Genomic DNA, 72089 nt, shown 5'->3' with positions numbered 1-72089 from the left:
AAGGGTGTGGCCGGATGGCTGCGCCCCAGAGTGTCTCTTGCAGGGGGCGTCGAGCGGCTGCTCGAAGGACTGCCTGGGCAGCCAGTTGGCGTTGTTCCTGTTGGAACGCTTCCGCGGAGGGCCGGCTTGAGGAGCCGACATCTCGCCCTTCACGCTGGCTACCAAATTGTTGTTGGAGCGCGAATCCATTTGATCTGCCTTGCGCTTGTTGTTGTTCTGGCCGCCTCGGTTGTCCCCAACCGGCTTGGGAGTAGCCGGCATAGGAACAACTTTGTCCGAGGCGGTCACGTTGACGCGCATCGCTGAGTCGGTCGTGGCGTACTTGTCCGCCTTGGCCATGAGCACCGCCAGAGAGGTGGGCTCGGAGCACATAAGCTTGTGCTTGAGGAGGGTGCCGTCTCGGCAACCGTCGATGAAGTAATGGATGGCTTGTACCTCATGCACCCCCTCGCAGGAGTTGCGGAGCTCTGTCCACCGGGTGAAGTAGTCGTGAAGGGGTTCGTCGGGCTTCTGGACGCACATGGCCAGCTCGCGGGGCCGGCCAGGGCGCTTGTTGGTGCCAGTGAAGTTGCGGACGAACGCCTCCTTGAAGTCCACCCAGGATTTGACGCTGCCGGTCGGAAGGCTGTTAAGCGAAGTCCGAGCCAAGCCGGCCAACATGAGTGGCACGTGGTGGACCGCCACACGCTTGTTGCCCCTGGCGATGCTGACGGCCGTGATGTAGTCGATCAACCAGTCCTCCGGCTTGGCCGTGCCGTTGTATTTGGGCGTGTCCCGAGGCAGGGTGAAACCTCGGGGGAATGGCTCCCCTCGGATCCGGGGGCCGAAGCAAGCCGGACCGATGGGGCCGTCTTCCTGGGGAGCGCGAGCGTCAATCCGAGTAGCGAGAGGGGAGGCGCCTCGCGAACGAGGGACATAAGTTCTTCCCGGGTGAAGAATCTCACACTTTGAATCGCCCTCGTCGCCTCCATGACGGTTGCTCGTGGGAGCGCCAGTCTTGGCTTCCCTCGCCCCTCCGGCCGGACGTGCGATGCAAGGAAGATCCTTCTGCGTGATGCTGACCGCTAGGGTTGCGGCGTGCTCCGGAGTTGGGTCCCGGAGACTCTGACTGGACCTGACCGGGGTCAAGCTGAGTCTGTTGCTTGGTGGCGGCGTCAAGGAGATCCTTGACCCGTTTCTCCTGGAAAGCGCGCTCCTCGCCTTCCAGGCTTGCCACCTCCTCCACGGCCGCCTGAGCCGCCTGTATGTTGGCCGCAGGGGTCTCATAGGTGGGCTGATCACCGCCTAGGACCTCGGCAATGAACCGGCCGCGGCTGCGGACCGATCCAAGCCGGCTAGGGGCCTCGGCAATCGGAGTGAGGCCGTATGCGGAGTTATACTCGCGCTGCGTGGCCTCCATCCAACATTATGCCGAGGCAACGGTGATACCCTCCTCCAAGATACGCCTGCGAGCCTCCTCCAGTGAGGCCCGGGCGTCGCTAGGGTTCGCGGAAGCAGCGACGGGTGTATTCAGGCCGGCGATGGTGTCCTGAAGAGTATCAGCGGTGGGAATAGCGGGCTCGACAGCGTCTGCTGACGCCTTGCCATGAGTCGCGCTGGTACTAGCGCCGATAACCATCATGTCCACGATGTTGGAGACAGCGGCGACATGGTACGGGGTGAAGAACCCTACTGACGACGGAGGGCCGTCGAAGACGAGAACGTTGCTGGGATATGCGTCATGGGCACGCGTCTCAGCGATAGAGAGCCCGCTGAAGCTGGCGCAGAGCGCCTCAACATCGAAGTCCTCGCCGAAGTAGCGCGGACCGTCGTTGAGACGTAGGTCGCTAAAGAGAATGCTGAGGTTCTCCATAGCAGTGACGACGACGCTAGAAGCGCCTCGTCATGAGAATCTTCGTCCGAATCCGCATGGTGGACGGGGACGCCGATCATCATCGGTGTTGCGTGATACGTCAATTTTGCATCATGCTTTCATGTTGATATTTATCGCTTTATGGACTGTTATTATACTTTGTGGTACCATACTTATGCCTTCTCTCTCTTATTTTGCAAGGTTTATTTGAAGAGGGAGAATACCGGCAGCTGGAATTCTGGACTGGAAAAGGAGAAAGTCTGAGTCCTCTATTCTGTGCAACTCCAAATGCCCTGAAAATTAACGTGGAATTTTTTTGGGATTATATAAAAAATACTGGGCGAAAGAAGTGCCAGAGGGGAGCTGCCAGGGGCCCACAAGCCTGGTAGCCGAGGCCTGCCCCCCTGGCCACGGCTACAGGGCTTGTGGGCACCCTGGTGGCCCACTGGCCCCCCTCTTCTGCTATATGAAGGGTTTCGTCCGAAAAAAAATCAGGGCAGAGCATTTTCGTGGATTCTCCGCCGCCACGAGGCGGAACTTGAGCAGAACCAATCTAGAGCTCCGGCAAGACGATCCTGTCGGGGAAACTTCCCTCCCGGAAGAGGAAATCGTCGCCATCGTCATCACCAACACTCCTCTCATCGGAGGGGAGTCATCTCCAACAACATCTTCATCAGCACCATCTCATGTCCAAACCCTAGTTCATCACTTGTAACCAATCTCCATCTCGCGACTCCAATTGGTACTTGTAAGGTTGCTAGTAGTGTTGATTACTCTTTGTAGTTGGTGCTAGTTGGATTACTTGGTGGAAGAGTTTATGTTCAGATCCTTGATGCTACTCATTACCTCTCTGATCATGATTATAATTATGCTTTGTGAGTAGTTACTTTTATTCCTGAGGACATGGGATAAGTATTGCTATTAATAGTCATGTGAATTTGGTATTCGTTCGGTATTTTGATATGTTGTATGTTGTCTTTTCCTCTAGTGGTGTTATGTGAACGTCGACTACATAACACTTCCCCATATTTGGGCCTAGAGGAAGGCATTGGGGAGTAGTAAGTAGATGATGGGTTGCTAGAGTGACAGAAGCTTAAACCTCAGTCTATGCGTTGCTTCGTAAGGGGCTGATTTGGATCCAGTAGTTTAATGCTATGGTTAGCTGTTGTCTTAATTCTTCTTGCGTAGTTGCGGATGCTTGCGAGAGGGGTTAATCATAAGTGGGATGCTTGTCCAAGTAAGGGCAGTACCCAAGAGCCGGTGCACCCACATATCAAACAATCAAAGTAACGAACGTGAATCATATGAACATGATGAAACTAGCATGACAGACATTCCCATGTGTCCTCAGGAGCGTTTTTCCTCCTATAAGACTTTGTTCAGGCTTGTCCCTTGCTACAAAAGGGATTGGGCCACTTTGTTGCACCGTTGCTACCCTTGTTACTTGTTACTTTTCACCTCACTACACCATCACTTGTTACCGCTACTTTCAGTGCTTGCAGTTATTACCTTGCTGAAAACCGTTTATCAGAGCCTTCTGCTCCTCGTTGGGTTCGACACTCTTACTTATCGAAAGTACTACGATTGATCCCCTATACTTGTGGGTCATCATTGCCTCGTCGAAAGAGGGCTCCACGGGCATGCAAACCGATCCGGACGCGATGCATCCGGTGGCGTAGGTGCGGGTCCCCGCCCAGCGCGTAAAGCCAACCGATGCCGCGATCGGCCCCACAGTTGGCGCCAAATGTCGGTGAATACTCACAACATATGCCGTAGGTAGGCTAAAGTCGGTGAGAACCGAAGGGGCAAAGGAGGGCGCTGGGAACGAGGTTGGTACAAGCATGGAACGCGCGATGTACCCAGGTTCAGGGCTCTCCGTAGAGATAAGACCCCTAGTCCTGCCGGAGTGTTTGATGTGTATAAATGGAGTACAGGGTTGCTCCTGGAGCTGTGTTGGGAGGCGGAAGAGGCGAGCAACCGGCTCATCTCTGCCTCGCTCTATGTGTTTGGTGAGTGTATAATGTTGCTCGTCCGTGGAATGATCGCCCCCCCCCCCCCCCTGCATGGAGGGCGACCGGGGGGTTTTATAGGCGAACCCACCGGCCTAGAATATGGATAAAGGGTACAATAGTGGGACCCGGCTGGCAGCCTCGCCGGCTGACCAGGGGCCCACGAGAGTCTTGTCTTGTCGCTTGAGGGGCCCGCCGACTGCATGGTCTCGATTGGCTGTGGGACCCGCCGGCTGGCCAATGGATCTCTCCTGTAAGGTTGACGCCGAGCCCGCGCTGTACGTCGAGCGTCGTCCAGCAAGATTCGTCATGGGGAAGTAGTACGACCGCCTCCACTGTTCCTCATGCCGAGTGCAGTAATGGAGTGGGAGTGTGACGGTCCGACACTATCCTAGGTGATGGATCAGAGCCGGGGTAGGTCAGCGGCGTGGCCGCCGACGCTCGTTCCTGCCGGGCGCTCCGATCCTGTACCTTTGCTGACGCGTAGCTACCTTTAATCGTAAGGTCTCATCCTGACCTACGATCTGATGTGACTGGTGAACCTCGGCCGGCTAGCCTGCTTGGCTAGCCGGCTTGGGCACGGCCGCCTCGTTCCTAGTCGGCTGGACTGACCAAGCCGGTCAGGAAGAGGTAACCGTCTCGACTCTAGCCGGCAGGGGTTGCCAGGCCGGCCAGAGGGATGGCGGCCTCGTCCTCCAGCCGATAGGCGTGGCCTAGCCGGCCAGAAGACTTGGGCCTTGGGAAACTGTGTTTGTTCATATCCTTTGGGCAGGAAATGAAGGAGTAGGCTCAATGAGCCTACCCCTGGGTTATCCCCCCGACAATTCATGGGTGTGGTGTTCCTTTCCTCAAGGGGGGAGGTCCTAATTTTAAGCATCTCTACATCAAGAGCTATGTTGTCTACCTTCAAAGAGAGACTATATAATTTTTCTAATTTCTCTTCTACACTCTTGTTGAAGGCTTTTTGAGAAGTGATAAAGTCTTTAAGCATGCTCTCTAATTCAGAAGTGGAGTTTTTAGTGTTGTTCTTCCCATAGTTGTTGGATGGGAACGGTCTAGGGTTGCTACCAAAATTACTCCTATAAGCATTATTATTAAAGTTGTTCCTAGAGATAAAATTAACATCAAATTGCTCTCTTTCTTGAGCAACCAAAGAATTTAAAGGAACATCATGAGGATCAATAGGAGCTTGCTTAGTAAGTAAAGTTGTCATCATCTCGTCCAATAGCTTTGTGGCAGCCTTATCATTAACGGAGGAGATCTCCTCAATAGAGTTTACCTTCCAACCTGTTGGAGCTCTCTCGGTGTGCCACTGAGAATAATTTGTCATCATCTCGTCCAATAGCTTTGTGGCAGCACCAAGTGTAGTTGACATAAAGGTTCCTCCTGTGGTCGAGTCTAACATATTCCGCGAGGTAAAGTTCAATCCTGCATAGAAAGTTCAATCCTTTTATATTATGTTCCTTAGTGATTTATGCATGTTCTCCTTTGCTATTTATTGCTTTGGCCGAGTAGTAGATTGTAACTCCAAGAGGGAACGTTATGCATGATTGTGGGTTCACGCCCCTCGATGTCTAGCTTGAGTGACAGAAACATGAGACTAGGGGATGTGCTTGTTGCCACCCGGGAGAAAACAACGGTGCTTGTGACCACGGTTGCAAGTATTGTTTACCTTACGCATAGTTCGTTAATGCACTTGTCCGTTGCTTTGTGTTTACACTTAGGGTGGGGCTCGCAACTTAATACTGGTGGGATGTTCTGGATAGATATCTCAAGGTGGATGATTAGTAAGTAGATGCTGATGAATAAACGGTCTACTTGTCTTGGCGTACTTCACATTACTATTGAACCTCTAACTATCAAGTAGCATAATTAGCATTGTGGTGCGATCATAATTCTATCAGTTGTCGGGCTAAGATTTGTTTACCCAAGCATAGTTGCTTATCGTCTTTTGGGAGATAGACATCACTAGTGAACATCATGTGACTCCGGTCCATATCACCATTATTGTTTACACCTCCATCATTTACCGCTTTCATTTACTTTTCCGTTGCAACCACTATTACTTTTCCGCTTGTGTTTTGATCCTTTGCAAACTACAAGGTCGGAGAGATTGACAACCTCTATGTACTCGTTGGGAGCAAAGTTATTTGTTGTGTGTGCAGATACACGTTTTCTGCTAGCACCAGGGTGGAAGACACCTAGTTGTTGAGCCTAGGAGTCCTTCTGGTTCGATAAACCTTACAGTCTCTATGTAAGGGAAATCTGTTGCTGACTACATCTCCATCTTCCACTTGGGGTAACCAACGAGGGGCGAGAAGTATATCCATGAACTCGTCATCAGACGTGGACCTGCACACACAACAAATAACTTTTCTCCCAACGAGTACAAAGAGGTTGTCAATCTCTCCGGCCTTCTAGTTTGCAAAGGATCAAAACACAAGCAGGAATAGTTAGAGTGATTGCAACGGAAAAGTAAATGAAAGCAGTAAATGGTGGAGGTGTAAGCAATGGTGGTAATATGGACCTGAGTCACATGATGTTCACTAGTGATGTATCTCTCCTAAAAGATGATAAACAACTATGCAAGGGTAAACACATTACAGGTGGGCAATTGATAGAATTATAAACGCACAGCAATGCTAATTATGCTACTTGAAAGTTAGAGGCTCAATAGTAATGGGCAGTACACCAAGACAAGTAGACCGTTTATTCATCATCATCTACTTACTAATCATCCACCTTGAGATATCTATCCAGAACATCTCGCTTGTATTAAGTTGCAAGCCCCACCCAAAGTGTAAACTCAAAGCAACGGACAACTGCATTAACGAACTTTGCGTAAGGTAAACAATCCTTGCAACCGTGGTCACAAGCACCGTTATTTTCTCCCTGGTGGCAACATCACATCCCCTAGTATCATGTTTCTGTCACTCAAGCTAGACATCAGGGGGCATGAACCCATAATCATGCATAACGCTCCCTGTTGGAGTTACAATTTACTACTCGGACAAAGCAATAAAGCTCAACAGAGAACATGCATGAATCACTAAAGAACATAATATAAAAGGATAATCAAATATATAACTCATCACAATCTGAACATAATCTCATAATCGATCAGATCCCAGCAAATCGAGCATAGCAATAGCAGAAAAATTACATTGATGCCTTGATCATGTAGGACACCTCACACGGACTAATCATTGAAGCCCAATATTGGAGAGAAGACATCACATAGCTACTGGTCATGGACTCATGGTCCAAGGAGGACTACTCACGGCACGTCCGGGAAGCGTCCATGACGGTGGAGAAGCTCCCGGAGGTCAATCCTCCCTCCTGCAGGGTGCGTGGAAGAGGTCCCTTGACGCTCCCGATCACGGAAGCGCTGCGGCGGTGGAACGATGGAGAAATTCGCGATTCTGGATTTGATATAGGGTTTTCCCGTCGGAGAGGTAAATATAGGCCAAAGGAGGGCACCGGAGGGCGTGGGACCCACCCAGGCGGCCCGTGGGCGTGGCCAGGGGCCAGGCCGCGCACGGAGGCCGCCTGGGCAGCCCCTGGCTCCCCTCTGGCCCATCTTTATGCTTCGTGAAGCTTCCATCACATTGATTTTTTTATATTTTTCTCAGGATCTTTGGGACTTTGGAAATTTCGGTAAAAGTCCGTGTAAAAAAAGATATCAGCAAACAAAAACTAGCACTGGGTGCACTGAGTTAGTAGGTTAGTCCAAATATGTGTAAAAAGATATAAAAGAGTAGCAAAACATATAACAATATCACCCAAAAGATCATGGAACAAACAGAAATTATAAATATGTTTGAGACGTATCATGGGCTGTTGGCTTGTGCCTTCATCATGGGTCCGTTGGACTCCTTTTAATTTTTGTAATTTTCCAAAAATACCAAAAACTAGTGAAATTAATTTTTGGAATTTATGGAGTCGATTTACTTACCGTACCATGTACCTACCTCTTTTTGACGTTTCTGGGGTGTTCTGGAAGACTTCCTTTATATGCTCTTCCGGTGTTATGACTTGAATGATATTGGTCTCCTCATTAACGGGTGCACCTGAAATATAATGTTTGATTCTTTGACCATTAACCACTCTCGGATTTGTAACTTCGAAATTATTTATTTTTATGGCAGTGAAGCGACAAACCTCCTCGACAACATAGGGTCCTTCCCATTTGGAGAGGAGTTTGCGTGCAAAAAATCTGAAACGAGAAATGTACAAAAGCACTAGGTCCCCTACATGAAATTATCATTTATGAATTATCTTCTCATGCCATCTTTTAACTTTATCTTTAAATAACTTCGCATTTTCATTCAACCAAAGAGAAACTATCATAATTAAAGTCCCTCTGATCCAAAATAGTGGCTGCATCACTAGCTAAAGTTTTAACCTATTCAAAACCACTTCTAAAGATTTTCACCCTCCGAATAATGGAGACGCCCTCTATCTAAAGGTGACTCTTTTTTAGTCTCCTTTTCAACAAGATTAACAATACTAAACAAAGAATCAATAGAGGACACACCAATCATCTTAACATGCTCATCTATTTTGCTACAAAAAATTGTAAGAGAGATTTTTTTCAAGCAATTCTCGCTTAGCGTTTAATATAGCAGTTCTCTTCTTACTTTCATTAATAGAAACATACATAACCTTAATAGATTCATTAATACCAACTCCAGGAGGTAATTATTTTGCCTTCAAATTTTCAACATCAAGGGAAAGCCTATCAACACTCTTAGTCAAATCATCAATCTTATTCAACTTTTCTTCCATAGAAGTGTTGAAAGCCTTTTGAGCATTGATAAATTCCTTAGTACTATTCTCAAAATGAAAGGGCATCCTTTGGTTATTATGGGAAGAATTACCGTAAGGCTTCCAAAAAACATTAGTGGAATTTTCAGGATAAGGCCTAGGATTAAAATTTCCTCTATAAGCATTATTACTGAAGTTGCTACGAGAGACAAAATTCACATAAATAGGGTCACTAGTTTGTTCAATCAAAGTAGACAAAGGCAAATCATTGGGATCAATAGAAACATTCTTTCTAGAAACCAATTTCACAATAGCATCAACTTTTTCACTCAACGAGCTAATCTCGTCAATGGCATTCACCTTTTTAGTTGTAGGTGCCCTTTCGGTATGCCATTGGGAGTAGTTAGCCATAATATTGTCAAGCAATTTAGTGGCATCACCCAAAGTAATCTGCATAAAAGTTGCACCCATGGCGGAATCCAAAAGATTTTGAGAAACAAAATTCAGGCCAGCACAATTTTTTTGGATAATCATCCACAAGTTTAAACCATGAGTAGGGAAATTTCTCGGCATCAATTTCATTCTCTCCCAAGATTGTGCAACATGTAAATGATCAAGTTGATTAAAATTCATAATCTAGTTACGGAGAGAGATGGTTTTTGGTGAATGAAAAATACTTAGTAATAAAAGCATCTTTGCATCTATCCCAAGAATCAATGCTATTGCGAGGTAAACAAGAAAACCAAATTTTTGCACGATCTCGCAAAGAAAACGGAAATAATTTCAACTTGACAATATCATTGTCCACATCTTTTTTATTTTGCATGTCACACAACTCAACAAAAGTGTTCAGATGTGCCGTCGCGTCCTCATTAGGACTTCCAGAAAATTGATCTTTCATAACAAGATTCAATAAAGCGGCATTTATATCAAAAGACTCGGCACTAGTGGCGGGAGGAACAATAGGAGTGCTAATAAAATCACTGTCGTTGGTATTGAAAAAATCACACAAGTTGTTGTTTTCTTGAGACATGATGTCTACATAAAAAGAGAGCAAACGAACACAAGCGAACAAGAACACGACGAAGAAAAAGAGGCAAATAAAAGTGGCAAAAGGAAAGGCAAATATTTTTGCAATTTTTTTAGAAGTTTGGGAGAGGAAAATGGTAGGCAAATGACAAATAAAGTAAATGCAAAGATAAGAGTTGATAGTGCAAGTACTTGGTAGTGGCGCCACAGATTGGCAAGTTGATGATGTTGGTTTGATCCTCCCCTGCAATGGCGCCAGGAATTCTTCCTGCTAATTGTAAACTGTGTTGATTTTTTTATCCCCGAAGAGGAGAGGGTGATGCAGCACACTAGAGTAAGTATTTCCCTCAGTTAAGAAACCAAGGTTATCAATCCAGGAGGAGAACCAAGAAACACCGGCACCTACACACACAACGCAAACCTTCGCACCCAACGCACACGAGAGGTTGTCAATCTCTCGGTGGTCAAGAAGTGAGATTAAATGATATATGATAGATTGACAGATTGATAAATAAATAAAAGACAAAACGTGCAGCAAGTATTTTTGGTATTTTTGTATAAGTAAACGTGATTGATCTTATAATTAAAATAGACCCGGGGCCGTAGGATTCACTATTGACATCTCTCTCAAGAAAATAGCATACGGTGGGTAAACAAATTACTGTTGGGCAATTGATAAAAAAGCAAATAATTATGATGCTATCCAAGGCAATGATCATGATATAGGTATCGCATCCAAATCAAGTAGACCGACTCCTGGCTGGATCTACTACTATTACTTCATACATAGACCGTTATCTAGCATGCATCTAGTGTATTAAGTTCATAAGAACGAAGTAATGCATCAAGAACGATGACATGATGTAGTCAAGACAAAAGCATGAATTCATCCCAACTTGTTATCCTTAATGGCAACAACACATGCGTATTAACTCCTCTTCTGTCACTAGGACTTAACACCGCAAGATCGAACCCATTATCGAGCACCTCTTCCCATTGCAAGAAGATCTAATCTAGTTGGCCAAACCAAACCAAAACTTCGGAGAAGAAGTACAAGGGTATACTAAATCATGCATAAAAGAGATCCACAAAGTGCTCAAATAAAACAATGATAGATCTGATCATAAACTCACAATTCATCAGATCTCAACAAACACATCGCACAAAGTCATTACATCAAATGGATCTCCATGAAGATCATGGAGGCCGTTGTATTGAGATACAAAGAGAGAGAGAGAGAGAGAGAGAGAGAGAGAGCCATCTAGCTACTACCTACGGTCCCGTAGGTCCGTGGTGAACTACTCACGCGTCGTCGAAGAGGCGGCAAGGTTGATGTAGAGCCCCTGCGTGATGAGTTCCACCGAAGGCGGAGTACCGGAGAAGGCCTCGAGATGGTATCTTGCGAGAACATAGGCTTGTGGCGGCGGAAAAAGTATTTCGTGGACTCCCTTGAGAGTTTTGGAATATTTTGCTGAATTTATAGTGGAGGAGGTAGGGCAAATGGAGCGTGGAGGGGCCCACACAACATCACCCCCCCCCCGGGGGGGGCGCCCTGGTGTTGTGTGGGGCCCTCCAGCAAGATCTTCCTTGGCCTCCAAGTTCCACGTGATCCTTATCTTTAATAAAAAAACTCCTCAAATCTTTGTACAACGATTTGATCTTATCTGATACTGATTTCCTGCGAAACAAAAACAGGACAGAAAACAAGAACTGGCACTTCACACTAAGTTAATAGTTTAGTCTCCAAAAAGAATATAAAAAGGTATAAAATTATAATTAAAATATCCAAAAATAACAATATCATAGCATGGAACAAGCAAAAATAATATATACGTTGAAGACGCGTCAGTATGCATGGTCGTATGAGAAATTCTATGATATAAGCATAAGGTGTACAGTATGTAGTTCGTAAAATATGTCTGAAATGAAAAAAAATTAAATATAAAACACAAAATGAAAAGAAAAAATAAACCTTTAACCCAAAAAGCCTACACCCCTAAACCATTAGTCCCGGTTGGTGTCACCAACCGGGGCTAAAGGTCCCCAGTCCCCGGCGGACGAAAGGTGCCACGTGGTGGAATTTTTAGTCCCGGATCGTGTTCAACCGGGACTAAATGGACGGGGGTTTTAGTCTCTATTTATTAGTCTCGGTTAGGGAACCAGGGGTAAAGACCTTTCCCAACCGGGACAATAACCCGTTTCTTCACTAGTATGTATTTGAATTCTTTAGGAATTATTAAATGTGTTGTTATCGTAGTTTTTTCCTCTGCTTTGTTAGTCGTGTGAACAAAAATATTATCCGAGCATATGATGAAGAAACTAATTTATTGGAAGAATTTGGTGGTATCACTAGATTGTTACGAGACGGGATATTTTACCTGACATAGAACCATATACTTTTTAATTCCATGTTTTTGAAGAATATATAAAAATAAATCCATTTCACGAAGCCCAACAAATTAAAGATGGTGCCTTCGTATGCGAGCGCCACCTTGCTAGTTATCTACTAAAAATAAAATGCTGGTTAAAATTAAAGAATTAGCTAGAAAATCCCAAAATAATCAGAAATATTTGGCCTTTGATTAGGTGGACCCACATTAATTAAGTAGTTTTGATGGCTCAGATTTAATGTAACTCAATTTATCTCACGCACATGAGGCCCAATCTGGCCCAACCTAACTCTATCTACTATCTCACACACATCAGACCTGATCTGGCCCAACCACATATGCACTCATGATTTATTTATTTTTCGTTTAATAAACGATAGCATCATTCAAGACGTCTAGCTTATGGAAGCAAGAGGCCAAGAGCTGTGACAACCTAATGCTTCGCACGATCTCACCAGCGCACCGCCCGTTGACACTAATGCCATGTACTTCCTCCGTTTTTCTAAATATAATTAAGGCTTTAAAAAAAATTACTAGGCAACTAAATGCGGATGTATATATATGTGTATTTTTAAGTGTACATTCACTCATTCTGTTTCGTATGTAGTTTTATAATAAAATTTTAAAAAATACCTATATTTAAGAACGGACGGAGGAGATGCCTGTCTATATGATTTATAACAGCATAACAACAATTGAAGACGGATATGGTGGTGCAATTACCGGCATGAGAACAAATATGACAATGAACTGAACGGATCTTTATAGTTGTACACCGATCGGCGACCGACGGCAGCGGCAGAGGGCGTGTCAGTGTCACGGGACAGCATCGAATCGACGTGGTTGCTGACTCGCGATGCTGGCCGCGCAATCAAGCCGATTCAAGGGGCAAATGCGATCAGGAACCCCAGCGGTGCACAAATACACACGTATGCGCGCATGCGTTTGGACGTGAACATGTATGTATGCTAAATTGATCTTTCATATGTACCGGCTAACTACTACGCACGTGATATGTCTAGTACCAATTCTGCCTTTGTTTTATACTCCCTCTGTCCTAAAATGAATGTGTTAAACTTAATACAAATTTGTATTAGAACTAGTATAAAGTTGAGACAGTTATTTTGACACAGAGGAGTAAAATAATGTCACACAAGACCTCATGTATTACGAGTACGTGCATTATAGGTTCAGTTCCGAAAATAGTGCATCTCCATTTTATACATAAGAAACTCTATGGGAAATATATAGCTCGCAAAATTTTAGAACAAATTACATGTACGCATTTATAATCCATTTTTAATATAAAAACACACTAATGTGAAATAAATAATGGAAAATAAATAAATAAATGATTTCCATCCATGCTGCGATGAAGGACCATTGTGAAAGTAACATGACGAACATGGATGGGCTTGATGAAGATGACATTCATGAGCTAATGTTGTAAAATTTGGAAGAATGAAATAATATATGAATGCACAACGTGATGTGCATGGAAAGTATGATACCATGTAGAGACCAAGGAACGATGAGTTGTTCCTACATGCCAGAACCAGAATGAGTCAGAGATAATATTTAGAATTTTCAATAAATATATAGTGAAGTTACATTGGCTTAGAAGAAGAATATTGGACATAAGCAATTTATTAACGTGTGCATGGAAACATATAAAACACATGGTATTGCATGAGGAAAAGTAAAAATAGGACCAACAATGACAAGAGAAGATGGCAGATATTTACGCATGAACCATTGATGTAAAGTGTCGTAAAATTAATGGTTGGAATGGCACATCCCATGGATGTGGGGTGAAAAATAGGAAGTCATACACCAATCTATGGTTTTTCTTGGCAGACACGTAGATGTGTAGAATTTATATTTTATTTTGACTTAGAAAGGTCCTTGGTTACAATCCAATGTACTAAAATGTAAAGACCTTTGTATGGAAGTAACAATCATATTTCTCAGGACATAAGTTTCTTATGCCATGCATTTTTATGTCTATTTTTGTTTCTATTTTTTATTAGTACTACAATATTAGTGAATTGACCCAAAAAATTACTGATAACATGTTCAAATATGAAAATAATTTAATATAAGATTATACATATCATGAACCGTCCAAAGTTCTTAGTGGACTGGTTATCAAAATATTATGTGAGGAAATATATATGACATATGAAGAGGACGCGATGTGAAAATTAGTTTGATGCTCAGTGGTTTTGCATGGAAGAAATTGACCTTGGAGCCATTAATTAACCACATGATTATTATAACATTCATGACATCACCAACAATAATACACCTAGTAGAGATGTTTGGTATTGCCCATACATGGCCTTTCTTTGATGATCCACTGATACGCACGATCTTTCCCACGCAAAAAATGTAAGAATGTTGAGGTTGAGCGATCAAAATAGAGTGAAAAATGAAAAATGTATAAACTAATATCATGAAAGAGCATTAAAAAAAGGGTTTGCAGTAAGAATAAATAATGGGCATAGAAATTGCTACACTATAACACATGGGTCTAGCCGCGCAATTGCGCTGGCTACCCAACTGGTTTTAATAAAGAGAAACCAAATGTTTTGTTTTCCTTATTTGAGAGGCTTTCCATCCAGGTCCAGAAGCAGATTCGTGATGAGTGAGTGATAACGGTGGCAGAGCAAGGACCGGAAGGCGAAACGGCCATGTCGGGGTATGCAAAGAGGGAAAGAAAAGAGAAAAGAAAGGGTCCCATCCATGGTGCAGACGTTGACGTCACCTTACGCATGTCGCGGCAGGGCCTCCTCACCACACACGTGCATGGCACGTGTGGACCGGGCCACCGTTTTCCTTGCGCATCGGCCTCGGGAACGCCTCTCTTTGGATTTTTCAACTGTTGCTCGTGCTTTGATTTTTGGCTGAGAAGAAGGGATGCCGATTTTTTGGGCTGTTTGAAGCGTTTTCCTGTCAGGCCTGTGCGTCGATGCAAGTCTCTTTAACGAGGTTTATAAACATTTTGTTTATGTGACACTGTATTTAATAAAACAGATACTAACATATAAAATTGATAAGTGGATATAGGCAAAAGAAATGTGCCAACTCAATCATGTGCATTGTAAGCCACGAATTATTAAATTTAGATACGACACATAAGATACAATATGTTGTATTATTTATTTTTTATGTTTTATTACCGCGTATGATTTGATTACTCCTGCGGTGCAATGCTGCAGACGTACGTTGACGTCACCTTACGCACATCGTGGAGCGTTTTTCTCTCAGGAGTAGTAGATGCGTCTGCGTGTTTGGTCTTCTGGATTGGCTCGTGCTATGTTTATGGCCATGTTTGGTTTAAATAAGTCATCAACTTATAAGTTGAAAAATGTAAAAAGTGACTTATTTTGTTAAACGGATCCAGTTTATAAGTCACCCCAACTTATAAGTCATAAGTGGCTCTATTTCAACTTAAAACTTATAAGTCACCTACTTTTGTATGGAAAGGTGTGATCAGATAACTTATAAGTCAGATAACAATCAAACAGGCGTGACTTATAAGGCCCTGCTTGGAACCACCCAGATTATATAATCTGGTTTTTATAATCTATTGTATTTCCAAACAGGACAGTTTATATTGTAGATTTTATAAACTAGATGACCAGATTATTATAATCTCATAATCTCCTCTATCCCAGCAAAAATTAGATTATGGATTACAAATGACGTGTTATTCTTGTAAACTTCAAGAGAATTATGCAGTGTTATCGCCACTTTCTATTTTTCCTTGTAAACTGAGGGCAAACATGTCATTATACAATTTAAAAGCTGATTTACAGTTTATATAATCTGGCCTCCAAACATGTCCACCTGAATTATTTTTATAAACCAGATTATATAATCCATGTTCACAATCCAGATTATAATCTATTATGATTTCAAACAGGGCCTAAGTCATTGATTTTAAGTCACCTGACGTATAAGTCACCTGACTTATTGAAATCAAACAGGCACCATGTATCGTGGTGGTGATATGTAATGCGTGCATCGGTGCATGCAGGTGTAGGTGCCACTTGGCGGTGAGAGGGCTCCATGGATTGAAATGTGTCCATCCAAGCCTGCCTCTTGGTCAGTATACATGGGACGTGACCGGGGCCTCCAGTGCATGCGGCGCCACGTATATCGCCGCGAGTGGCGGGAAGAGTTGACTGCCTGCTAACCTGCCTACGTGGGTCACGTCCGACGCGACGCGATGTGCATGGCCACACTGATTTGATTTGGTACCTGCGTGGCAGCTACATCAAGTATTTTATTTTAGTAGTATTTCTTTCCATTTCTCCGTCACTGTGTGCACCATGTGGTTGGATTGGACCGCCCATGGATCACAGGCAATGCAAAGGTGACCGTGAGAGATGCAGCAGCGCTTGCGGTTCCATCGGCCATCACTCATCGCGTGCTGCACGCAGCAGCTCCTACCTGTTGACCCGGCCTTAGAGCAAGTCTAGTAGAACTCTTAAACCCTTAAATTCTGGAAAATAATCGTTTTTTTACAGTTTACGTCGACAAGACGACGTAGACTAAAATCCTTAAATCCTTAAACCCGTAAAAAGAATTAGAGATCGAACATGTAAACGCCCTCGCAACCTGTAGAAGTGAGGGTTGGGGCGAGAAACTGTCCCCGACCTGCACTCCACTTCCGGACAAGCGCGGGAGGGAAGTTTCACCTCCCTCCATGGATCCGCCGCGGCCGCCGCTCCGGTCCGGCGGCCGCGGTCGCCCCTCCGCCGCCGCTTCCCCGCCGCCCCGTCTGCCCCGCCAGCGTCGCCCCGTCTGCCCCGCCCCCGTCCGCATCGCCGCCACTGCCGCAGCGCCTCCCCGCCGCAGCGCCGCCCCGCCATGCCGCCCTCCGCCGCCGCTTCCCCGCCGCCCCGTCTGCCCCGCCCCCGTCCGCATCGCCGCCACTGCCGCAGCGCCTCCCCGCCGCAGCGCCGCCCCGCCATGGCCGCCCTCCGCCGCCGCTTCCCCGCCGCCCCGTCTGCCCCGCCCCGGTCCGCATCGCCGCCACTGCCGCAGCGCCGCCCCGCCGCAGCGCCGCCCCATCCCCGCCGGCCCTCCGCAGCCCCGCAGCGCCGCCCCGTCCCCGCAGCGCCTCCCAGCGTCGCCCCATCCCGGCCGACCCTCCCAGCGCCGCCCCGTCCCGGCAGTCCCGGCCGCCCCTCCCAGCGCCGCCCCGTCCCGGCAGTCCCGGACGATTTTGAGGTACCCATTTTTGCTTTTTTGCTTCATTGGACATTACTCACAATTGTTGCCACTCACATTGTAGATGGACTCGTTGTTCGATGCGTCGGATTGGTCGTCATCCGACGATTTGGACCTTGACGACTTGTTGCACGACGACGACGTTGAGATGATGAGCCTCCTCGTCGACGTCCAAGCGTTTGAAGACCGCTTGAAGCTTATGGATCAGAGGAGAGGGTCGACGATGGGGCGACTCACCATCTACCGGAACCGTGTTCTCGGACACGAGCATTTGATGCAAGACTACTTCGCGGAGGTACCTACATACCCTCCTCGTCTCTTTCGCAGAAGGTACCGAATGCGTCGTAGTTTGTTTGTGAAGATTGTCAACGATTGTGAGGCTGCCTCCTATTACTTTAAACGTCATAGATCCGCCGCCGGTATCATGGGGTTTAGTGCATATCAAAAGATATCGGCGGCAATGCGGGTACTCGCTTATGGCATACCCGCGGATTATACCGACGAGTATCTTCGCATTGGGAAAGATACAACCACGGAGTCAGTCCGTAGGTTTGCCAAGTTGGTCATCCGGTTGTATGGTGAGAAGTATCTTCGGGCACCAAACAAGGAAGATACAAAGAGATTAATGGAAATGAATGAAAAAAGGGGATGGCCGGGAATGCTTGGTAGTCTTGATTGCATGCATTGGAGGTGGAAAAATTGCCCAAAGGCATGGCATGGAATGTATTGTGGTAAAAGCCGTGATGCTACCATTGTGCTTGAGGCCGTAGCATCGGAGGACACATGGATTTGGCATGCATTCTTTGGGTTGCCGGGCACACTCAATGATATCAATGTCCTCAATAAATCTCCATTGTTCAAAAGATTAATTTCTAGGGATGCACCAGCTTGCAACTACAAAATCATGAACAATGAGTATTCAATGGGATACTATCTCACCGATGGCATCTATCCCGAATGGACAACTCTTGTGAAGTTCATCAAGGAGAAAAATGGGGTGCCCTTAACAAGAAAAGAGGCTCATTTCACCAAGGCACAAGAGGCAGCGCACAAAGATATTGAGAGAGCTTTTGGTGTTTTACAAGCAAGGTTTGCCATAGTTCGGGGTCCAGTTCGGTTTTGGGACAAAAAAACCTTGGTGAACATCATGAAATGTTGTGTGATTCTACAAAACATGATCCTAGAGGATGAGAGAGGGTTAAACCTCCCTTGCTTCTATGATAATGTTGGTACCCGTGTGCAACCGGAAAGAAACCCTTCTCGCATACACGCCTTTCTTCAAGCACATCGTGAGATTGAGGATGCAACCATTCATGGTCGTCTCCGGGATGATCTAGTAGAGCACCACTGGCAGTTGGATGGGCGGCGTACTGGCCCATGATGTATCTTTGTTTTACTTTTCTATGTCCTATTTGATTCGAACAATTGTTGTAATTTGCTGAAACATTGTTTTATGTTGTTATTTGCTCAAACATTGTTGTAATGATTTGAATGATTATTGTTTTATTCGGTGTTGTAATAATAACTAGAATGATTATTGTTTTATTCGGTGTTGTGATATGTCATATGATGAAATGTGTGATATATGAATGACAGTTTTAAGGTTTGGGGTTGGGGCAAAGACTAGAACCCTCAAACCCAACCCTTATAACAGAATATTCTGTTATAAGGGTTGGGTTTGAGGGTTCTAGTCTTTGCCCCTGTTTTTCAACCCTTAAAAGTGTCAAAAATGTGCAATTCTCGACCCTTAAAACTGGTTTTTGTTTTAAGGGTTTGATGGTTCTATTAGACTTGCTCTTACCATATACTACTCCCTCTGTCCCAAAATAAATGTCTCAACTTTGTACTAGCTCAGGGCCGGCTCTGACCCTAGGTGAACATGGGCAACGCCCAAGGGCCCATGTTCCGGAGGGGCCCATCACCGCATATGTGTAAGTATACTTCTGTTGTTATATGGGCTGATAAAAGGTATCTGATTGGAAGAGAAAAAATATCTGATCGGGACTTCGAGAGAGGAGAAGGCATCGATCCATCCCTGCCTGTTCGTTCGTCGCCCTGCCTCGGCCGCCTGCCTGCATCGATGCGCCTGCGCATGCGCGGTTGCACCTCCGGCACTCCGGCGGCCACGTCCGACCCTGACGGAGAAAGAGGAGAACTGGTATATATGTATCTGCAGTTTGTATATACTTTCTGTAGTGGAGATCAGGCGTGGTGGAGAACAGGAGATCGTCCAGCACTGCAGCACGTGATTAGGCCTGCTGATTAACAAATAACAACGCCCTGATCACTGTGCCCATTCGCTCAAGGTAATTTAAATACTGCATGTCTGCCTATATATTTGCCTAGTGTCCTAGTCCTTTTAGATCAGTTGATCTTAGGCCCTGATTGATTTGACTACATTGTTGTCGATGAACTCATAAGAACTTGGTTCTTATTTGAGATAACCAAACTAGCAGAGAATATTATTTGTTATATTTCGCTGCTCTTTTATTTCTTTTGTCGTGATATGACATAACTTAAGCGCTTATGAATTATTTGTAAACGTCTCTAAATAAGAATGTATGCTTAGATTTAAACTTTAATATTTTACGTTTGTATATCTATAAATGCGTACGTATTTATTTATTTTCCTAAGGGCCTATTTTTGAACTTCGTCCTAGGGCCCCAAAAAATATAGAGCCAGCCCTGTACTAGTTTTAGTACAAATTTGTATTAAGCTTAAGACACTTATTTTTGGACGGAGGAAGCACTTACCTGCCACCCTCCTGACCCGCGAGCCGCATCGCATCGCATCCGTCGATCGGTCTTATTTCTATTCCCTCCGTGCCATGGACCAGAGTCCTTGATACTAACCCAAAGTTGAGTTATTATTGAATCACTTATTTTAAAACGGAGGTAGTATAATACAAAGAAAAGTTCATACAGAATGAACGCCAAATCAAAATCACAATCGATTATATCCTGAAGTATACAATTTCGGTTTAAATCAATCCTTCATATTGTTTTTCAAACAGGGATCCGCCGACAAATACAAAGTTCATTGTGTGTTATCTTGAAAAATGTTCACGTATATTACAAGAAAGTTTAACATGCATTATAAAAATACTAATCGTATATTAGAAATTGTTCAGAAACAAGGCAAAAAAGTCACGTGACGCCCTTGTTTTTCCTTCGCTCGCACGGACATCCACTAGCGAGCGGAGCTTCGTTGGGGCAACCCTCGCTTGCCTGATGCGATTCTTGCCGTGGCCACCGCATGTAGCTAGCAAAGCTGCCTAGCTTTAGCTAGCTGCTGGATGTATTTCGTTGACGATATGCATGTATGCGAGATGCTAGTGTAGCCACCGAAAGCATCAAACACACGCATGCACGTAACAATCGACATGTTAGCATGTTAAGATGTACTCCCTCCGTTCCTAAATATAAGTTTTTTTTAGAGGTTTTACTAACGAATTACATACGAATGTATATAGACATACTTTAGAGCATAGATTCACTCATTTTGTTCCGTATGTAGACCGCTAGTGAAATCTCTTAAAAGACTTATATTTATGAACGGAGGGAGTATATTTGTGCTTGTGAAATGTCAGCTACGTATGATTTCTGTACTGGCCCGCCCCGTCTTTTGTCCTTAGCTCCGCCACTGCGGACGTGCATGCATGCCTTCTGGCAACACATACTTCCTCCGTTACTAAATATAAGTCTTTCTAGAGGTTCCATTAATGAACTATATACGGATGTATATAGACACATTTAAGAATGTAGATTTATTCATTTTGTTTCGTATATAGACCCCTAGTAAAATCTCTTAAAAGACTTATATTTAGAAACGAAGGGAGTAGAATCGATGAGTAGAGTCGACGTTTAGGTTTACCTACTAGTGTAGGTGCAGGTATTAATAAATCAGGGACTTTTGGGTTCATGAACAAGAGGGTGCATGCTATTTTTGAATTAAAAAAACTAAAGCGGACCGGTTCATCAGATGAACCCCGATTGACATTTGCTAGGGTTTAATTTAGATCGGGATTGCATAGTTCAGGGTTTGATCGACCGAATTTTTTATATGAGGGTTTATTTCATCCAACCTCTACAAATTCAAGGTTTTAAAATGAACTTTTTCCTGAAATATAAAAGCACCTCCCATATTACAATACTAAAAAAACATTTTAGTATTATATTATAAGACGGAAGGAGTAGCAGTTAACTGTCCTATGTGTGCAAGGGAGTGGGCAACTCCAAACTGACAGTGAACACACACGTGCGCGACAACTTCTCGTCTGTCTCGAGCCCGCATTGCGGACGACGGATATGGTCGACTGGGTGGGTGCCGAGCCATGGGCGCCCATGCCGCCACGGTCACCTGAGCGGTTACCGTCATGGGAGGAGGTGGTGCACGTGCCTCCGGCCAGGCAGCCCCCGCAGACTTCACTGGCCCACCTCTGGACGCCATCATTGTACGTCGATCTTACCATGGACGACAATGAGGGGGGACGACGACGCATGAAGACGGCGGTGTCATCTCGCCGGCCACGAACGTAATGGCATTGAAGTCTTTCAATGTTAAGATATGTTTAAATGAGCGGTGATTTTCTGGACTGTTCCAAAAGTCTTATTTGTGCATTTTAATATGTGTGGCCGCTTTTTGTTTAAAGTGTGAAGATGCAATGCGGATAAGTGCTATTAGAACTCATCATGGAGAGCCCGGGGCCTGACCTTATCCAGCCCGACCCGACCTTGCCCACGGACTGGGCCTAGGCCTAGTTTTTGAGTCCGATGGCAAGGTTGGGCCGGGCTCAGGCCTAGCGATTTCGCAGTTTAACAAAGAGGCCCGACCCGACGGGATTTTTCACCAATGATTCTGGCTTAGGCTTGATTTTTAGGACCCACGATGGGCCGGGCTGGGCTCGGGCCTATCGATTTTGCACTTTAAAGGACAGGCCCAACCTGACGGGATTTTTAACAAATGGTCCGCGCTTGGGCCTGAGTTTTAGGACCGACGGTGGGCCAGGCCGGGCTTGGACCTAGGTTTCTTACATAGGGCTTTGGTAGGCCCGGCCTGGAACCCGGCCTGGCTCGATGGATGGCCAGGTATAGTTGCGATGCGGCCGCGTGTTGGTTGGACCGACGGACGGACTGTCAAAATCGGATACGGACGAGCTAGAGGAAAGAGATGGCGCACTGTACTGTTGCATTCAGATGTTACACAGGGTTACAGATATATGGCGACCGCAACTACTCCTGGCAATGTTTGTGCCGAGGCCATGACCAGGTACTGGGGTGCCTGCGATCCTATAATCTAGGGATACAATACAACCAATGCATGTTTACATACAAATATACAATGACAGTCCGCCTACAACACGTTAACCGCCATCGCCATGCTAGAGTAAGTTATTAAGTTGCAAAGAATCTATCTTCTGACGACAATGGAGCGTGCGTTCTCTGACCCCGTCTTCTTCACGGCTTCACACCACCCTGCTTCCATTCCGCCATCGCCGTGCAGCCACTGTCTGGTCGCTTTCGTCTGCACGGCCCAACTATACAACGGATCCAAAAGTTTTTAACGCGTGCAGTGTTTTGCAACTTTTGTTGAAGCAGTCCGACGTCTAAAAAACGGATCTTTTAACGCGCGGAGCAGTTTTTGAAAGCCCTACACCACAACACAAGACTGGAGACACCAGTACTGGTCCACTGGAGATTATTAAGGACGACGACGATAGTTTTTTCTTTCTTTGGGTATAATTAAGGATGATAGATACGACACGAGGGAGGGAGAGGACAGACGTTTTTTTTTCTTTTTCCTTTTTCTTATTCAGAGAGAAGATGAATGTGAACCTAACCACCTGCGGCCCATTATATTTACGCGGCCCCACGGCACGCCCCCGAATGGAATCGATCTGTCTCTGTGCCCCGTCTTGTGGCCCAACCACCCAGTGTCATGTCATGGTTTGCAGTATGTTTCTCTGGCAAACGAGTCGCCATCTGAGTCACCTCTGTACTAGTGCTATGTCTATTATGTGTCGGTCAAACTATGCATCGCAAGTTCGTTATCCATATGTCTATGCCTTACGAATTGTTTTCTTACTTCGGCTAGCAAATTTGCACCCCATCCGCTCACGCGTACGTAGTTGATCTTTTTGGGAGTAAATTGTTTGTCGATCCACCGGTTTTGCGCACGGTCGATATGCCGGTTTTGAGACGGACGACCGGCCCGGATGTAGTCAGATCTGGCCAAACGGGATGGCCCAACAGCCCGCGTGCCTGGCACGACACGGGCCCGTCCCAGCACGAAGCACGCCTCGGGCCGTGCCTGGGGCCTGGAGGCTGGGCACGCGGGCCGGCACGACACGACCCGTTTATTTTTTATATATATTTTTAAATTTTTTAAATATATATATACGTAACAGATTCAAAAATAAACCCATTAGGTTAAAAATATGCGGTCAATCGTGCTAATCGGGTCAACATGCCGATCAGTTTAATAACCGTGCCGTGCCTGGGCGGACCATGCCGTCCGGCCCATTTGGCCAGGTCTGGACCTACTCACGTAGGTGCAGGCTGATAAAGTTGACAGTAGTTTTTTTTTTGAGGATGAGACACCAGTAATTGGTCCACTAACTATAATTATTAAGCAGGACGACGATTGAGCGAGATATATAGGACACGAGCGACGCAAAGGACACATGTCTTTTTTCTTTTCTTTTCCATAGCCAAGAGGAATGTTTGATAGGAGGAGAGGGTAGTGGAGGCCCATTGGACTGCTTCATGGCCCAAAGACAGGGAGCCGTTGCCGCCAACCCCTAGCCACGTACGGCCAATTTATGTGGCCCCACGGCGGGCCATCGAATGAAATCGATCTTTCTTTGTGGATGCCTCGTGGTCCCATCCCCGGACTCAGTGTCATTTCATCGGTTGTACTCTCTCCGTTCTAAAATATAAGACCTTTTAGGGATTTTACTAAGAAACTATATACGGAGCAAAATGAGTGAATCTATATTCTAAAATATGTCTATGTACATCCGTATGTAGTTTATAGTATAATCTTTAAAATGTCTTATATTTAGGAACGGATGGAGTAGGATGTTTGTATGTCACCTTGTACTACGAGGGTGCTATAGTAGTAATCGCATACTCATACTGGAGCTATATATGTCGTCGGTCAAACAATGCCGGGCCATCCAAGTTCGATCGTTAGCTATGTCTTCCGAAATGTTGGTAGTTTAGCTTGCTTTGCACCTCGTCCACACCGACATCTGCATGGATGATGATTTTGTTCTTGTGGGTATGCATGCTTGCATGGATGATGAATTGATGATTGGCATTGGTTGATCACCAGGTTAATTAAACCCAATAACACATGCATGCATGCATGCATGCATTATCGCGCGTGCACCTGCTGCATCCTATGGCGGCAAGCAAGCAAGCAAGCTGTAGCATGGACGGCTAGGACGGAGTACGCTGCATGCATCGCATGTTATTTTTTTTTTGAATAAAGGGCTTTATTACTCAAGAAAAGTAAGTACACTCGGCCTCTGCATAACTAAGAGGGTGCTTGGATCCAAGAGACTAAAACTAGTCTGACTAAAACTAGTCTCTTTAAGAGGCTAAAGTTCCAAGCACCCCTGACTAAAGAGAGGCTAAAACTAGTCTTGAGGCTAAAATCTTTTAGTCAAGGGTACCCCTACTAAAATGTGCATTAGTCCTCTCTCTCCTCATTTAACTCCTCATGCAAGTTCTGGATTGGAGGGTTTGGAGGATAATAAATGCTCATTAACTTGATTTTAGTCTCTCTAGTACTTGGATCCAAGCATGGGTGAGGCTAGCAAGTTTTAGTCTCACTACTTTTAGTCATGGGACTAAAACGTATCCAAGCACCCTCTAAGATGCACACAACCGCAAGTCACCAAAAGAAGAATAAAAGAGTGTGCGATAAGTTACAAATGAAGAACTATCACCACTCAAGGTAGCTCTATGCATAGATTACGCGGCCACCCATGTTGGATAAAAATATCCCTCGCCACCGCTTCCAGTCGTGCACACGCCTTCATAAAAAGGCCTCGAAATTCCATCTATTGTAAGATGGACCACGAACGAAGAATACCCGTGCATCGATAAAAAACCTGCAAACAGGTAAAATTTTTATAAAAAAAAATCTTGTCATTTCTACATAGCCAGAGCGACCATATTACGGCGATCGCTCCTACCCTAAGAATGGTTTTAAGCTTATTATCTATCCCGTTAAGCCAACTGCCAAAGATATTAGCAACGGATGTGGGTTGATATAAGTTTGAAGCCATTTGGATAGTTGACCAGATAGAACGTGCAACCGTACAAGTGAAGAAAATGTGGTTTATTGTCTCATCATGAGTACATGAAACACACTTCATACTCCCTTGCCAGTTGCGCTTGGCAAGATTATCTTTCGTTAGGATGACACCTCTGCGAAGATACCATGCAAAGACTTTAATCTTTAGAGGTATCTTCATTTGCCATATTTTGTGATTATTATCGACTGGTATTTCAGTTTGGACAAGTGCCCTATACATAGAATCCACAGAGAATTTTCCATTCGTATTGAGATTCCATCGAAACTCGTCATGACCTTGTAACAACTGCACTACTGCTAACTGTTCTAGCAAGGCATTTCAAGACGCAAGTCTAGGACCGAGTAAGTCTCTCCTGAATGCCACATTAGGGGGTGACTCTTGCATGACCATGGCCAGCGTATCTCCCTTATGTCGCACAATGTTATATAGGGCCGGATATTGATCTCGGAGTGTGGCATTTCCTAGCCATCTATCCTCTCAAAATCTTATTTCCGACCCATCCTTAATCTTGAAAACCCCAAAGCGATAAAAATCTTTCTTTGTCGCCATGAGACCAGCCCAAAAATGTGAATCTCCAGGCTTCCAGATAACCTGAGATAACGCTTTTGTGCCGATGTATTTTTTCTTAAGGAGCGTCTGCCAAACACCATCCGATGTCAGTAGCTTATAGAGCCACTTACCAAGGAGAACAGAGTTCTTGACCTGAAGGTCATGAATACGTAAGCCCCCTTGGTCCTTTGGACGACATACGACATTCCACTTGGTCAGTGGATACTTCTTTTTCTCGTTATCCCCTTGCCAAAAGAATCTCGATCGGAAATAATCCAATCTATGTAAGACTCCTTTAGGTAATTGAAAGAAAGATATCATATACAGTACCATGTTGGTTAAAACTGAATTTATGAGTATCAATCTTCCACCTAGGGACAACAACTTCCCCTTCCAGCTAGCTAGCCTTATTTGCAAACATTCTTCGACGTGCTTCCATTCCGCATTCGTCAATCTCTTATAATGTATCGGTATCCCCAAATACTTAATAGAAAATTGACCTTGCTCGCATCCGAATATCTCGGCATATTGAGTGCTGCATCCCCTCGCCGAAACAAAACAATTCACTTTTATGGAAATTAATCTTCAATCCGAATAACTGCTCGAATGCTGATAATATTAATTTCAGATTCACTGCTTTATCTAGATCATGTTCCATAAAAAGAATTGTGTCGTCCGCATATTGAAGAATAGATAATCCCCCATCTACTAGGTATGGGACTACTCCCTTAATTTGGCCGTCTAGCTTCGCGCGTTCAATCATGATCGCTAACATATCCGGCACAATATTAAATAATATGGGCGATAAAGGATCACCTTGTCTTAACCCCTTTTTGGTTTGGAAGAAGCGTCTGATTTCATCATTGACGTTGACGGCAACACTTCCTCCCGAAACACAACTATAGATCAAAGCACACCACTCCTCCAAAAAACCTTTCATTCTCAGAGTTTGTTGGAGGAACGACCACTTCACTTTATCATAAGCCTTTTCACGTAAGCTTTTTACGTACTCCACTGCATCCGATATTTCAGGGTGTAGCCACCGCAGTGCACCGTGCACGCACGCACGCATGGACCCGACGAGAGACATGCATGTTCATCATCTGTGCGGCAGTACGCGGAGCAGGGCAGAGCTGGACGCCGGCACAAACAAAACCCGACGCCGGCGGTCCCTCATCCAACACACGGTCACAAACGGAGCAGCTGCTCCATGCATGGCTCGACGCTAGAGCACAGCATACACAGAGGTGGACGCGCACAGTGCTCCGCATTATTGTTCGTTGCCACCACCACGCATCAACTTAACCATCTGGTCCAGGTCCAGCCAATGGTCCACGCACGCACGGTGGACAAGCATACATTGCAATCGCGTACACATACGACGGTGTGGACATGCATACATTGCCATCGCGTGGCGCGGCCCGTGCTACCCATTATTGAACGTGTACGCCCACGCAAGGTTACAAAACATTTGGTGACCGCCGCTTCAATGGCATGTGTCCCCTCGCTCGCCATGCATCCGTCGTCTCCTTCCTGCCCCTACCGTTGTTGCCTTCATCGACTATATATTCTTCTTTCTAAGTTTTTTTTTCATGGCAATTCCAATTTGAAAGTAAACCAGAGCATGGGTGGCCCGGTCTGAAGCCCGGCTTCTGCGCTGGACTCGATCGGCCCTCGGTTTCCCACCCACAACAAGGTCTGGAGTAGGCCAGGGCGTTCGGTTTATATGGTTAATACGGTTCGGTTTATTTGGTTTTATATAATTTCGGTTTTGAATGAATAGAAACCGAAATAATTGTTCAAAATATAGAAACCGAACCATATTAACCATAATATATCGGTTCAGTTTGTTCGGTTAACCGAAAAAACCAAAATTCATGCACTTGTCAGTATAAGTGTAATGACTTGAGAGCACTAATTTGGATTGTATAATATGCAAAAAGATAATCACAAGTTCTAGCAACCTTAATATCATTTTATGGTTTATTCGGTCAAGCAAACTAGTAATCATAACTAAGTAGAAAAAGCACATGGAATGTGAAATGTATTATGTGTGGAGAAATGTGTGATGCCTCCATGCTGTTACACTTTCAGAAACAAGGTATCTCATGGGATATCCCACATATCGGTTTTTTTGGTTTATTCGGTTTCTGGGCACAAAAAACCGAACAAAACCAAAAAACCAAACAATCTTAAAATTTCCAACCGAACCAAAAATCACACCACCAAATAAACCGACAAATCGGTTAATACGGTTTGGTTCGGTTTGGTTTTTCGGTTTTCGGTTTTATAGTGCCCCCCCTAGTCTGGAGCTCAGGAAAAACATGCTAAACCATGCTTTTTTAAGATATTACAGGCATTACTGTTTTGTTCCAAAAAAAATACGTAATTATTTCAAAAAGAAAAAAAGTCCATTTTACTATCCTGAATGAAGTTGGTGGTTTACGTAAATCCCTGATCTTTATTTCTGTTCCTTTCACCCCCTAAAACAATCTCATACCGGACAAAACAGTCCCTGGGTGGTTTGGCAACGGTCAAAGAGCGGTTTCGACATGTGGATGGGTCTCCTTCCTCGGGCTGGAGCAAGACAGAGGGGCTCTTCCTGAACCTCCCCGGCAGCTGCTTGCCTGCCCGAGCACCACGCCTGTCCCCGCCGCATCTGGCTGACGCCGACGATCGCCGGAATTTCAAGCCACCTCCCCGACCCCGCTGCCTCTGCCTGCGTGTATATGCTTACCACTTGCTTGTCGTTGGGTGTATATACCGATCCATTTACTAAAACGGACACGCACAAGCTGGCCAACGATCCAAAAAAAAAACCCGGATAAAAACGCTGTTCGTTTGGGTCGTTCCGCTGGAGTTGCGTCAAATGGTTCGATACGTTCATGAACGTGAATACCGATATGCATACCCTACGAGTGCATTGTCCTCTGGGTACTGCCATTTCCATCTGGGCCAGGCATGCCTGCTCGTCGCTGCGTATACCATGCCGCCGTGCAGCCACGGTCCCGTCGCCTTCGGCCTTTCGATCGTACGTTCAGACTTCAGAGCCGGAGGAATTAATCAGCATGCGACGTGGGTGGGTCAACTCACGGCCGTACATGAGTTTGGAGTTAATTTTTGGTCAGTCGGCCAGAGCACGATTGGCCGTGCATCACTGGACGATGCATCCACACGCGGAAAAAGTCCAAAATAAACCTGAGCTGATAGATCCTAGCTAAATCGAACCCTGAACTCCTAATCCCGGTAATCAGCACGTTGTACTCTCTAATCCCGGTCTAACATGAACCCTGAGCACACTTCCAAACAAGATTGATAAAATGGCAGTTGCAGGAACATAATTTGGGCCGGCCCATAAGGCCCAAAGCGCCCCCGTCCTCTTAATCAGAGCTGGCCCAGGAAATTCCCATCTCTCCACTCGAGGCGTCCCCCGAAATTCCCCTGCTCGAGCGGCAACAATGGCGACGGGAGGGTAATCGGCTCTGCTTCGACGATCGTGACGACTTGACGACGAGCGACGTGAAAGGTACTGTCTCCGACGTCCTCCTCCTCCCGTGGTTGCCATTAAAGCTCTCGCGACAGTGAAATTGCTAGGGTTTGAGAGAGGAAAAATGGGGATTTTTGCGATTACAGAGTTAGGGTTTTTGGCGATTTTTTGTGCCTTTTCATCAGTCCAATAGCTCGGATTAGCACAATGTAGTGATATATTCTTGTTTTTTGCAGCTCAATCATGGACCCTAGTGAGATTTTGAATGTCAGATTTCATTTTGGGGGACAGTTCATCCGCACTGGTTCTGTTTTGGATTATGTGGGGGGAGATGAAGCATTTTCAGAGATTGAGAGGGACAAGTTATCATTGTTTGAAGTTCAAGGGCATTTGAAAGACCATCTGGAGTATAAGGAATCGATGAAGTTGTATTTTCATCTTCCTGGGAAAGAACTAGCATTTCCAGATCTGTTTGATGACAGTGGTTGTGTTAGTGTATCAGACTACATTTGTGTTGGAGATGTAGCTGATATTAATGTGGAATATCATGGGGAGCAGGACAGTGAATACAGCAGCAGTGCTAGTGATTATGAGAATGAGCTTGTTGATGAATATATGGATGATGATGAAGGTGAACAACCTGACATGGTCATTAAACCAGATGATAATGGTGTGCTCACTCAAATGAAAAACATACACTATGAGCAGCCTAGGGCAAGCAAAACCACAGTGCCCAATGAGGTTGATGATGTGGCCGGATCTCAGTTCATATTTTCTCAAATATGCAGTCCTGATGAAGGAAATGTTCATAGCAAGACAGAGGCAGTGCATGATCATAGCAATTTTAGGACAGAAACAGACAATGTTCAGAGCAATGTGAGGACAGAGGCAGTGAATGATGAGAGCAACAATGCAATTTCAGCTAGTGATTCTGAAGAAGATACAGAGTACATAGCACACAGTGAGGACAGTGGAGAAAATTCAGAGGTTGTTGAGCTCAGAAGGCATGCTAGAAAATTTAAGAAGAGGATAAGAGATACAAAGAGTTGGATTGCAGGTGGTTTAACAACTGCTATTCCTATTGACTTAATTACAAATATGGAAGATCAGTTAGAGGGAGAGGAGAAACAGTGGGGCTATGACTCATTTGATGAGGATTATTCTTATGATGAAGATTCTGATGGGCACATGGTGAGGAGGAAGAGCCAGTATCCAAGATACAATAATGACTCAGAAATTCCACACTTTGAATTGACAATGGTATTCAGGAGCAAGAATCAGCTTGTGAAAGCATTGAAGAAATATGGAATTGTGACCAAAAAAAGCATTGTGTTCTTGAAGTGAGAGAGTAACAGAGTTAGGGCTAAGTGTGGATGGCATGGCTGCCCTTGGCTTATTTATGAAGCCAAAACCTCAAGAACAAGCAGGTTTCAAATCATAACATTTAATGATGAGCACCATTGTGCACAAAACAGGGAGAATAGACTTGTGATGCATCACTGGACGATGCATCCACACGCAATCCTGACAGACGTAGCTACGTGAAAGTTGACCAACTGTATCGTGCATGCAGTACCCGTTGCATGCTCGCGGACAAGCTAACCGCCGGGTAAAAATGGATCGTATTTGTTGGAATTTTTCTGAAATTTAGGTGGTTATTGTTTGGCCGTCTAGTGGTAGAAGTAGTTTAACAGAGTATTAATTAACTGCTAGGAGTAAGTGCAATGCGTTTAAAATCTTGTATATTATAAAAATGCACGTAAATTTAACTGTATATTCTAAATTGTGACGGAGAGGGTACTAAGTTAACTACCCCATGCATCCATCTTAATACAGTTTCATTTTCATAGGCGATCTGTCTTTTTCTTTTTTGACATAGATATAGCAACTAGCACAAACATGTCCAAACGTAGATATAGCCTTTCGCCCCGCTATATAGATATAGCAACTAGCACAAACATGTCCAACACCAGGGCAAACAACACAAGCATGCCAAAAATAAAATAAAAATGTCAACAACGTTGGATCGATGAAAACAATGATGACCCGTGACCGTTGCGTCCACTAGCGGAATTCCAGCACGCTCCTAGCAGTTCGAACCTCCGCATATCAAGCAACACCTACAAGAAGGAACGTGATGACGACGATGCTGCTACCCGGACTAGTCCTAGGGTTTCCTATGTTACGCAGTGGGGCGTGGGGATGGGGAATACCCGATGCCCTTCAGGAAGAATGGTGGCGCCCACGGGCATCACCGTCTCGGTGTCGACAAGTCTCCCGTCCGCCAAACACTCACAACCCTGGACGATTCATCGTGCTCCACCAAACTTGTCTCCCACCAACATGCGCCACCACGATATTGCAATCATTATCGCGACCTCCCTGTGGTAAACGACGCGAGACCAACGGAGTTGAAAGAAAGCAACTAGGAACAAGGAGCTACAGGACCCGCAGTCCCGCGGGAGGGGACAACCTTCACCGCCAACGGCAATCACCGACCGTACCCGGCAAGGGGTCCGCACCAGGCAATCTAGGCTCGGCCGAGCCTGAAAGGTGCTCGTGAAGCTTCGGTCACCGTGCTGCAGTAGGCGCGCCGTCGTCTCCGGAGCCCCCGCACGAGGCGACGCAACCAAAGGAGGTTGACAAATGAGTACAAGGAGGAGGATGGTGCGGTGAGGAAGCGTGGTCGGGAGCACATACGGTGAGCGTCCGTGGTGATTTGACGGTGTTAGTGCTTGGAGTCCATGGAGTCTCTGTTAAGTAGAGCGGAATGAGAGTAGGGACGGGAAACGAGGTTAGTGTGTGTGTGTGGGGGGGGGGGGTGTTGATGTAGATGTTTCAGTTTCGTTGGGGGATAGGCTAGTGACATTACTGGGTTACTTTTGCAATGGTTGAACTATGATAGTGTTTCTTCCACAATTGGGTGGACGTCACTCCGCTCCGCGATTTTTTCTTGTTGGTGGACTTAAACTTTGTGAGCCAGCTCGGCGCATACAGTCATTCATTCTGGAGTGGTTGCTTCTTTTTATGCAACTATTTTTTTATGAAGTATTGTTTTTCAAGAAGCACCCGCCAAATCCCTAGAAACTTATCAATCTTAGACGCATAAGCCGGTCATTCTCCATTTGTTCACATCATCAACACGAAGCCAGAAGCTCGGTTCTCAGATGACAAGGTGGTGTTTCAAGCAATTCAGTCGATGTAGAACTAAAACCAAGCTAAATACAGTCATAGAAACATATATTTCCTCCCTCGTAAAATAAATGTGTAGAGTAGATGATACTCTACGCATTGTTGCGGTTATTGGTTGCAATACCTTTTGATGGAATAAAAAAAAAATGTTACTTAGTTATTATGTAGTTGTAAATATATATAGAATATAAGTAGTATTTCTCATGCATGGTAATAACAATATAATAAGAATGATTTAAGTTGGGATGTGTGCATTATGAAAGAGGATACAAGTGGCAATTCTCATGATTTTTAGAGAAATAGTTAGTCGGGTAATAAGTTGGCATATGTGTGCATGTTGAAAGAATTAAGATATGCATGGGGTCAACTGTTTAGGTATGTAGGATTATTAAGAGCTAAAGCAAATATGGTTTGATGAGCAATAATGCACCTGGGCAAGGACCTGGATGCTAAATGGCCCTGTCCTGAAAAAAGAAAGAAAAAAATTAAGATCGATGCAAAAAAGGAAAAAGAAAAGGGGGGAAGGGTCCCTCCCTTCCCTGCATCCATCCATCAATGACAGTACAGATGTTGATGTGACCTTACGCATGCATGGCATGGCAGATGTCGATGTTGATGTTTTTCTTTGTTGGATTGTGCTAATTCAATGTTTTTTTTTTGTATTACCTGGGATGCATTTGAACTTGATCCTAGATTACTACCCCTCCGTTCCTAAACATGTAAGTCTTTTTAGTCATTTCACCAGTAGACTACATACGGATGTATATAGACATATTTTAAAATATAAATTCATTCATTTTATTTCATATGTAGACTCCTATTAAAATCTCTTAAAAGACTTATACTCCCTCCGTTCCTAAATATAAGTCGTTTTAGATATTTCATTAGGGGACTACACACGGAGCAAAATTAATTAATCTACATTTTAATGTATATCTAATACATTCGTATATAGTTTTTTAGTAAAAAAAATTAAAAGACTTATATTTAGGAACAGAGGGAGTATTTGTGTTTGTTTTTGTCCCACTGGTACGTTTTGTTTGGCATGCACGCACGCACCTAGGACGTGTGGAGGATGAGCGTGCCACTTGGCCGTGATGAGGTGAAATGTGGCCGGCCAAGCCTCTGCCTGCCTCGGAGCCTAGCTTGTCCGTGCATTCACTCATTTTCTTCAGAGAATGATTTCAGTGCATTGAATTTGAACAGCGCAGTCGGTCCGGCCCGATGACTATTTTTCCAGGGCGCACGCCTATACACTATAGGCTACGGGGGTCACGTCCGACGAGACGCCTGATGATGGATTCGCTCCCTCGTGACAAAATTCGCTGTTTTAAAATCTTTTTTATTAAAGTTAACCCCTATTTGATCTCATTTGAATTTTTTTTGGGTAAAGGTCAAAACAGTGAATTTGGCTCTCCCTCGTTCTTTCCACACCTCTGTGTGCGTGTGTCATCCCCATGCCATCCGTTCTGGTGTAGAATTGCATGGTCCGCCATCGCACACAAGTTAAGTTCATGATAAAATCGATCATCTCTTCTAATAATAAAGCGCGGAGCGCTTCTGTCGTCCATTGCGGCGTTTTTGCGAAAAAGTCCCTGTCATTTCGGGTAATTAACCCGCAGTCCCCAAATCAGCCAGAAACGGTATGTATCAGAGAAAGAAAAACCCAACTACACCTTCGTCACCACCGATCCCATCGCGATCCCATCCCGCCGCCACCTCCTTCCACGTCCCGCGCGGGCCTTCTCGCCGGCGAGGCGAGGCTGTGGGGGCGTCCCTCCTCCTCCTCCTCCTCCTTCGACCTTCAATCACCTCATCCCCACCGGCGACCCCGAGGATAAGAACCCGAGTCGCGCCTCGCTCAAAATCCCGACGAATCTCGGGCCGCATCGAGGAATCCCCGAGGGTACTCATCAAGAATCCAACCAAGAAACCCCCCGCCCGGCCCCGGTCGGTGGTCTCCGGCCATGGACACGGACCCGCTGCTCCCCACCACGGCGCCGCAGCCGTTCCACCCGTTGCCATAGCACGCGCCGGTCTCCAACTTCGACGCCGCGCCGCCCCCCTCCCCGGCCTCCTCCTACAAGGACCGCCTCATCTTCAGGCCCCAACACCCGCCGCCGCCGCCACCCCCGCCCCCTCCCCCTTCCCCGCCATCGGGGCACCACCACTACTGCCGCATCTCCGTCGGCCACGCGGACCCGTTCCGCGACTACGACCACCCGTCCTGCTCCTCCTCCCCTTCCTCCGACGAGGAGGCCCCGCCCCAGCCCACCACGCCCTCGCTCTACAATCTCATCAGCGGCCGCACCAACCTCCACCGCTCCCGCACCGTGCCCGCCATGGCGCCGCTCAGCGTCGCCGTCCTCGCCGCCTCCGCCGAGGCCGACCACCACAACCCGCCACCGCCGCCGCGGAGGCCGGTCATCGTGTTGCGCGCCTTCCTCTTCTTGCTCGCCTACCTCGCCCTCGGCGTCACCTTCTACGCCGCCTTCCCGGCCAACTTCACCTCCTCCAACGGGCCCACCCACCCCATCGTCGACGCCCTCTACTTCTGCATCGTGACGCTCTGCACAATCGGCTACGGGGACATCACCCCGGCCAGCCCTGCCGCCAAGCTCTTCGCCATATCCTTCGTCCTCATCGGCTTCGGCTTCGTCGACGTCCCACTCTCCGGCATGGTGTCCTATGTGCTCGACCTCCAGGAGCACCTCCTCATCACCGCAATCAAGAATCCCCGCTCTGCACGCAAGCACAGGCACAACTACATCTTTGACATCAAGAAGGGCCGAATGCGCGTCCGCATGAAGGTCACCCTCGCCCTTGGTGTGGTGGCCATCTGCGTCGGCGTTGGGACCACCTTGCTCAGGAAGGTGGAGAGCATGGGCTGGCTTGATGTCGTTTACCTTGCAGTGATGTCGGTGACCATGGTCGGGTATGGCGAACACGTGTTCAAGACACTGCATGGACGCCTTTTTGCCTCTCCATGGCTTCTTGTGTCCACGCTAGCCGTGGCACGGGCATTCCTCTACTTGGCGGAGATGAGGATCGACAAGAGGCACCGTGCAATGGCCAACTGGGTCCTGTCTAGAGACATGACCGTGTCAGAGTTTCTCGCTGCAGATATCGACAACAATGGCTATGTCACGTAAGTTATCGCAGCACTAAACCTTATTTTCATGCATGCATTGACCAATTCGTGTATCGAACTTTGTGTTGAATACCATTCACCAATTTGGCATGTACAACGATTTTGAAAGTACTATGTCCCTGCAGACTTAATTTGCACTTAAGCTTTGATTATGTTATGTATCGATTAATAGTGCTAGCCACTATTTGTTCAAGCATTGAATAGCTAAAACTAACTCAAATGTATATGCTCTTTCAAAGGAACTAATGTGACTAAAGAATTTGATTGATGGCAAGGCATGCATTTCTTATGCACATTGGAATCAGATTCAGAATGTATGATGAATGGTTTCTTTTGTGCCCACGTTTAAAATATAGGAAGCAACTTCTCATTAGCCAATTTCTTTTGGGTGTGTTGTACCCAGGAAATCTTATGGTTCCATGTGTACTATTTGATTGTGTATATCCAAAGTTTTTTTTGGTGCTTACTCGAAAAAATGCTTTATTTACTTTGATTAATCCGTTGGTAGCCAAAAAAACTGTTTCTTCGTGCATAAATGTATACTGTTCATTATTCGGACGAGATGAGTGAAACTGCCGTTTTGTATCGGTTTCAGGGAGGATCATTTCTCTGTGCATGATCCATGACCTGGTAACCAATGTTTATATATTTAGTTTTTATAAAATCCATGACCTAGCATAGCTTAAAGTAGGAAGTGAGGTGCTGATGGTTACTAAGTATTATGTTATTATTTAACTATGATGCTCTGTTTCTTTTTTCAAGTAGGAAGTGATGAATCGAACAGGGAGAAAGGACACTTTATCTTCGACCATTCTTGACTCTGACCCATCCACGACTAGCGCCGTCACCATCCTCGCCTCCGGACATAGATTGGTATGCCCATTGTGATATGTGCAAAGAGATGTGATCAAGTGTACTTCTATTGTGTTTTGTTATAACTTTTAAACACGCACGGTATGCCATAGATTGGTATGACCATTGTGATATTGCAAAGAGATGTGATGTATCTTGATGTTTTTACTGAACCATTATTATTTTGGGCGCATAACGACTATATGTTACTATCATTTCTTTTATATCACTGTTTGCATCACCAGGTGTTTACGCTAAAACAAGTGGGTTGCTGCAAGCAATTTGGAAGACAAGGCCTCTGGACGGAGCTATCTATCCATGTATCTATATATAATATAGTTTACTACTATACCGTATAAAATCAGTGTAAATAAGTTAATTCACTACCACTATATCTTGGTGTGGTCATGCTATGATGTTAGCGGACATGAATTTTCAGTGATATGTTGATTCAAGAAATTGGCATTTGGTTCGGCATGTAGTCACGGTCTATGCTCTTAGGAGATAAATGTTCTGTGATTTTTTTTCAAGTATTATTGTATTGGCATTATGAAGATTACCTTCAATGTGAAAAGTACTGAGCATGGAGCTATGTTCTTATTTATAGCTCTAACTGCATGTACCATATGGATAAAAAATAGCTATCATTTCTAATGAAATGATAAGATTTCTTGATCTTCAATAATGATGTGTACATAAATAGCATTGAACCTGATGCTGCCTTATGATAATATTATGGTGATGTTGAACTCCATAATGTCTTGCTTCTGCCACACGGGAATATTTCTCCTTCCTTTTATTTTGTTATATCTTGCTTGAGTAAGCAAGTTAAACCTGGATTTCTACTAACTTATCATTATCTACTTGAGAAAATGTTGTGACCGGCATATAGCACAAAAAATAAATAGTACCACATCTTTCCGTATATTTAATCAGATCGGTTTAAATATATCCGCGAGTAATCAAGGTAACAAACTGGCTAGAAGGTGCATGATGTTGCATACGTCTCGCGTGAAAGAAAATTGCAGGCTATAAAATGAATTGCCCCTATTAAAGGGAGGATTGATACGAGAAATTATTACGGAATGTAAGGATGGAAGGAATTGTGAGTCAGAGAAAAAAATATAGGCATTGCACAATTCATTATATTTATGAGCAACTCTTTCGATCATTTCGTTTTCATATGTCCGTGTGTCTGTTTTTATATACGAATACAGTCATGTTTTCTGAAAAAATTAATAAAGCCGCAACTACTCGTTGACCATGCACGGAGAAGGGATGAGCTGCCCGTCGACGTCCATCCCGCAGCCCGCCGACGACAGTGTCCAGCCTCCTCGACAGCGAGCGCCTCCTACTTGTCGCAAGGTATCTCCCGTGTTCGTCGCTCTCCTGGATCCCACTCCCCCAACCATAATATTCCTACTATAAGATATTATAGGTATTAGTTGCTATAATAGATTGTTGTATGTTTACATATCTACTAGCACTTCAATGACGGTGCGGAGTTTAAGTAGATTTTGACGGGGGGCGTGAGAGGAGGGGAAGGGAGGCACGGACTTTTCAAATACAAAAATCATGATCCAAAAATTGACTATCTAACCCGATGCAACGCACGGGCACTTTTACTAGTACGTACTAACATAATTAACTACACGCTATGCATCCATGTTAGTAATAAAATCTCATATCCGTAAGCGATATATTTGAGGCAAAATGAAAAAACAATGATCCAAAAGAAAAACTAATTCACAAAAGGAACTGTCCGTGAAAACTTCTCATCCAGTTGACCCTTTTTTTAGACGCATTTGTCTTAGTCGTCACACTACACCGTGTGGCGACCGATAGTACGTTGTGTGACGTCCGAGACCTAGTGTGACGTCTAAGGCATAGATACATAGAGTAACGGGCCAGGTGCTGTGACTGCAACTCTGCTCCCCAAAAGGATTCATGCCATCTGTACTGAGACCTAACCATAAGTTCCTTGCGTCAGCTGCAAATCTCGGGAACTCTCTCTCGATTCTTCTCCACTGCCGACTATCAGCGGTGTGCCTCAACTTATCGTCTTTCATACGATCTTCCATGTGCCATCGCAACAACTTCGCATGATCTTTGTTTCTAAACAGATGTTTCAACCGTGGTATTATAGGAGCATACCACATCACCTTGGCAGGAACCCTCTTCCTGGGTGGCTCGCCCTCAATATCACCAGGGTCATCTTTTCTGATCTTATACCGCAATGCAGTGCATACCGGGCATTTATCCATATTCTCGTACTTCTCACCGCGGTAGAGGATGCAGTCATTAGGGCATGCATGTATCTTCTGCACGTCTAATCCTAGAGGGCAGACAAGCTTCTTTGCTTCGTACGTGCTGGCGGGCAATTCGTTCTTTCTTGGAAGCATCTTCTTCATCAGTACCAACAACTTTTCGAATGACGAGTCACTCACACCGGTCTCTGCCTTCCACTTCAGCAATTCCTGTGTGCTACCCAGCTTCTTCTGGCCATCTTCACAAGTTGCGTACAATAATTTGTTGTGGTCCTGTAACATCTGCTCGAACTGCAACCTCTCCTTTTCTGTGTCGCAACCTCGCCGTGCATCAGAAATGACCCGGCCAAGATCATCAGCGGACTCATCTGGTTCCCGTTCTTCATCCTGATCTTCTTCTTCATTGTCTTCCATTGCGGTATCAGCATACTCAGGGAACATAGATCGGTAGTTGTCATCATCGTTCTCTTCTTCTTCATCGTCGTCTTCCATCATAACCCCTCTTTCTCCGTGCTTGGTCCAAACATTATAGCCCGACATAAAGCCGGACCGAAGCAGGTGGCTCTGAATGACTCTCGAGGAAGTGTAATCCTTCTCATTCCGACATTCAACACATGGGCAAAACATATAGCCACCACCATGCTTGTTCGCATCGGCTGCATCTCGAAAAGAATGCACGCCTTCTCTGTAAGCAGTTGTGGGTCGATCACCGTACATCCATGGATGGCTCATCTGCGTTATACGACAGTATATCAAATACAATCACGATCCTAAAAATTAGTACCGCACGGTCTAAACGAGGAAATATAGTTGCTAACCTTTTAGAATAAGTAGAAATAAAGAGGAAGAGGTTTAAGCGTGGCTCGGGCATCTCATATCGTAGTTGTGTTCGGTGAACTGAAGCGGCATCGCTCTAACACACATTTCAACAAACACCTCTAGTGCATAAAAAAATGGAGAGCTAGCACACACCACACTCTTCTATTCAAGAAAAATGCAAGGAAGAGGGAAAAGGGGGGTTGTGTTATATATAGGCATAGGACTTTAGTCCCGGCTTGAGACACAAACCGGGACTAAAGGTGGCGCACATGTGGGCTGCACACCGCGTAGCCCTTTAGTCCCGGTTTGAGACACAAACCGGGACTAAAGGCTCTTTACGGGTCGGGACCAAAGCCTCGTGGGCGGCATTGCGATTTGGGGCGACGTGGCCGGGCCTTTAGTCCCGGCCCAGAGGGAGGCCGGGACTAAAGGGTACAGGCCAAAGGCCCGTTTTCCACTAGTGTCTAAGATTGGAGTTGGGGGAAAGGAAGGGGCCCCACCCCGATGAAAATCAGGAAAGGATGTTAAGATTAATTGAAAGATTAAGTAAACATGTGTAGGATTTTCGCCCCCCGACTCAGTGTCAATTCATCGTTCATTTGTTTCCCTGTCAATTCACCTGGTACTATACTGCTGCACCGATTGCATGCTGATGTTACTAGCTAGTACTATTCGTCAAACTGTTCATGGCAAGTTGGCTAGCAATGTCTATCGACGTGTTTTCTTCAGCTCTGCTGTTTTTGCACCACGTTTCTAGAATGAATTGTTGATGCGAGATGTGTGTCCATGAGTGCATGTTTTTGCACTACGCTTCCTAGTCTTCATCATCCGAGTTGTCTTTTTAGCATGAATAGTTGATGTGAGATGTGCCTCCATGTTCATGAGTGAGTGCATGTCTCGCGGTAGCCGACGGTGGACAGGGTGATACAGTATACTCCTCCAATGCATCGTATCTGTAGCCCCGGCCATGCCAGATTGACAAGCTACGCGTTGTTGTGTTCTATGTGCAGCCGACCCAAACCTATAGCAGCACAGAAGCATGCTGCAGCATGAAAACTAGCTAGGACACTGCACCTCCAGCAAATCCATGGAAGCTATGTACGTACTCCACTGGATCCAATAATTCTGGATGCAGCAAGCGCAGTGCACCGTGCACACACACGCTGGCACGGGTGTAGGCATGCATGCCTTGACCTGACGAGACAACTATGTCCTATGCACAACCAGCCGTCCATCAGCGGAGAGCAAAGCCGGACGCCGGAACGAACAAAACCCGACGTCGCCGGCACCCATACACGGGCCTCGGCTCGACGCAGCTCTGTGCCATGGCTCTACGGTACAACACATGGACGCATCAAGTACCCCTCCGTTTCTTAATATAAGTTATTTTAGATTTTTTTACTATAAGACTACGTACGAATGTATGTATACATACTTTAGGATCTGTTTGGTTCCGAGCCATACTTTGTCAAGTCAAAATTTGACAGCAACAGTTTAGTTGACATATGTTTTGTTTTTGCCACACTTTGGCTTCCACACTTTATTGTCGCTGTGACCCATTTGTTATAGAGTCAATTTTTTTGCCAACTTTTGCAAAAGTTTTGGCGTTAGTTTTTTCAGCCACACTTTGTGACTTGCCACACTTTGGTTTGACAAAATTAGTCTACAACAACACTTCAATTGTAGATTCACACATTCTGCTTCGTAATTTTTTAATGAAATCTTTAAAATAAGTTGTATTTAAGACTCGGACGGAGTAAATGACATAGTCAATGCATGCATTGTCCTGGCATGGCGGGAGCATGCATATATTGCAATCGCATGGCCGACGCGGCTCGTGCAATGCAACCCATGATTGATGTCGCCCCATGCAAGCTGACAAAATACGGAGTATTTGGTGACCGCTGCTTTGAAGAAATGTGTCTCCTCGCTCGCCATGCTTGCATCCGTGCCGCTTCACTGGCTTCGCCTGACCCCTACCTACGTTGCATTGCATCTTCATCGTGTACTCCAACCTAGGCATGCACTGTCTCCGTGTAGCTGAGCTAGTACTGATGGTAGGCACACGATTGCGCTGCAGGAGCTACTCGTGCAGTACGGGCCGTGCTGGGCAGTCTGCTGCGAGCCCGTCCTATCTCTAGGCTATTGCATGAACGCTGACCATCCAAAAGGATGCAAATTAGTCCCTGGTGCCTATTTATGCACCAAAAATGCTAGACCTTCGTAATTCATCTATTAAATCTTGCGTAACATTTATAACTAATCCTGTTGTCTCCCTGATTTTCATGGGTGTGGGCCCCCCATCCCTTTTAATCCAATCCCAAGTGAGTCTTTACACTTTCAATTATGTAAAAACTGTGCGTTAGTTTTAGTAGGTCTAGCAAAGCCCATTCTACCTCAGTACCTCTACTCAAAGCAAGCGACCACATCTCGGGTTGGAGGTCATGAGAAGAAAACATTTTATGTTTCAGCGTTCATTGTACGTGGAAGATATGTAAACCGTGCTGCACCCATGCATGGCTGCCGCGCCGCATGCAAGAGTCCATGGCTATGGGAAATCAAGAGAAGAGATAAAAAGGGGGAGTAGGGGGGATCCAACGGAGGTGGGAGTGCAAGGCATGCTATTATATATACAGGGTCTACTAGACGTATGAAAACAATTGTTTTTATATTTTGTGCTGTTTTATTAAACGTATTTTAAGGGATAATATTATATACAGGGTATATTAGACATATTAACGTCAAGAGAGAGGGACGTGAAGAAGGAGGAGGGCAGTGGGGCCGTCAGCCCGTAGCAGCAGCATCATACGGCCCCCATTTAAGTTGACCCGACCACGCCATGCCCTGGGGGCTGGGGCCCCGCGACTCAGTGTCAATTAATCGTTCTTTTGTTTCCCTGTCATGCTAGTAGCCCTGGAGGTGGCTGCGTGATCTGTTAGGGCATCTCCAACAATTTATTGGTTAGCTTGTTGATAATATATGTCATGTCATCAGTCAACACTTTAACATACAACTATTTCAATGGGTTGTATCTAGTTTGTCCAATAAGATGTGAGGTAATAAATAAGGTGCTTTCTCATTCTATATTGAAGCTTGTGCAAGGATGTTGGTTAATTTACATACAACCTTGTTCTCTTTCTTCATCTATTGCAATGACACATTATCAAAAATCCTATGTGTCAAAATTACCAACAACTATCTTACAACCATTGAAGATGCCCCTACTGTATTGCTGTACCGATTCCATGCTGATGCTTGACTGGTATTAGTAGGGGGTGTTTGTTTCCAGAGACCTTTTGGTGTAGGCACTAAAAAAAGTCCCTTTTAGTCCCATATAAAACAAACAGGAGTGACTTTTATGGACCAAAAGGGGTATTTGGGACTAAGGGAAAAAGTCCCTATGAAAGGGTCTTTTTAGAAAAATTTTGGCACTTTTTCCAACAGCACCCCTACTTTTAGCATGTCATTTAATAACTTCTAGTACTCCTGGGGTAACATGGTCTTTTTACATGTCATTTAATGATCCCTAATCCCTGTTTAGTCCATAGAAACAAACGGGTAGGAAACTAGAGACTTTTTAGTTGGGACTAAAAAAAGTCCTGGGACTTCTGAAACAAATAGGGCCGTACTATTCGTTTAACTGTTCATGGCCAGCTGGTTAGCTATCTACTTGTGTCTTTCAACGTGTTTTCAGCTCAACTGTCTTTGCACCTCGTGCACCATTTTCTAGTCATCATCCGAGTTGGCTTTTCGAGAATGAATAGTTGATGCGAGATGTGCGTCCATGTCCATGAGCGAGTGCATGTCTCGCGGTAACGGACGGTACACAGGGTATACAGGACACGCTCTTCCACTTGGATCGTATCTGCAGCCCTGGCCAGATTGACAAGGTAGGCGTCCTTGTGTTCTAGCTGCTGCCGACCCACACCTATAGCAGTAGCATGAAAACTAGCTAGGGCGCTGCACCTCCTGCAAGGCATGGGAGTTATGTACTCGACTGGATCCAACAATTCAGGACTGCACCGTGCACACGCCGGCACGGGTGTATGCTTGGACCCGATGAGACATCCATGTCCTGTGCACAACAAGGCGTCCGGCAGCGCAGAGCAGAGCCGGACGCCGGAACGAACAAAACCCGACGCCGCCGGCCCCCATCCACGGGCCTCGGCTCAGCTCTGCGCGAGGGCTCCACGCACAACACATGAACGTGGGCTCATCCATTCGCCGTACAGGGTCACTAGAGACTGCTTAGCGTCGAAATGCACGTGATGTTTTTTTTTTTGTGAAATCACTCATTGAGGATATAATTGAGGAACGTGACGACAGATTTATATCTTCCTTTTTGTTACGGAACGGGACAAGGAGACGACACATGCGACCCCATACAGACAGGGCAGCGATAGGGTGGGCCTACGTAGCGATGCCGCTGGCCCAAAGACAAGCGGTGCCCGACCCGTTACTTTCAACCCCTACGGCCCATCTACGACAGTCGGCCGTGCCCTCGAATGAAATTGATCTGTCACATCATTTATAGCCGGACTCTTCAAACCGTCTCAAACGTCCGGATTGCGTAGCCGGACAATTGAATGTAAAACAAGTGGGTAAGAGGTAACATGTTAAATTTTGCCTTCTCCAGTGCCATAATTCCCAAAGTGTTAACATAGCAATTGACTTGATACCTCTTTTTGCCCTCGTTGTGTAGCTTCAATGATAGTAGTCAATATCTCCATAGGGTTTGTACCTTCTGACCACCTATTGTGGCTGAGAGAAGAGCAACTGTGTCATAGTGCCATCTTGTTCCACATTAAGCCAGAGAAGTTGCGGCACTAGAAGAGATGCTCCGAACATTTCAAATCTTCCAACCACGGCGCTGGAGGAGGTCGTCGCACCACTAATATCCCAGGCTTTCCGGGAGCCCATGCTTCCCATATAACTTCCCCGAAGTGTTCCTCCTTCGATCACATGAACTGCAGGCAGTATGCCGACCTCGAAATATATTCACCCATTTAAATTTCACACTATCCCTTGGTTGCGTGGAAAACAAAACCTCGTCAGCCGATTTTGCGTAAGAAGAGCGAAGCCCCAAGCATGAGACAGGTAGGCCATAGACGGTAATGGCATCCCGGCAAGGGCGAGCCGCGAACAAGCGGGAGAAGATGGCGTGACACTCAGCTGGCCTTGTTGTCATCGGAGGGCACTAGTCGGCTTGATGGGTTCGAGTGCTAGGTGTAGGGGACGTCGACACTAGGAAGAGGTAGGGGTTAGAGGGGTGGCCGACAACGACGGCTGGTTCGGGGATGGCAGGGTGGCGAATCAGCCTCGGTTGACGCCACCACAGCAGGTACGTAGGAAGGTGACTGAAGGATGACTATGAACGATGCCGTCGATGGAAGGAGTGCGATGAACTCGTAGACCTAGCTACTCGTGCAGTACGGGCCGTGCTGTTGGAATCACAATACAAAATGGTAGTCTGCGAGCGCGTCCAATTAATGCTCCATGGAGATGGATATGGTGTCCAGCAAGAGAAGAAAATGGCAGTCTGCGAATTCTCCAACGCAGGAGGATTAGTACTACTATTTCTTTTCATTCTCTTTATACGTGCATGAAGATCTGCAAGCATGCATGCGTGTCTCGGAGGCTCGGAGCAACTGTCAGACACCATCACAGCAGGCAGGGCCTACGAGGAGTAATCATGCATGCGATGAGCCCAGACACGTTCATGATTAGTTCTGCATGCTGCAACTAGCAATCAAGTTGGCTCATCCATTTGCCGTCATTAGAGACTGATTAGCGTCGAGATGCACGTGATGATTTTTATTTGTCTTTATTTCCGAAATCACTCATTGAGGACCAGATTTACACGTGAGGAACGTGATGACGGATTTATTTCTCTCTTTTTGTTACGTAACGGGAGAAGAAGACGACGCATGCGACCCCATACAGACAGGGCAGAGATAGGGTGGGCCTGGTGGGCCTACTTATGCCGCTGGCCCAAAGACAAGGAGCAGCCGAACCGTTACTTTCAACCCCTACGGCCCATTTACCACAGTCGGCCGTGCCCTCGAATGAAATTGATCTGTCATATCATCTATTGCCGGACCCTTCAAATTCATTTCAAACGTCCGGATTATATATCCAAACCCTCGAATGTAAAACAAGTGGGTAAGAGGGAACATGTTAAATTTTGCCTTCTCCCTTGCCATAATTCCCAAAGTGTTAACATATCAATTGACTTGATACCTTTTTGTGCCCTCGTTGTGTAGCTCCAATGGTAGTAGTCAATATCTCCATAGGGTTTGTACCTTCTGACCATGTATTGTGGTTGAGAGAAGAGCAACCGTGTCATAGTGCTATCTTATTCCACATTGAGCGAGAGAAGTTGCGACGCTAGAAGAGATGCCATGAACATTTCAAATTGTGTAGGCAGAACTGAAAGTAATAGTTGTTCTCCCAACCACGGCGCTGGAGGAGGTCGTCGCACCACGGACGATCTTGACGTTGCAGCCACACTAATATCCCCAGGCTTCCTGCGAACCCATGCCTCCCATATAACTTCCCCGAAGTGTTCCTCCTTCGATCCGATGAAATGCAGGCAGTATGCCGACCTTGAAAGGTAAAACCTCATCGGCCGATTTTGCGTAAGAAGAGCGAAGCCCCAAGCATGAGACAGGTAGGTCATAGGTAGGTCATAGACGGTAATGGCATCCCGGCAAGGGCGAGCCGCAAACAAGCGGGAGAAGATGGCGTGACACCCAGCTGGCCACATTGTCATCGGAGGGCACTAGTCCGCTTGATGGCTTTGAGTGCTAGGTGTAGGGGACGTCGACACTGGGAAGAGGTAGGGGTTAGAGGGGTGGCCGACAACGACGGCTGGCTCGGGGATGGGAGGGTGGCGAGTCAGCCTCGGTTGCCGCTACCACAACAGCTGGTTAGGGCAAGGCAGGAAGGTGACTGAAGGACGACTATGAACAGTGCCCTTGATGGAAGGAGGACGATGAACTCGTAGACCTAGGAGCTCGATCAGACAGCTAGCTCCTTCGACCCCATTACGACTGACGGCGACGACATGCTTGGGCATGGCAGGGTGGCGATGCAGCCTTTCTTGTCGCCACCATACTTGGCGGTTAGGCCAATACTAGAAGTTGCCTCAAGGAGGAAGAGAAATAGTACCACTGAAGTACAAGGAAGATAAACTCTTAGCTATTGGATCTCGACCGAATAGCTCTGGCAAAATGACCAAAACCATATTTAGTTAGGACGTGACTACGTATCAGTCGACTGAAATTAAACCAAGTCTTAGAAAGTGACATAGTACGGAGTATATAAGAACGAAAGAGAATAATTGAAAAGGAAAAAATTATACGGATTTTCATGCAAGATTAAAGGCATATAGCATTGATTGAGACATAGCAGAACTGTTCTACTTGACTGGCATATAGATAGATGGGAACTTGATGACTATTCTGTCGGAAAATTGACAATTTCTTGTCGAGCAGACCGACGAGAATGCATGAATGAATGAAGTTTTATGGTGGGTTTGGTGGCAAACTAATGCTACCGGTGCAAGCATAACTAATCGGCACGCATATGCGTGTGCTAGCTAGGATCGTTGATCAGTCAAGTGTACGTGGGTTGATCACTAGCTCGACCATGACCTGCTAGCTAGGGCTCGCCTCCAATGCCGTGTATTGGAGCGGAGCTATGCTGGTCTGGATACGAGATTTCAGGGGTGCAGCCAGATGGACGACCCAACGGCGCGAGGGATATATGCAGCAGATGGCGCGACGATGACACAAACAAATCCCGACGAGTCGCCCATGCATGCCTGGGCAAGTTGAGCCTGGACAAGTTGAGCTAAGTGTATAATCTACAAATCAAACAAATCCCGACGATGGCACAAACAAACCCCGACGAGTCACACATGTAGATCGAGCGGAGCGGAGCGGAGCCAGAACTTTTGTAGAGCCTCGGCAAATTGAGCCTAAGTGTATAATCTAGAAATCAAAATTCGGGTATTCGACTGAGAAAGGTGTGATAGCCCCCGGATGTCTGGGCACCCTTGATGAACAGTAAAAAAATTGAAAACAAAATCAAAAAAATCTAAAACTTCCCAGCATCAGAGATGATCAAACTTTGTAGGTTTTTACAAGTTTTCATGCCAAAATATCGTATAGAAAAAGGTGTATAAACGAGTTTCAGATTTCAGTGCTAAAAATGCTAAAAACTTGAAGCAGCGAAATCTTTTTGGTGTGCAGATCTCCACGAATAGTTTTTTGGCATGAAAACTTGCAAACACGTGTAAATTTTGATCATCTTTGATGCTGCAAAGTTTCAGATTTTTTTTCTTTAGATTTTACCGGTCATAAAGGGTGCCTAGGCATCCCGTGTCTCTCTACTCCAGACATCATGTTCACGCGTGCGTGCGTTCGTGTCATGTGTTGTATTCTTTGATGTACTCATTCTATTCCTTCTATCAACGAAAAGATATGCCTGATTTGCATATTCGCGAAAAAATAATGTATGGCGAAGCCGATTCCTTTTCCCTAGGACGCGATCTCGCATCGGACCAATTTTTTTATTCTTTATTTTCTTCTTTTTTTTTTTACCAATCACGTGTAAGTGATCGGACATATAAGGAAAAGTATAAGGAGTGCGGCTGCGCGGAAGAAAAAAATAGGTGTTCAAAACCGGTACGCCCGGTGATTGACCGGCCGTGTCCACGGATATTTGAGGGTTCGGATTTACATCAGCGCGCAGCCACCGGTGACCAAATGTGCAGGATACAAATGTATGCAAAGGCCATTGCTTCCATTCCATCGGCACGTGCCCTGCGTGCATGATGACTTGTGGTGGCGCGTCTAACTAATCAACACATATGCATCCGCATCAGCTTGCCATGCACGGCCCACCCTGAGTCCTGACCTCGCAGCTAGCTTCTTGCACTTAATTACTGGCCAGCAGCTTCAAGGACAGCTAGCTACCTCGCGTTGCATGAGCCGAATGCCATGCCAACTTGGATCCGACACATCAGGGGCACCGTATGTATAGGACCAGGGATATATATATGGACGGACCCAAGCCGATCCGACAGCAGCTTCAGACATATGTACGTACGGTGCATGCGCAGCAAAGCAAAAGCAGGATAGACAACGGCACATCACAGCAAAAGGGTAAAGACGGCAGCACAAACTAACAAATCGCCACGACACACATGCTACGCTACGTTACACACGCGGCCACACATGACATGCACAGTGCCCTGCAGCATCGTTGCCACTGTGCGCCGATCAACTAATTAATCAGCTGGACCATGCAACGCAATGCAATGCAATGTAATGCATGGCGCCATGCCGTGGTAGGGTCAGAGCATGCACAGGAGATGGCCGTACGTGCACCCCGTGACCGTGATTGATTACAAGGTTACAGAATAATTTGGTGACCGCATTTGCCGTGCTTCAATGCACGGTGTCTCCTCTGGCCATGGCCCTCTATCGTGTCATCACCTTCACATATGCACATACCTTAGAGTACCGTGTTGTGCGTGCATCTGTTTTCTCCCTTTGCTTTGCGGGCTAGTTTTTAATACCAGGTGAAAACCACGTACTCACTCTATCCCGAATTAGTTCTTTTATATTTATTTTGATATGAATGAATCTATACACGTTTTAAGAACATTCGTTCACAGATTAAGAACCAGCAACACGGAAGGAGCCAGTGCCGGAAAATTAAAACCATCCGAGTTCATCGTCACTCATCAGTTCAATCCTATATAACAGTTACATGAATTAGACCAAAGCTCTTATTACAAGCCTACGGAAGAGAAACGAACACATTCTAGCACAAGATGCTAAATGCTTTGGCACCTTCATTTATTTCAGACAACAGTAGTAGGGTGAAAAAATATCATGAGATTTGCATTAGTTATTTGATGCCGCACTTAGCAGTTTATCCTGCCCCAAGTAACAACCGCAAACATATATGCCTTTTCATACGACTTGTCAAAGAGGTGGAAATAGGTAACTCTCCACACTTTCTTGAATAGTAGGGTGCAAAACACGACCCGGATGCCAGCCACAACACCTGGTTCCCCTTGGTGAGGTTCTCTGTTGCAACGTGAGCAAACGGAGATGAGGTGAAGGAACTTGAAGAGCTCATCATGGATGATTGCGAGGACAGCTCTAATTAAGGACAGTAAAACTGAGCTGTTTTCCAGCCGTCTCACGCATTTAACGATGTTGGCCGTCAGATCTCGTGTGCTGATCGATTCTGATCGTTCGATCACTAAGTGGGCCACCTGTCCTATGGGTGACTGCTCTCGTGAAAAAATCGGTGCGACGTGGTTAACTGGACCTTAGCCCAGAGGCATGTCTCCCGCACGAAGCCCACCAAGTGCGACGATTGGATGCGAACCTGTGCAACGCCCCCGCCAGCCGCCGCTACACCTTCGGGCTTGGGCTCACCCTGCAGGGAGAAAATAAGATCTGCAGACATCCTCTCTCTCCCATCCCCACGACCGGCGGCGAAGGGCGAACATGGAGCGGTCAACAAAATCGATCCAAACGTCAGCGAGCGGCGTCCTCCGCTGCCTGAATCTCCTCTGACGCCGAGACAAGGTATAGTCCCCCTTTTTTTAGCCGATTCTGGACAACCAAAGCAAGGATAAGAGAAGATCTTGCTTTTACCTTCCTAGATATGCTCCCAGTGTACCTATTTTTTGCAATGTTTCTTGATCCAGTCTGCCATGTATGTGATTTATGTTTATTTCCATTGATAAATCAGGCATCCACGTCCTTCGACATGATTGCTATGGTCTAATTCCTATTAGCACGTTTATGACTGTAAGCTTAGATGGTAGATTATGTTTTAGTCACTGGTTTATTTCCACATTCAAATAAAAGGACCCTGATTGGATTGTAACATGAGGGAAATATAAGTTTTTGATTCTAAACTGTATGCGGGATGTTTTTATCAGGTTGCAATATGTTTTGTTCGTGTGCTACTTACATTTAATTCCTTTGCAATCTATCCGGCGTTCCACAAACATACCAGGATGATGCTCTCCGGGAAGGTGCTGTTCACGGACACGCGCAAGAAGGCGGCTCATGCGTGGAAGCGCATTGTCGAGCTGCATCTAACAGGTCATGTGCCCGACACCAACCCCAAGCTTTCTCCCGCATTTATTTTTCTATGTATTTACTCTTGACTGGTGTACGGCCATGTTATTTTTGTGTGGATTAACATAAGAGGAAGCCAACTTGCTGAGGCTGTATGTTGGCCAGCCTGGTTATGCCGATCTCCATTGGGTATGATCCTATAAGAGTCTTGTTGTTGGTGCCATGCAAGGAAGCTCGGTATTTACTTACTCCCCTTCTACTTATAATGGATTTCGTTTCTAGATTGAGTTGGCACCTCTGTATTTTTTTACAGTGAATTTGCAAGGGCAAGATGTTTGCCCGGTGCACCTGAAGCTCAAAACTGATGTGTCGTTGGGATTCCATTTTGTTTTGTGAGGAAGATGGTGGAGCGGAGGAAGTAAGTTTTCTTTGCGTTAAAGAACATGGCTTCCATTAACTTTTTTGCAGGTAGCTGAAATGGTCCGCATGGGAAATGGTTTGCTACTGATTATAGTACTCCCAGGTAGCTGAAATGTTTCACGTGGGAAATGGCTGAAACTATGCAAGTGTTCAAAGTTCAGAAGCTACCTGCAATTGTTCAAAGTTCAGAATGTTCAGAACAAAGCAAGCTTAGCAAAGCAGAGGAAAGAGTGAGAAGGAACGACTAGGATGTAAAGCTTTCAGCAATGGCTCAACCGGCTGACGACATAAAATCTTGCTTACTCAATGTACTCCAGAACTCCAGATTATGTGTAGGTTACACTTAAGAGTGCTTAACATGTAAACAGTGTTTAACCACTGTAAGCCGTACTTGGAACGTGCTCTTTGGTATAAAGTGCAGTGCGAGGGATGATGGGAGGTAAAGCTATGCAAAATCTGAACTTTATTTCCAATGCTCTCCATTTCTTTCCGTTCTTATTTCTTTTCTATTGTAGTGTAGCATGTATCTTGTAGCAATCAACTCAGATCCATCCTTGTCCAGTGCTCGAGTGCCTCCTCCTCTGGCTGATAATCCGGTGGAGGTCCTGACAATTGCACACATAACGTACGTAGCTGTTCAGGGTTGCTGATTAGCAGGTGTTTGTATTTGGTCTTTCATGTGTTTTTTTCTCTTTACTTTATGCATCTTCACTCTTAAAGTTAGAAGTTAACAAGATACAATCTTTTTCTTCAATGCAACCGTGTCTGAACAAGTTTGTTATTAAATTCATGCTTGCTGCCACAATAATTTTATGACTTACCATGTCCAGTAGAATAATTCAGTATTTGTATAAGTAGTTTATGGTTATAATTACAAAAGGCTATCTATATAGTGTTCCATAGACCATTCGTCCTGATATAACATAATGAAGCTGCTGCCACTACAAATCTTCCTGTCAATCAAGATAAGAAGAGGGTGTCAAAATTCATAGTCAACTTGAGTAACATGTGAGATAGATAGACATTGCTTCATGGTAAGATGAATCATTTTTTGGTCTTGGTGCCCAACTACTACTGTTAGCTACTTCTTGCACGATCGAAATGTTTTATTAGTATCCGTGTAAAAATCAAATAATCTATTCGTAGTAATTTTCATTCAAGCTGACACTTTACAACTTGGTCTGGTTGTTCCAACACTTAGGTTTGGAAGGAACCATTGAATATTTTATTAGTTCCACCCAATTATGACAGTTGAGCTTTAATTTGTTTACTACTCCCTTCGTCCCAAAAACGCTCTTATACTCTGGGACGGAGGGAGTAATTGGGAAGATCTGTTGAGATCTGTTGAGGCATGCCTTTGACAATATGACTAAGGAGCAAAATGAATGGGATCCCAATAGGTACTGGAAAGGGCGATATGAAGAAGAAGGCTATACTGGCGGTAATGTCAAAAGCAGAGAAGGCTTGGAGTTACATGGTAGGAAAATTTACCAAGTGTCACATGAATTTAATGTGTATTAAGAGTTTGCACATTATTCGGGTGTTGTCGCGGGTTTTACGGCTAACTAGCGTATCCAATATACTTTAAACATGTTTACATGATTATATGTTTTTTCAATAATCATGCAATTAATTTCTAGACGAAAAAACAATGCCATTTGAGGTGAATGAATTTTTAAAGCTTTTATTACCTTGAGATTTTTTTGCGATATTGCTTGCCTATATTGAGGGATTGTAACGTGAATTTTTGGAAAAGAACTAAAATTTTTGGTGTATACATTTTCGTAATACTCCTAACATCTTTTTGTTAAAATAGATGGGCGCAGCGCCATCAATGATCTATTACTACATAAAACTGTATGTGTGGAAGCGTATGCCTCTTGGCAGGGACACGTGCGTGTTAAATTGATCAAAGAGTTACATGTTGTTAGTAGGATTGATCCTCATTCAAGCTATACAACACTCTATAGAGGATAATGATCAATCCTAACTAACCTATCTTTTACAACAATACACATGCACACACACACTTCAACCTAGGCACACACATGCTACATGACGTGTGAACAACCGAACAGGCCTATCGTTTAACATGCGCACCTTCATTCATTCATAGACATCAAGAGTAGGGTGAAAAAACATCACCATACTAGCATTATTCTATGGGGCACCGCACTCAAGTTGTTGTCTCCTTGTGGTTTATCCTGCCCCAGGTAACAACCAGAAAAACATATACCTTGTCATACAACTTGTCGAAGAGGCGGAAATAGGCAACTCTCCACACTTTCTTGAACAGTAGGGTGCAAAACACGACCCAAAGGCCAGCCATAAACCCAGACCCAAGTCCAGAGTAAAAGAACAACACATGCTCAGAAGCCTTCTCAATTTTTTGCTGATTATCACCCTCTAGTGCATTATCACCTGAGCAATTCCTTTCCAGAGGAGTGCCACACAGACCAAAATTTCCCCTGTATATGGACTGGTTGTCCAAGTAGAGGGTGTCAAGTTGGCGTCCCGGTGGAATTCTTCCTGTAAGATTGTTATATGACAAGTCCAAGGAGCTTAAATAAGTCAAGTCGGACAAGCTTGTTGGGATTTCACCAGAAAGGTTGTTCCTTGAGAGGTCCAGTGACTCAAGTGATTTCATAGCTCCAATCTTTCCAGGAATTTTTCCACTCAATTGGTTCCATGAGAAGTTCAGATTCAACAGCCCATTAAGAGAGGTTAACCCATCTGGAATTTCACCCGTTAGGTAGTTGAGTGACAGGTCCATACTCACCACGTAAAAAATTCCAGTACCATACTTAAGTTCTTGGCGCTTCATTACAATAGGCCAGACTTCTCTAAATTTACCCACATAGCCGGTGTACCATATAGACATGTCAATCCCAGGTCTCTTTGTATGTTTTTGGGTCATTGCTGTTAAATTTGACAAAGACCATGGTAAAATACCAAATATACTATTTCCTGCTAAACTCAGTTGACGAAGGCGTTTTAGATTTGTGATAGTTATTGGAATATGTCCACTAAAGAAATTGTGACTTAGTTGCAAAAAGCGCAAATATACCAAGTCTCCGATCCACAATGGCAGTGTTCCATGGAAACTATTTGTTGAAAGATCCATGAATGCTAAACTCGAGTAGTTCTTCAGTGATGATGGGAACTTTCCAGAAAAACGATTGTGACTTAAGAGGAGGAAAACCAGGATAGGCTTTTGAGAACACCGAGGAAATTCACCCACTAAAAGATTGTTTGATAAATCCAGGACAAGTAGGTTCCTCAACATACAAACAGATTCAGGAATATGGCCACTGAAGTAATTGTAGGATAATGTCAATTCTACTAATCTGTAAGCTCCAAACTCTGACGGCAGAGGACCTGAGAAAGAGTTGTGTGACAGATCCAGGTGTTCTAAGTTCTTTAGAGTAACCAGGTGTTCCCCTGTGATGACACCATCCAGATTATTGTTGCTAAGGTCGAGTTCGGTCAAATTACCGAGGAGACTGATCTCAGATGTGAGATGTCCAGTGAGAAGGTTTTTAGAAAGAGAAAGATACTGTAAACTAGTGCAATTCCCCAACCCTGGTGGTATATCTCCGGTAAGAAGGTTGTTAGAAAGTGCAAGGTAATATAGTTTGGTGCAATTCCCCAACATTGATGGTATAGGTCCAGTAATGCTATTGTAAGAAAGGTCAAGGTATTGTAACCTAGTGCAACTCTCTATCCCTAGTTGTATAGGTCCACTAAGATTGTTATTGGAGAGATAAACAAAAGTGGAATTTCCCAACCCTGGCGGTATAGCTCCAGTAAGAAGGTTGTTAGAAATAAAAAGGTTTTCTAAACAAGAGAGATTCCCGATGCCTAGCGGTATAGCTCCAGTAATGTTATTGTAAGAAAGGTCCAACCAAGATAAGTTGGTTAAATGTCCCATTCTGTGTGGAAGAATTCCAACCATATAGTTGCTGCTCAAGTTCAACCTCTGCAATTTGTTGGACGAACATCTTGGCAATTTATCTAGAAACTCTGTTATGTTTCCTGAGGACAGGCTTCCATCAAGCCATAGGTTTTCCAAATCACATAGAGATTTCAAGTCTACTGTCATTGTGGCTCTGTTACCCATGGAGCTCAAACTTAACCATTGGAGGGACGTCATGTTTCCTAGAGCATTAGGAAATGGACCATGCAGGGAGGTATCGGAAAGGTCGAGGTACTCGATGCTTGTTAAGTTCCAAAACCAACCGGAGGCGATTGGATGGCCAAAGTAGTTATGAGAGAGATCAAGGTCCTGAAGATTTGTGAGGTTTAGGTGTGTGAGGGATTGGTTTGCACTTGAAAGCAAGCACTCAGAAAGACCGAGAAACTCCAAAGATGGAAGTTTATTGACAGTAACAGGCAAATCGGCTATTGAGCTGAGATTCATTCCACTCATACCAAGATGCACCAATAGAGGTAGACGGGCTAGCCAAGAGATGTCTGTTGAGACCATTCCCGTATTATTGAAATATCGTATGTCGGATAGGTCAAGGTTAAGGTATTCAAGCTTTGACAGGTTGCCAAGCTGTGGAGGCACCGTACCAGAGAAAGACATCTCGGACAAATCCAGATGCCTCAAGTTCTTTAACGAACCCAAGAACTCTGGAACACGACCATCAGAACCAAACAGTCCGTTGTTCCTGAGATTGAGGTACTCTAGATGCTCTAGAGAAAGCAATGAAGGACTTATCTGACCGACCAAATTAGCATAGCCAAGGTCAAGCTTGATGACATGCCCGGTTGTGTTGCTGCAGGTGATGCCTGCCCATTGGCAGCAATCATGGCGCTCTTGTTGCCACGACCCAAGGGAGTCGTCGGTATCATTGATGACTTGCTTGAAGGCCAGCAACGCTTCTCTTTCGCGCCCTATGCAGCTCGGCTGGAGCCTCCCTGCGTCGGCGGCGACGAGGAAGAAGCTCCAGGTCGAAGCTGCTGCCATAAGGAGCAAGACGAAGTTGGCAAGCGAGCGATCCATGGCGGTGGCGATGGTGTGGTGGTGGTGGTGGTGCTGATCGGTTGCTTCGTGCTACGAAAGAGTGTATATTTCCTGCAGCAACGTGTGTGGTGGTGGTGCTCTTAAGAAGGCATGGGCACGAACAAAGTGCAGAGCTGCGGACGTGCGTGGATGAATGAGGTGCTCGTTTTTCCACAGCAGGTGTGTGGGCAGACGCGAGTCACGAGTCATGAGTCATATTTGGTGGTCATATTCGTGGGCTGCTCCGTAGATGCCATGGCTGCACGACGCCGGTGGTCACTGGACGTCCATGGAATGTAGCATGTGGTGTGTGTTGCTCTAGGAGATTTAACGAAAATCCTAGACCTACGAACTTCTACGTACCTGTTACGTAAACTTTTAACTAATTTAAACACCTCTCCCCCCTGATTTTTAGGTAGGGTGGGCCTCATCCTTCCTCTTAATCCAACCACATGCTTCCACGTCAGATCACTTCGTAAGCTTACGTAAATAATTACGTAGATGTAGCATTGCTCGAGATTTAATTAGATATACATACTAGTACGTAGACTGCATTCAGCCAAGTAGCCAGTAACTGTTGGGCAGTGCAATGACGCATGGTTAATAGTACAACCAGCTAGCTGATGGCTATAAAATGTCATCATGTCATTTTTATCTACGTTTATTGCTGGCAAATACAATAGTTAAATATAAAGATTTTCTATTTTATTAATATCACCGTTCATCTTTCATTTTCACATAATGTATAATAGCATGTGTTGTAGCTGGCCCTTATTTTGAAACCTCACATATTCTTTCTTCTCCATGCCAGCATAAAAATAATACTTTATAAATGTCTTATGGTCCGCTTACATAAGTGTATTGTATTTGCTCTCGGGCGCTCAGTCACTGAGGCTCGATGAGAGCGTTGCTGCTACGTAGGGTATTCCTCAAGGAGTCTTGTTCCATAAGAGAAAATCAACTCTTGGCCGGATGCTCTAAATTCTTTTTTTTTCATTGTGATAAGTACGGGCTCTAAATTCTTTGCATCAAGCTACAGGCTGGAAGATGAAAATAAAATTTGAAGTAGAAAAGAGGAAGCCAAAAAAATAGTCAATGGCAAAATTTGTCAATGGCAGCCCAAAGGACAAGAGGCCAAGCGGTTCCATGAAGCACCAACAGTTATGGATCACCATTGTGCATGGACCAAATAAGGCCGCGCTTAGCATGGAGGTGTTTCAATACAAGTGTATTTAATTTACAAATGTAACTTATCGAACTGTGAAGGATATCGGCAATAAAGTAAACGATCGTTGGAGGTCAGTATTTTTTATATAGGTGTATTTGTTGCGGAAACGACAATCCAAACATGGCCTAAGAGGGCTCAATTATACACCACCTTGCGAAAGAGAGAGCAATCAGGTAGTTCCTATTTGGCGCATAAGGCGCCCGTTATAAGTCATTTTATAAATGGGCTCCTGAAGCGCTGCGAGTTGGGCCGACCCATTTTGGGTGTTTCTTTTTATCTCTACTATTAAAGGGAGATCTACCGTCGTGATGGTTCGACCTCCAGCGATCCCCCCTCCTACCACTACCCTTTCCATCGTTCCATCGATTTTTTTCAATCCCTCCATAAACCAGGCGATAAACCAGCCGATTAGTTCAATAAAAAACCCTTCTCCCGTAGCCTCTGTTGGAAATATGCCCTAAAGGCAATAATAATTAGTTATTATTATATTTCTTTGTTCATGATAATTGTTTATTATCCATGCTACAATTGTATTGATTGGAAACACAATACTTGTATGGATACATAGACAAAACACTGTCCCTAGTAAGCCTCTAGTAGACTAGCTCGTTGATCAAAGATGGTCAAGGTTTCCTGGCCATAGGCAAGTCTTGTTACTTGATAACGGGATCACATCATTAGGAGAATCATGTGATGGACTAGACCCAAACTAATAGACGTAGCATGTTGATCGTGTCATTTTGTTGCTACTGTTTTCTGCGTGTCAAGTATTTATTCCTATGACCATGAGATCATATAACTCACTGACACCGGAGGAATGCTTTGTGTGTATCAAACATCGCAACGTAACTGGATGACTATAAAGATGCTCTACAGGTATCTCCGAAGGTGTTCGTTGAGTTAGTATGGATCAAGACTGAGATTTGTCACTCCGTATGACGGAAAGGTATCTCGGGGCCCACTCGGTAATACAACATCACACACAAGCCTTGCAAGCAATGTGACTTAGTGTAAGTTGCGGGATCTTGTATTACGAAACGAGTAAAGAGAATTGCCGGTAAACGAGATTGAAATAGGTATGCGGATACTGACGATCGAATCTCAGGCAAGTAACATACCGAAGGACAAAGGGAATGACATACGGGATTATTTGAATCCTTGGCACTGAGGTTCAAACGATAAGATCTTCGTAGAATATGTAGGATCCAATATGGGCATCCAGGTCCCGCTATTGGATATTGACCGAGGAGTCTCTCGGGTCATGTCTACATAGTTCTCGAACCCGCAGAGTCTGCACACTTAAGGTTCGACGTTGTTTTATGCGTATTTGAGTTATATGGTTGGTTAACGAATGTTGTTCGGAGTCCCGGATGAGATCACGGACATCACGAGGGTTTCCGGAATGGTCTGGAAATGAAGATTGATATATAGGATGACCTCATTTGGTTACCGGAAGGTTTTCGTGCATTACCAGAAAAGTTTCGGGCTCATCGGTAGTGTACTGGGAGTGCCGGGAGGGGTGCCGGGGACCATCAGGAGGGGTGTCACGCCCCAAGGGGTCTCATGGGCTATGGGAAGAGATAAACCAGCCCCTAGTGGGCTGGAATAAGTTCCCACTAAGGCCCATAAGGTTTGAGAAGGAAAAAACACAAGGTGGAAAGAGTTTCCAAGTGGGAAGGTGGAATCCTACTCCAAGTAGGATTGGAGTAGGACTCCTCCACCTCCAATTTCGGCCAAACCTTTAGGTTTTGAGGCTGCCTCCTTCCCTCACTCCCTCCTATATATAGTGGGGTTTTAGGGCTGATTTGAGACAACTTTTGCCACGGCAGCCCGACCACATACCTCCACGGTTTTACCTCTTGATCGTGTTTCTGCAGAGCTCGGGCGGAGCCCTGCTGAGATTAGATCACCACCAACCTCCGGAGCGTCGTCACGCTGCCGGAGAACTCATCTACCTCTCCGTCTCTCTTGCTGGATCAAGAAGGCCGAGATCATCGTCGAGCTATACGTGTGCTGAACGCGGAGGTGCCGTCCGTTCGGCACTAGATCGGAGCGGATCGTGGGACGGATCGCGGGACGGTTCGTGGGACGGTTCACGGGGCGGATCGAGGGACGTGAGGACGTTCCACTATATCAACCGCGTTTTTTAACGCTTCTGCTGTGCGATCTACAAGGGTACGTAGATCGGAAATCCCCTCTCGTAGATGGACATCACCATGATAGGTCTTCGTGCGCGTAGGAAATTTTTTTGTTTCCCATGCGACGTTCCCCAACAGTGGCATCATGAGCTAGGTTCATGCGTAGATGTAATCTCGAGTAGAATACAAAAGCTTTTGTGGGCGGTGATGTGCGTTTTGCTGCCCTCCTTAGTCTTTTCTTGATTCCACGGTATTGTTGGATCGAAGCGGCTCGGACCGACATTACTCGTACGCTTACGAGAGACTGGTTTCATCGCTACGAGTAACTCCGTTGCCCAAAGATGACCGGCGAGTGTCGGTTTCTCCAACTTTAGTTGAATCGGATTTGACCGAGGAGGTCCTTGGATGAGGTTAAATAGCAATTCATATATCTCCATTGTGGTGTTTGCGTAAGTAAGATGCGATCCTACTAGATACCCATGGTCACCACGTAAAACATGCAACAACAATTAGAGGACGTCTAACTTGTTTTTGCAGGGTATGCTTGTGATGTGATATGGCCAACGATGTGATGTGATATATTGGATGTATAAGATGATCATGTTGTAATAGTTAATGTCGACTTGCACGTCGATGGTACGGCAACCGGCAGGAGCCATAGGGTTGTCTTTAAACTAACGTTTGTGCTTGCAGATGTGTTTACTATATTGCTAGGACATAGCTTTAGTAGTAATAGCATGAGTAGCACGACAACCCCGATGGCGACACGTTGATGGAGATCATGGTGTGCCGCCGATGACAAGAAGATCGTGCCGGTGCTTTGGTGATGAAGATCAAGAAGCACATGATGATGGCCATATCATGTCACTTATGAATTGCATGTGATGTTAATCCTTTATGCACCTTATCTTGCTTAGAACGACGTTAGCATTATGAGGTGATCTCTCACTAAAATCTCAAGACAAAATTGTGTTCTCCCCGACTGTGCACCGTTGCGACAGTTCTTCGTTTCGAGACACCACGTGATGATCGGGTGTGATAGACTCAACGTTCACATACAACGGGTGCAAAACAGTTGCACACGCGGAACACTCGGGTTAAGCTTGACGAGCCTAGCATGTGCAGACATGGCCTCGGAACACATGAGACCGAAAGGTCGAGCATGAATCGTATAGTTGATATGATTAGCATAGAGATGCTTACCACTAAAACTATTCTCGACTCACGTGACGATCAGACTTGAGATAGTGGATTTGGATCGTGTACACTCAAATGACTAGAGAGATGTACTTTTTGAGTGGGAGTTTTTAAGTAATATGATTAATTGAACTAATTGTCATGAACATTGTCTAATGGTCTTTGTGAATTACGATGTAGCTTGCGCTATAACTCTACTGTTTTTAATATGTTCCTAGAGAAAATTTAGTTGAAAGTTGATAGTAGCAAACTTTGCGGACTGAGTCTGTAAAACTAAGGATTGTCCTCGTTGCTGCGCAGAAGGCTTATGTCCTTAATGCACCACTCAGTGTGCTGCACCTCGAGCGTCGTCTGTGGATGTTGTGAACATCCGACATACACATTTCTGATGACTACGCGATAGTTCGGTGCAAAATACTTAATGGCTTAGAAGTGTGGCGCCGAAGACGTTTTGAAACGTCACGGAACATGAGTGATGTTCTAAAGAGATGAAATTTTGATTTCATGCTTGTGCCCTTGTTAAGAGGTATGAGACCTCCGACAAGATTCTTTGTCCATGAAGTAAAGGAGAAAAACTCAATCGTTGAGCGTGTGCTCAGATTGTCTGAGTACGACAATCACTTGAATCAAGTGGGAGTTAATCTTCGAGATGAGATAGTGATGGTTCGCCAAAGTCACTGCCACCAAGCTGTGAGAGCTTCGTGATGAACTATAACATATGAAGGATAGATACAATGATCCTTGAGAGATTCGTGATGTATGACACTGCGAAAGTAGAAATCAAGAAGGAGCATCAATGGTTGATGGTTAGTAAAACCACTAAGTTTCATGAACGGCAAGGGCTAGAAGGGATACTTCGTGAAACAGCAAAACAGTTGCTGCACTAATGAAGAGACCCAAATCTAAGCCCAAACCCGAGACTAAGTGCTTCTGTTATGAGGGGAACGGTCACTGAGGCGGAGCTACCCTAGATGCTTGGTAGATAAGTAGGCTGGCAAAGTCGAAAGTAGTATATTTGATATACATGATGTTGATGTGTGCTTTACTAGTACTCCTAGTAGCGCGAGGGTATTGGATACCGGTTCAGTTGCTAAGTGATTGGTAACACGAAATGAAAGCTACGGAATAAACGGAGACTAGCTAAAGGCGAGGTGACGATACGTGTTGGAAGTGTTTCCAAGGTTGATATGATCAAACATCGCACCCTCCCTCTATCATCGGGATTGGTGATGAAACCCAAATAATTGTTATTTGGTGTTTAAGTTGAGCATGAACATGATTGGATCGTGTTTGTTGCAATACGATTATTCATTTAAAAGAATAATAGTTATTATATTTGCTTGAATAATTACCCTCAATGGTTTATTGAGTCTCGATCGTAGTGTTACACATGTTCATAATATTAGTGCCAAAAGATAAAAAGTAATAATGATAGTACCACTTAGTTGTGGCACTGCCACTTGAGTCATGTTGGTGTAAAATGCATGAAGAAGCTCCATGCTGATGGATCGTTTGGACTCACTTGGGACATGTAAAACATGCCACATGAAACAAGTAGAGTAACTTGTTGGAAGTAATGCATTTTTGATGTGTGCAGTCCAATAAGTGCTAAGGCACGCAGTGGATATCATTATGTTCTTACTTCACTGACGATTTGAGTAGATACAAGAGTATTTACTTGATGAATCACAAGTCTGAAATGTTGAAAATTTCAAAGCTATTTTAGAGTGAAGATCGTCGTGACAAGAGGATAAACAGTCTACGATATGATCATAGAGATGAATATCTGAGTTACGAGTTTGGGTACGCAGTTAAGACAATGTGGAAATTGTTTCGCAGTTCATGCCACGTGGAACACCATAGTGTGATGATGTGTCTGAACGTCTTAGCCACGCCCTATTTGATATGGTGCATACTATGATGTCTCTTATCGAATTACCACTATCGTTTATGGGTTATGCATTAGGGACAACCACATTCACTTTAAATAGGGCACCACGTATTTCCGTTGAGATGACACAGTATAGACTAAGGTTTAGAGAAATCTAAGCTGTCATTTCTTGAAAGTTTGGAGCTGCGATGCTTATGTGAAAAAGTTTCAGTCTGATAAGCTCGAACCCAAAGCGGATAAATGCATCTTCATAAGATATTCAAAACAGTTGGATACATCTCCTATCTTCGATCCGGAAGCAAAGTGTTTGTTTCTAGAAACGGGTTCTTTCTTGAGGAAAGGTTTCTCTCGAAAGAATTGAGTGGGAGGATGATAGAACTTGATGAGGTTATTGAACCATCACTTCGACTAGTGTGTAGCAGGGCACAGGAAGTTGTTCCTGTGGCGCCTACACCAATTGAAGTGGAAGCTGATGATGGTGATCATTCAGCTTCGGATCAAGTTACTACAAACCTCATATGTCGACAAGGTCGCGTACTACTACAGAGTGGTATGGTAACCCTGTCTTGGAGGTCATGTTGTAGAACAATAATGAACCTACGAGCTGTGGAGAAGCGATGGTGGGCCCGGATTCCGACAAATGGCTGGAGGCCATGAAATCCGAGAGAGGATCCATGTATGAAAACAAAGTGTAGACTTTGGAAGAACTACTTGATGGTCGTAGGACTATTGAGTAAAGATGGATCTTTAAAAGGAAGACAGACGACGATGGTGATAAGTCACTATTAAGAAAAGCTCGACTTGTCGCAAAGATGTTTCCGACATGATCAAACAGTTGACTATGGTGAGACTTTCTCACTCGTAGAGATGCTAAAAGTCTGTTAGAATTATGTTAGTAGTTGTTGTATTATTTTTGAAATATTGCACATAGGATGTCAAAACATTGTTTCCACGACGATTTCCTTGAGCAAACATTGTATGTGATACAACCAGAAGGTTTTGTCGATCCTAAAGATACTAACAAGTATGCAAGCTCCAGCGATCCTTCAATGGACTGGTGCAAGCATCTCGGAGTTGGAATATACACTTTGATGAGATGATCAAAGATTTTGGGTTTGTACAAGGTTTATGAGAAACTTGTATTTCCAAAGAAGTGAGTGGGAGCACTATAGAATTTCTGAGAAGTATATGTGGTTGACATATTGTTGATCAGAAGTAATGTAGAATTTCTATGAAGCATAAAAGGTTATTTGAAAGGAGTTTTTCAAAGGAATACCTGGATTGAGCTACTTGAACGTTGAGCATCAAGATCTATGGAGATAGATCAAAACGCTTAATAGAAGTTTCAACAAGATGCATGCCTTGACAAGTTTTTGAAGGAATTCGAAATAGATCAGCAAAGAAGGAGTTCTTGATTATGTTGTAAGGTGTGAATTTGAGTAAGGCTCAAAACCCGACCACGGCAGAATAAAGAGAATAGACAAAGGTCGTCTTCTATGCCTTAGCCGTAGACTCTAAAGTATGCCATGCTAAGTACCGCACCTGATGTGTGCCTTGCAGGAAGTCTGTTAAGAGGTACACAGAGTGATCCAAGATTGAATCACTGATCAGCGGTCAAAGTTATCCTTAGTAACTAAATAGACTAAGGAATTTTTCTCGATTACGGAGGTGGTTAAAGAGTTCGTCGTAACGGGTTACGTCGATGCAAGCTTTGACACTAATCCGAATAACTATGAGTAGTAAAACAGATTCATATAGTAGAGTAGATATTTGGAGCATTTCCGAATAGCACGTAGTAGCAGCATCTATAAGATGACATAAAGATTTGTAAAGAACGCACGGATATGAAAGTTTCAGAACCGTTGACTAAAACCTCTCTCACGAGCAAGACGTGATCAGACCCCAGAACTATATGAGTGTTGGACTCGTTGAAATCACATGGTGATGTGAACTAGATTATTGACTCTAGTGCAAGTGGGAGACTGTTGGAAATATGCCCTAGAGGCAATAATAATTAGTTATTATTATATTTCTTTGTTCATGATAATCGTTTATTATCCATGCTATAATTGTATTGATTGGAAACACAATACTTGTGTGGATACATAGACAAAACACTGTCCCTAGTAAGCCTCTAATTGACTAGCTCGTTGATCAAAGATGGTCAAGGTTTCCTGACCATAGGCAAGTGTTGTTACTTGATAACGGGATCACATCATTAGAAGAATCATGTGATGGACTAGACCCAAACAAATAGACGTAGCATGTTGATCGTGTCATTTTGTTGCTACTGTTTTCTGCGTGTCAAGTATTTGTTCCTATGACCATGAGATCATATAACTCACTAACACCGGAGGAATGCTTTGTGTGTATCAAACGTCGCAACGTAACTGGGTGACTATAAAGATGCTCTACAGGTATCTCCGAAGGTGTTTGTTGAGTTAGTATGGATCAAGACTGAGATTTGTCACTCCGTATGACGGAGAGGTATCTCGGGGCCCACTCGGTAATACAACATCACACACAAGCCTTGTAACCAATGTGACTTAGTGTAAGTTGCGGGATCTTGTATTACGGAACGAGTAAAGAGAATTGCCGGTAAAAGAGATTGAAATAGGTATGCGGATACTGACGATCGAATCTCAGGCAAGTAACATACCGAAGGACAAAGGGAATGACATACGGGATTATATGAATCCTTGGCACTGAGGTTCAAACGATAAGATCTTCGTAGAATATGTAGGATCCAATATGGACATCCAGGTCCCGCTATTGGATATTGACCGAGGAGTCTCTCGGGTCATGTCTACATAGTTCTCGAACCCGCAGGGTCTGCACACTTAAGGTTCGACGTTGTTTTATGCATATTTGAGTTATATGGTTGGTTACCAAATGATGTTCGGAGTCCCGGATGAGATCACGGACATCACGAGGGTTTCCGGAATGGTCCGGAAATGAAGATTGATATATAGGATGACCTCATTTGGTTACCGGAAGATTTTCGTGCATTACCGGAAAAGTTTCGGGCTCATCGGTAGTGTATTGGGAGTGCCGGGAGGGGTGACAGGGACCATCAGGAGGGGTGTCACGCCCCAAGGGGCTCATGGGCTATGGGAAGAGATAAACCAGCCCCTAGTGGGCTGGAATAAGTTCCAACTAAGGCCCATAAGGTTTGAGAAGGAAAAAACACAAGGTGGAAAGAGTTTCCAAGTGGGAAGGTGGAATCCTACTCCAAGTAGGATTGGTATAGGACTCCTCCACCTCCAATTTCGGCCAAACCTTTAGGTTTTGAGGCTACCTCCTCCCCTCCCTCCCTCCTATATATAGTGGGGTTTTAGGGCTGATTTGAGACAACTTTTGCCACGGCAGCCCGACCACATACCCCCACGGTTTTACCTCTAGATCGCGTTTCTGCGGAGCTCGGGCGGAGCCCTGCTGAGATTAGATCACCACCAACCTCCGGAGTGCCGTCACGCTGCCGGAGAACTCATTTACCTCTCCGTCTCTCTTGCTGGATCAAGAAAGCCGAGATCATCGTTGAGCTGTACGTGTGCTGAACGCGGAGGTGCCGTCCGTTCGGCACTAGATCGGAGCGGATCGTGGGACGGATGGCGGGGCGGATCGAGGGACGTGAGGACGTTCCACTACATCAACCGCGTTTCTTAACGCTTCTGCTGTGCGATCTACAAGGGTACGTAGATCGGAAATCCCCTCTCGTAGATGGACATCACCATGATAGGTCTTTGTGCGCGTAGGAAATTTTTTGTTTCCCATACGACATTCCCCAACAGCCTCGTGCGACCCCCTCCCTCGCTAGAACAAAGCAAAAAAGGAAGAAATAACCGCAAGCCACATGGCACGAACGCGCGTCGCGTTCCCGCTACCCATCCCCACACCCTCGCTCCCGATCCATCTCTCTCTCTCTCTCTCTCAATCTCACCGCCAATGGTGATCGCCACCCACCCCCCACACACCTCTCCCCGCAGCCGCTGCCCTCCTCTTCCGCCTCTTCGTCGCGCCTCCTCTGGTCACAGGAAACGCCCGTCTTTGTCGCGCCTCCTCGATCCGCACGGACAGGCGCGTGCTCCGGCAGCGAGTGGAGGGGCCGCCTCGCGGTCGTGGGGAGCAACAGGTCTGTGTCCATGACCGGACCACCGGGGCCGAGGGCGGGGGCAGCGGTGGCACGTACTGGCGCGTGCTCCATGAATAATGTCGTGCGTCCCCACGTCTGCCTTGCCGATTCTTCTCCACGCGCCACTGCCTTCCTTGCCAGGCCGCCGCACCATGGGTCTCCGCCGGCACAACAACTGTCTCGTCCGTCCAAATCGCTGACTCCTCTGCTCTAGATCTGGCCGGCGTTGAACCCCCGGAAGATCGGGAGAGCGGCGCTCATCTTCCAGGGTGTAGGGCGGCTTGTGCCCATGTCCGCGTATCCGGTACAAAGGTGTCGTATTCATCCGCGTTTGTGAGATCGGATGGGATCAAAAAAGAGGAAGAGGCAGTTCAAGAAAAAAGAGGAAGAGGAGATCCATGGTTGGGGACTTGATGGCCGTCTTGTGGAGGGCCGCCGGGGCGGGCTTCCGGGACGACGTCCTGCTCCGTAGCGTCTCCGGCCACTTCCTTCGCGCCAACGGCAGGTACCTCCCCTGGAACAACGACATCACCGTCGACGACAACGTCAACGCCATGATGTACTAGACCGTCGAGCCCATCCCCGGCAGAGACGGTCCGCCTGATCTTCCAGGACCGATTCACGTGAGTTCGCCATGACCTGATTCTTGAATCTTGATAACTCTCGAATTGCTTCTTGAATCAGTCAAACGACTTGTGAATTGTGTTTCATTCCCCCGAGAGCGAGTTACTGAGAGCAATTATCCCCAGATGTACACACAAATTGAGTTTTGGGGACTGCTTATTGGCTCTGTTACCTCACGCTAGCTCTGGCGCAACCAAATTTTGCGATTACTGAGAGCAATTACCCTGCTTCTTTGATCTACTGGACACACATAACCATGGTACTTTTCGACTGAACTGCAGACCCCCAGCCCCGGATACCACTCTCCCATGCTCTGGCGCAACCCGGTGGTGTCACGGCTGATCCGGTTCATGACGTCCGATCCCAACGGCCCCATCTACTCCCAGTACTGCTGGACCACGTTCGGGTACAGGGGGAGGTCCGTGTTCCACCTGAGGGACGAGCTGGCCAGGCGCATCGCCTTCGTCCTGGACGGTCGTCAGTCCTTCGAACTCGTAATGTGCGTCCGAGCGGGCCGCCAGGGTCGTCTGACCCCACTCGTCGTCGACCTGCCCAGCAGCGGCTACGGAGAGACCCTCTCGATTATCGTTATCATGTCCGGGACCCGAGGTGAGAGACACTCTCCATGTCCCAACTTCCTAATGATCTCCATGTCTTGACTGAATTTGCTATATGTGATGTACAGATTTTGGTGTAGATGTTATTAGCTGCATGGCCATGATCATTTAGGTTTTATTTTAAGTGGAGTGCTAATCTGCTTGTGCTTGAACCAATTTAGGCCGCGTTTGGAATAGGTGTAAACAAATACAGATGTATTTTTCCTACCAGTGTAACTTACAAGTCAAGAGCGATTTGTAGGTGAAAACGAAAACGATGGATGATGGCTTGTATTTTTTGCAAGGGTATTCAAAGTGAAAATAACGTTCCAAACAGAGCCTTACTGAAATGGTTATGGACTGAAGAAAAGTTCACTGAAATTTTTGTAGTCTAAAAACCAGTTAAATGAAACTGTCTGAAACAATGAAACTGTTAGGAGGAGTTGGTAATTGTCTGCAACTGTTATAGTCTTGTAGATAAGTTTACTGAAACTTCTGTAGTCTAAAAAACAGTTAGATGAAACTGATGTAGTCTGAAACAATGAAACTGTTAGGAGGAGTTGGTAATTGTCTGCAACTCTTATAGTCTTGTAGATAAGTAAAAGATGGTTATTGGGGGAACATATCATTTCATAACATGTTTACACACAACCTTGATATGGAAAAGCATCGGTTCCATATTATTCTCCTTGATTCAGATCATTCAGTACCTCCATTTGGTACTGTCTATTTCCATCAGAGTATAATTAGCTAAAGCTATTGAAAATTATAGAACTTAAAAAGCAAAATTATCTCATTAATCTCTTTCCAGCCTTAGCAAAGAAGATTGAAATATTTGTTTGATTTCGCCTATTTTACTTGGGTTGAATAACTGGATTATGCAAGCAATCAAGCCGGCGTCTGCTGTTTTTGCCAAAGTGATGGCACTGGCAGAGACCGATGATACTTGTGGAATGGTGCAACTTGAATTTTTTTCATGAAGACCGCTTGAATTGATTCCTCTAGCTGAATATACTTTTACTTGCGCAATGGATATTGAAACCTGCATCATATTTGTAGGTACCAGCGATGTGTCGTATGTTTTGGGATCCAGGAAATACTTAGCTTACCTGCGAGATTATGTTACTTCCAAAATATTTACCTATCATGAGATTAAATGACATGAAATCCTATTTGTATTGGTGGAACTAGCAATGCATAGTACAATCAACATGTCTAGCTCAGAGCCCTCGTCCTCTCATTCCATGTTATGTAATTTGCTTTAATTTCGCTTTGTGTATTCATATGAAAGATACGTCCAAATTTGGATCACACAGTACCCTACAAGGAGGGAATTAGGAGAGCAAGGGAAGAAGCATGGAAAATAATTTTGGTTATTTGTATATGGAAGGATCATGATGGATGCTGGCGATCTGCATCTTGGCGATTATCGTGCCTTGTCTTTGCAGATTTGCCTAACGGTCATGCAGATTGGTTTTGGTACACAAATAACTTAATCAAAATCCTTTCTGGACATAAGTATGCACATACTACATGGTTTTGATATATATATGCCTTTTCTTCGAGTAGTATGCTCCAATTTTTATGTCTTCGTGTATATTGCCACTCCAAAATGAAGTCAAAGGCCTCATTGCCCCATGCATCATGGAGTAATTAAATGTACGTTTTTTTGTTCTTATTTTATGTTGAACATTTTATCTAAGTAAAAGAGTTTACAATAGATAGCTGCATTCGATTTATAGATTGTATAGCTAAGTTTATAATATGCAGTACTTTCATGAATGCATTATACGTACTCTCCATAACTAATTCAGTTTATACTTAGGAATCTCTCCAATTGCAGGAAAGATTGATGCGACGCATGCAACAACTAATTGGCGAAATGGAAGACTGGTATTGATAAATATGAATCCATTCTGCTGCATGAATGGCATCGTATGCTGCAAAACAAAAGAAGCTACGAAGAGAGTTTTCATTTGATCTACTTAATACATATAAAGTACGACATTTTGTCATTCAATTCTACTTTTTCTAAGCCATGACTTTTAGATTATAATTTATGTTTGCGATGATGCTTAGGAAACTCAAAGAATATTATTTTAAAGGATATGAGCGTATGCTTGAGCGGATTGTTCAGGTTTTCATTCTGGTGCATGAATATAACACCTCAGAGGAAACTTCCAAAGCAAATCATTGTTCTTTTCTTTTCCATTTGCCCATGGATGACATACATTTTTGCTCACTAGTATATATCAATGTACCAATTGTGTGATTCTTTTGGAGTTTTTCTTTAGTTTTGTATTGATGTCACTTCATTGAGAGGGTTTGTGGAGGATAGTTTTTCAGCATGCATATATCTCTGTACCATGAAGAACTTTCATAAATGAACTGTATTTTCTCTAATAACTTCATTTATCTTGGATCTGTACTTTGTGCCTGCTGTTGTAAGCTTTTGAGTGAGTTAGGTCAATCTCCAACACCGTATTTAGTAGACCAACTTGCTATTATCATATTTGTGTATCATTACTACTCCCTCTGTTCATAAATATAAGACGTTTTGGCAGTTCAATTGAAGAAAGGTTACAAGTATGATGAACAGAGGTAGTATTATTTTCTTAACAAAAGGTTACAAGTATGATGGTGAAGAGCATAGATGTGTTATGTGTGCACATATTTATCCAGTTTCTCTTGTACTCAGCTCGTTATTTTCGTAGAGGCTCAACCAGGAGAGGAGAGGGATTTGGGATTGCCACTCATGGACATACTTGTTGATGCATATGAAAGGCAACACCGACTCTGCTTCAACAACATTAGCGTACTAGGGTGTTGGAGTACTTGTAATTGTAGAAATATCACCATATTTGATGGAGGCAATAATATTAGTTATGTACATGTTCCACGTTACATTGGTTATACAGGTGGATATACAAGGAGAGTTGGTGATTATATGTCCCTTTGTTGGTACGTCATCGTCCCTACAATCATTTCATAGATCTTCTAATGTTTTGAAGAAGTGCTCAAGCATTAGTAGGACGAGATGACCAACATTTGACTTGAGGACACTCCTAGAGCTAAGATGGGTGAAGAGAATGGATGTGGAGAGGATGGAATGGCGAGGTCAAATATGCAGCTTTTTCTCAATGCAAGGAGGGTGGTGAAAGAGAGGATGTCATAGGAAGTTGGGGACACGCTTCTAATTTTGAAAATATGAAGTAAAGGCCTCTCCCGCTATTTCATGGTAAAAAACACATTGACTGTCTAGGAGAAAAGAAGTATAGAAAGGACCGGTATTTGTCCATCATGTTTGACATACACTTCTGAATAACAATTATTTGATCAATGTATTTATATATATTTTTCTGTTCCGTGGCAACGCACGAGCACTAAACTAGTCTGTTTAAAGTACAAAAAATGGTACGATTGCAATGGATCGAACTCGTGACCTAGTTCACAGCACGCCACGCTAACCACTAGGACATCACATACTTGTGTATCGTAACTTCTTGAGTTCTTTTATTCTTTTCGAGTTCACGTTTCTTTTTATTTTTTATGTTCTTTTTACTTGTTCCATTTAATTGTTTTTATCTAATGTGTAATTTTAAATCGATGAACTTTTCTTCAAAACCGACAAATATCTTTTAAAAAACCCATGTAATGTTTTCCAAATCCATAAATTGTGACCTTTTTTAAACACTAGATTGATTGTTTCAGAATTGATTCAAATGTATGAAATTTTTATTTATTTCATAAAATTTTAAATACATATATTTAAACACATTAGAAAATATAAGAGTTTAAAGTCTTGAATT

General features: G+C 44.8%; 1 protein-coding gene and 1 pseudogene across 1 annotated transcript; one reads left to right on the top strand and one right to left on the bottom strand.

The window, feature by feature from the left end:
• The first annotated feature begins 34741 nt into the window (after nucleotides 1–34741).
• LOC123404859 lies at nucleotides 34742–52116 on the top strand (annotated as a pseudogene).
• A 1341-nt stretch (nucleotides 52117–53457) lies between these two features.
• LOC123406272 (receptor-like protein EIX2) lies at nucleotides 53458–56541 on the bottom strand. Its single transcript, XM_045099758.1, has one exon. It carries the CDS (start codon nucleotides 56472–56474, stop codon nucleotides 53643–53645), a length of 2832 nt encoding a protein of 943 aa, XP_044955693.1. The 5' UTR covers nucleotides 56475–56541; the 3' UTR covers nucleotides 53458–53642.
• Between the last annotated feature and the right edge of the window lie 15548 nt (nucleotides 56542–72089).

Source organism: Hordeum vulgare, chromosome 6H, assembly GCF_904849725.1.
Source record: "Hordeum vulgare subsp. vulgare chromosome 6H, MorexV3_pseudomolecules_assembly, whole genome shotgun sequence".
In the NCBI taxonomy this organism is placed as follows: domain Eukaryota; kingdom Viridiplantae; phylum Streptophyta; class Magnoliopsida; order Poales; family Poaceae; genus Hordeum; species Hordeum vulgare.
Note: the sequence above shows the minus strand (reverse complement) of the source record. Positions and strands in the feature narration are given on the sequence as shown.

Coding starts and splice junctions, on each gene's coding strand:
- LOC123406272 (XM_045099758.1), bottom strand. CDS start 56,474: ATGGATCGCTCGCTTGCCAACTTCGTCTTGCTCCTTATGGCAGCAGCT.